The sequence below is a fragment of the Euphorbia lathyris genome, chromosome 4, assembly GCF_963576675.1.
Source record: "Euphorbia lathyris chromosome 4, ddEupLath1.1, whole genome shotgun sequence".
Lineage (NCBI taxonomy): Eukaryota > Viridiplantae > Streptophyta > Magnoliopsida > Malpighiales > Euphorbiaceae > Euphorbia > Euphorbia lathyris.
Genome location: NC_088913.1, coordinates 62,079,984 through 62,152,072, shown reverse-complemented (window position 1 = coordinate 62,152,072; position 72,089 = coordinate 62,079,984). Strand labels below are relative to the sequence as shown.

General features: G+C 35.0%; 4 protein-coding genes, 1 long non-coding RNA gene, 1 other non-coding gene and 1 pseudogene across 22 annotated transcripts in view; 4 read left to right on the top strand and 3 right to left on the bottom strand.

Annotated features, from left to right (window-relative positions):
- LOC136226889 (protein REBELOTE) overlaps positions 1 to 2,560 on the bottom strand; it is a 6,537-nt gene extending 3,977 nt beyond the window's left edge. Inside the window, exons 1-7 of one of the 3 annotated variants that reach the window (XM_066015562.1) lie at positions 2,383 to 2,560; positions 2,174 to 2,305; positions 2,038 to 2,095; positions 1,679 to 1,787; positions 1,517 to 1,583; positions 1,335 to 1,429; positions 666 to 734 (exon numbers count right to left, since the gene is read on the bottom strand). In XM_066015562.1, the coding sequence (XP_065871634.1) occupies positions 666 to 734; positions 1,335 to 1,429; positions 1,517 to 1,583; positions 1,679 to 1,787; positions 2,038 to 2,095; positions 2,174 to 2,282 (507 nt within the window). In that variant the 5' untranslated portion in view covers positions 2,283 to 2,305; positions 2,383 to 2,560. Of the gene's footprint in view, positions 1 to 665; positions 735 to 1,334; positions 1,430 to 1,516; positions 1,591 to 1,678; positions 1,788 to 2,037; positions 2,096 to 2,173; positions 2,306 to 2,382 lie in introns of those variants that run through there. The other 2 variants (XM_066015563.1, XM_066015564.1) reach the window with 2 other exon arrangements.
- A 15,114-nt stretch (positions 2,561 to 17,674) lies between these two features.
- On the bottom strand, positions 17,675 to 19,877 carry LOC136226857 (uncharacterized). Its single transcript, XR_010687877.1, has 2 exons — positions 19,741 to 19,877; positions 17,675 to 18,300 (listed from the first exon to the last, which is right to left on the bottom strand). It is a non-coding gene; the product is annotated as an uncharacterized lncRNA (long non-coding RNA).
- Positions 19,878 to 31,606: 11,729 nt separating this feature from the next.
- On the top strand, positions 31,607 to 32,060 carry LOC136226477 (histone H3.2-like; annotated as a pseudogene).
- Positions 32,061 to 36,062: 4,002 nt separating this feature from the next.
- On the bottom strand, positions 36,063 to 38,495 carry LOC136227589 (uncharacterized). Of its 2 annotated transcripts, XM_066016287.1 has the most exons (3): positions 38,342 to 38,495; positions 36,445 to 37,128; positions 36,063 to 36,305 (listed from the first exon to the last, which is right to left on the bottom strand). In XM_066016287.1, the coding sequence occupies exons 1-2, from the start codon at positions 38,412 to 38,414 to the stop codon at positions 36,482 to 36,484; spliced, it is 720 nt and encodes a 239-aa protein (XP_065872359.1). In that variant the 5' UTR covers positions 38,415 to 38,495; the 3' UTR covers positions 36,063 to 36,305; positions 36,445 to 36,481. The 2 variants fall into 2 exon arrangements, with proteins under 2 accessions (XP_065872359.1, XP_065872357.1); XM_066016285.1 differs by having other exon boundaries at positions 36,063 to 37,128.
- A 41-nt stretch (positions 38,496 to 38,536) lies between these two features.
- TRNAP-AGG (transfer RNA proline (anticodon AGG)) lies at positions 38,537 to 38,608 on the top strand. The gene has a single exon. It is a non-coding gene; the product is annotated as a tRNA-Pro (tRNA).
- A 16,552-nt stretch (positions 38,609 to 55,160) lies between these two features.
- On the top strand, positions 55,161 to 59,694 carry LOC136226230 (uncharacterized). Of its 14 annotated transcripts, XR_010687649.1 has the most exons (9): positions 55,161 to 55,794; positions 55,878 to 55,933; positions 56,422 to 56,888; positions 57,376 to 57,449; positions 58,193 to 58,240; positions 58,350 to 58,426; positions 58,509 to 58,551; positions 59,184 to 59,292; positions 59,439 to 59,694. XR_010687649.1 is itself a non-coding variant. In XM_066014586.1 (8 exons), the coding sequence occupies exons 4-8, from the start codon at positions 56,872 to 56,874 to the stop codon at positions 59,394 to 59,396; spliced, it is 429 nt and encodes a 142-aa protein (XP_065870658.1). In that variant the 5' UTR covers positions 55,161 to 55,495; positions 55,728 to 55,794; positions 55,878 to 55,933; positions 56,422 to 56,871; the 3' UTR covers positions 59,397 to 59,694. The 14 variants fall into 14 exon arrangements, 11 of the variants coding, with proteins under 11 accessions (XP_065870658.1, XP_065870655.1, XP_065870660.1 ...); XR_010687648.1 differs by having other exon boundaries at positions 58,509 to 59,292; XM_066014586.1 differs by lacking the exon at positions 58,509 to 58,551 and having other exon boundaries at positions 55,161 to 55,495; positions 55,728 to 55,794; positions 59,184 to 59,694.
- Positions 59,695 to 64,875: 5,181 nt separating this feature from the next.
- On the top strand, positions 64,876 to 65,857 carry LOC136226864 (uncharacterized). Its single transcript, XM_066015537.1, has one exon. The coding sequence runs from the start codon at positions 65,101 to 65,103 to the stop codon at positions 65,707 to 65,709; it is 609 nt and encodes a 202-aa protein (XP_065871609.1). The 5' UTR covers positions 64,876 to 65,100; the 3' UTR covers positions 65,710 to 65,857.
- Positions 65,858 to 72,089: the final 6,232 nt, after the last annotated feature.

Genomic DNA, 72,089 nt, shown 5'->3' with positions numbered 1-72,089 from the left:
AAGGAATGCTTAAGTTGGTTTGGACATGTCTAATACAGCCCAATACAGGGAGGTAGACATAAACTCTCAGTATCAGACACTTCTAGGATTGCAGCCATAAACCAAACAGAATGGATCAAAATGATCCATACGTATAGGCCTAATTAAATTGAATTAAGATCTTATTCATTGTTGCTTTTCTTTAGAACCAAACTATAATTCAAACTATGAGTTCTTTCACAAGTCAACTTTAAAACAAAATTCTTAATTATCCACTCTCTCTCTTTCTCTCTCTATATATATGTTACTCTGGTTTTTTTACTCGAATTAGTTCGACTAGTTTATTTTCTATAATGGTCAGTTATTGGTTCGTAGATCTACATAGATCAGAAAGCCATTTCAGGTGACCCTTTTAATTCCATTTCATGTCAACCAAACCACCTCTAACTTTATGTTGATTTACTTCTCTACACCCAAAACTATTTTCTCGCATTCTCTTTCCTTTGTTGGTTTCAAGTTTCAAAATATCATTTCTAATAATACATATCTTCTGAGAAATTATATTCTAAAAATAATTAAGCAAATTTTTTCACATTCCCAAATAATCAAATGGAGAATAATTTACACATAGATGTACATGAAAAATGGAATCGACTAACCAGGCAGAAAGAATCTCATTAACTTACATTTTCCTCATCTCTAAATACTTTAAGGCGGTTACTGTTGCTATCCAAAAACTTGGAGAAGTCTGGGTCCTGATAATTTGCAAAAATAAATAAATAAATAAAGAATATTGAGAATAATGAAAAAAAACATGGCGGGAGGAGGGAGAAGAGAGATTGAGAGAGATGTATCCATATAAGTAACCAATAATTGCAATCACATAAAAATTTATTACCACACGGATAGAAAATTTTCATAGATCCTAAATCATTTTGATAAAGAGGAGTTCTTTTCATAAATGTACCATCCACAGAAAGATATATAGACAATTAAATTATACACTGAATTTCTTATATATACAGAAATCGGGATTCAATTCAATCAAGAAGTTCACAAGTGTAATTGCTTCGCAGATGCAACGTCAATCAGAGAACCCATAAGCATACATAATCCAATACCGATAAGTATCTCATTATGCTGCAAAGATGTAGCAGAGTACAAACCAGGTGTAGAGCCAAAACCGATTTAAAAAGAAACATCACCACTCCACCAGGAGTCTCAAATATGTTTCTAATGTTTAAGGATCAAACTGCAAGGCCTTAACCATATTTCAAAATGTAGCCCAAGATTAAACAAGAATATAATTTTTCCAACCGGAATATCTAGAGGAAAAAAAACTACAAGATCATCACCTTGACTTTCAACCTATCCAATTTTTTTCTTTTCTTCATAAGCTCTGAATGAATTTCCTTGTTCTCAACTGATGAAGCACTATCATTATTGTCATCTGCATGAAATTTCTTACAATGTGAACATATAGATATGGAAGTAAAGCATATGAGAAAAGGATAAGAAATGGACGTTGTTGTCTAACTTGTAACAATGTCCTGACCTTCCATAAAACTCTGACTTTCAGTTTCACCTATTTGATCGCTTCCTTCCTAATCACTTAACCAAATCATCAATGTTAGAAAGCCTAGTAGAAAAACCAAATCAGATTACCCAAAAAGAATGTGGGCATAAGATATTTCAAAACCTCTGTCAGATATCCATCACTGTCTGAATCATCTTCACCCACATCACTGACATCTTCACCAAATATTGCTTCAAGAGAAATACTTTCAATATCTTCAAATTCAGGGATTCTGAGAACAAAAATTAGAAAATTAATGTAGCTCATCCATGATGGTTCAACAAGTAAATATCAAATAATTCCCCCAGGGAATACAGATTGCATCAAATGCATGATACTACAGACAAAACATGTTTGATTCTCAATATCACGATTAAAAAAAAGTTCAAAGTAAATGTCATAGCACAAAATTGGCAAGTAAAATGATATTCTTTTGTCAAACAATACAACAGATGCATCAAAAAAAATTCAGGAATTTTTACCTCTCATCAGACAGCAGTATTCCGTCTTCTGGTTCTTTAGCTCCACGTTGTCCACCCTCTGCAGCAATAAGAAAATATAAAATCACCTACAGACATTTAAGAATAGTATACCTGCTATAAATCGCATAATACTTACTCTTAGAAGCTCTCTTTTTAAACACAGACTTGAGTTTCCGCTGTTTTTTATGCACTGACTGAAGATTCTTCTTTGCAAACTTCCTTGCCTTCTTTCCGAGCTTTCCCATTTCGTGAAAGTATCAAAACTTATCTAAAGAAAAAAAATCAGCTTCGATTTGAATTCGAACAGATGAAACAGAGCAATTTTATACACTCATGAGCACGTACCAAAACAATTTGGAACAAGTTGCTCAGCTTAGTCCTCAAAATACTGCACTTCTGGTTTTGGCTTATTGATTGGTTTCAAGTATACAGAGGAGGCGATGGAGGAATTATAATTTGTAAAACTAGGATTTAGCCAAAAACCCCCCAACCTGCAGTTAGGGTTTAACGAGGGAAAACGAAACCTAAATTAAGGGCAAATATGGTAAATGGACCAGAATATGAATGGGCCGGAATTTAGTCAGTGGCTGGAATTCAACTAAACACTAGAAAATGCATTTTTATGAATAAAAGGCTAAATTGGTCATTTATCAATTTAGCTTAAATCAATCTTTAGATGTAAATTCAGTTTTTAAAGTTAGTATTAAAGATCAAATTAACTCAGGATCAAATCAATTCTGAAAGAGTAATATCTTTTTAATACCCGAACTTTATCATGTTTATATTTTGATACTTAAAAGATATTGAAACGAAACCGAACTAACAAGTAAAATCTCTACAAATTCATCGAAATAGGAGTATGGGCCACGAACAATTAATTATATAGAAACTTTTCAAAACAGAGACAACAACAACTTCACTAAACCTCTCAAAATAGTATTTATTTTATACCCATGAGGCATAACCCATTTGAAATTATAAATGTTTTACAAAGTTTATTCTTTTAAATATTTTTTTTCAAATTTTTGGTTAATAAAATAATAATATTAAGTAATAACATATGGTAAAAATATATTTTGGATATATTTTATTTACAAAGAAAACATACCAATTTTGGATAAGACTGAATTGAATTTATAATTATAATTTTATTAATTTTTTAAAATTTTTTGCTAATGAAATAATTCTATTAAGTGATAAAATGTGAGAAAAGTAAATAAAGGTCAAAATTGCATTAACAAAAGAAATCTCTAAAAATCCCCGAAATAGAAGTATGTGTCACGAACAATTAATTCTAATAGAAACTTTTCAAAAGAGACACAAAAAAGCCCTTACTAAACCCCTCAAAATAGTATTAGTAGGTTGATATTCTGCATTGACGCATAAAGTAATGCGCTGACGCCAAAACGTTATGTACCTACGCAGAATATAATAGTTTTTAAGTATAAAAATAGATTTTAGGTATCAAAATATTGACATGGTAAAGTTAAAATATATTATACTTTCATGACTGATTTGATCATAGTTAATTTGATCATCCATGTCAACTTTAAAGATCGAATTGATACCCAAAGATTGATTTGGCTAAATTGACTCTTCATGCTAACATGAAGGGCCAATTTGACCCTTTTGGTCGCATTTTTATTCTATGCAATATGAAAATGAAAACAATCTTTCCATTCAATACGACAACAAATGGAGTTATCGGAATTTGAAACCTCGTCCACTTAATTTATGAGACTCTGATATCATGTTATGAAACTGATATGGTACGAAATAATATAATGGGCTTAAATGGTTCATGAACATATTCAACCAAACTGCCTCTTGTACTGCCGATGAGTATGATACATACTCGACTTCCATGGCAGATAAAGCTACACACATCTGTTTTTTTGCTACTCCATGAAATGGAACCATTGTTAAGCCCAAAATATACCTAATATATCATTAGTATTTACATCAGTATTGTTACTAATTTGTGCTATTTATACCTGTTTAGAATGCTTTTACTCTCGAATATGTTTCTTTCTTGCAAGGTACGTAAATATTTGGTAAAATCCAAATAGGAACGAAAAGAGCTTAAAAACAGAATAAAAACCTTACAAAAGGAGGTGAAAACAACGAAGATCAATTACACCTAAACGAGGACAAAGACGAAGTCAGAAACAGAAGAAAAATTCATATTCTCGGTTGAGAATCCAAATTCTCGGTAGAGAATTTGGGGGCCGCGACCGAGAATCTCAAATTCTCGGTCGCGACACGCGTCGCCAGTCACCTTCTCTCTTTTTTTCAAAGGCTGAAAAATCAATTCCTCATTCTCGACCGAGAATTAATTATTCTCGGTAAGATCAGCAGCCTTTGCAGCACAACAAACACATGTTTAAATTCCAAGAAACGCGTTCGTTCGAGTGGATAGAAATGTCTCTTCACAGCGGACACGACTCTCCACAACGGACACGACACTTCAATCACGACTCTTCAAAATCTATAAATAAAGAGTTGATTTGAGAGTTGAAAGATATAATGAGAGAGTTAGATTTTAAGATTAAGTGCAAGAGTTGTGCAAAAACTCTGACTCAGAAATGAGTCAGAGATTAGAGTTCATTTTCTGTAAAAAGCATTATGGTGTACACACATTGTTTATTCAATAATTACAAACACAGTAGCGTTTAGATTTGTTCATATTAGTTTACATTTTGGTAGTAGATAGACCAGTCTCTATTCCAAAGATTCAACGAGAAGATTGAGTAGAGAATCCGCTCCTGAGCCTGACAAACTCTAACGAAACCCAAGGAAAGGATTGACAACCCGTTCACTTGCACGTCGTCGAATGTTTTCATGCTCCTTGTTCTCTGTAAACTTGTATCAATTTATATTTCATCTAATAAAGTCCGTTCTATTCGATAGATTTTCATGCAGCACTTTGGTAAAGGATCCGAAGTGGATTGCCGGTGTTTTCATTAAAACGTAGTTTAATTCAAAATCTTTACAAGGAAACTTTGTTGAACACTTAGACAAATTATTATCTCGGTAGAGTTTTAATTTAGTTAAGGTAGCGATCTAACCCGACCGTAGGAGGATTGACTACAGTTCAAAGCCTAAAAATTAGAGGTTTCGTCATTTATTTCATCGTTATAATTTATACAAAGTTTAAAGTTGTTTTCTTTGCTTAATGCAAACGAATACATTTGTTTACTTTTCTAAAGAACTAAACAATCCTGTTTTGTAAATTCATTCCTAAATCAGATGTATTTTCTAACATCTTTATACTCTAATCTAATTCTTATTCTAGCTATTTCAAAACCAAATCCGATTTAACGATTTTCCTTATTATAAATCTTAAAAGTATATTTAACCAATTCAAAATAAGTTTTTGTTAAAAAACGTTCCCTGTGGGATCGATATCTTTTATTACTACAAGTGTATACCGTGCACTTGCGGAAATCGCTCAACAACCATCCACAAGCAAGAATACGTAACATGACGTGGACTTTATTTAGTCCAAATCTCATGCTCAACCAGGATCTATGTATTCTCTAAGATTGAGACCTTTGTCTTGATAGCACAGAGAATAGTTTGCATTTTGCTTTAAGATATCTCAATATCCTTTTAACAGATGTTTAATATGCTTGTCCTAGATTGGATTGATATCTTCTTACCATCCCATCAATATGACATATATCACTCCAACACTACATGCATACATACACTGCCACACTCCCAGATACAATAAAATTAGGACTTTAATTGTATATATCTTATTGACTTAGGATTATTGTATTATATATATACACTATACATGTGCAATGATCTATTCAACCAATAATATTGAGATTATTATTTTGCACTATTTCATACTTTGGTGTATATCCTTCAATTTTGCACATTAAAATATACAACTTTATAGCGACCTTACACTATGGTGTATATGATCGGCCATTAGAGGTATATCGTAACATATCAAGGTAAATTATATACCTGGTTTATGCCTTTGCATCATTTTATATTTTGGTGTACAACCTTCAAATTTGCACACTAAATGACCGATTTATAAATCTCCCTTTTGTTGCTTTTCTTGGTTTTCCTCATTTTTTTTCTCGTTTCCTCAAATTTTCACTTTTTAACGTTTTCTAGTATTTTTTTCTCAATTTTTTTTTCTGTTTTTTCTTATTTCATGTTTCTTTTTCCTCGTTTTCTTCTCATGTCTCCATTTTTTTCGTTTTTCAATCTTTTTGTTTTATTTATGTTTAGTTTTTTTTATTGTTTTTCTTCTTTTTTTCCGTTTCTCCATTTGTTTGTTTTCCCCTTTTCTCATTTTTTCCATTTTGTAGTTTTTCTCAATATTTTCATGATTTTCCCTTTTTTTCCTTTTTATGTATTATCTTTTGAAAGAATGATTTGAATTATTCAAATAGGTCAAATGTGATAATTTTTTGAATATTTAGTATTTGAATTATTTAAATAAACAAATTCATGTTTTAGTTTTTTTTATAGAAATTGGGACGAGACAGGACTTGGGTAAGGTGAGCATCCATGGCCCAAGAACTGACAAACCCGCAATATATTAAAAAAAATGAGTGTTTGAACAAGAGAAGAGGAAGGAGAACAAACAAAAAGAAGGGGGAGGAGAAAAGTTAGGAAAAGTCAAGAAAAACGCAAGTGTGAAATACTACAAATGTCATCATTGATAAACCTGTGGCAAAAAGCAAGAGCTGAAGGTCACCAATTGATCACTGAGGAAAAGACTCCAAACTTTGTCAATGCATCAGCAACTCTATTTCCTTCCCTAAAGATGTGCGAAAATAAAATGTTCATTCTAAAGCAAATGCTGAGACAATGCAACCACTCTTGTCGAATACTCCAAGGAACATCCATAGAACGATGTCTAAGTAGATTAACTACGTACATTGAGTCTGACTCAACCCAAAGTTGATGTCAATTTTTCTCTCAAGCAAGTTCAATTGCAAAAATAGCGGCTCTCAATTCAGCCATATAAGCAAAAGAATGAGGGGTAGAAAAAGCAAAACAACCTTTGGAAAAGCCTCGATAGTTGTGAAAAATACCTACCGCTCCTGTCTCGTCAGGAGTGCCAAAAGTAGAGTCGTCCATATTGACTTTAACCCAGCCTGGAGGAGGTTTAAGCCAATGGACCAGAATAATGTTGAGAGCAGGAGGCAGCCTAGGAGAAGCCAGAAGACGGGATAAGACAACATCATCTCTCCGTGAAGAGCAAAAACCTTTAGAAGTGGAAAATGACTCTCGAATCATTCGAAAGAGGGTGATTTTCTAGTGCTGAATAAAAGGAGAAACATCCTTAAAGATTGCTTCATTCCTGTAATGCCAGATTAACCAGATGCAAGTGACAGCAGAAACACGTCAGATCATCGACACATGTGAGATAAAATGAATGCTACGAAGAGTGCTGAAGAATTGGATGAATTGGGAATGACGAGGCAAAGAGCAGTTAAAATGAATCTCAAGGGCCCTCCAAAGAGAATTTGTAAAAGAACAGCTAATGAATAAGTGGTTAATGTACTCAGCATCCCTACCACATAGAACACAACGAGATGCAATGGAGAATCCTAGACGCTGCATGAGGTCGTGAGTCAGAACCCGACCATGCAAAACTCTCCAAAAAGTGAAGGAACGAGAAGGGGGAGTGTGAGCATTCCAAATAAATTTATACCAGTCCACCAAGGAGGAACTAGGACTGATAACCGAATAGTACTCTTTGGCAGAGAAAATACCTTTCGTAGAGGGCTGCCAAGTGCAGAAATTAATATCATCTCTACCCCGGTGAATAGATCGAATATTTTATTGAACAACCGAAGGTAGAGTACCTAAGTCAAGCCACTCCGAATTTACCAAAAAATCATCAACATAATTATAGCGAGAACGTTTATCCTGAAGATCAAGACCCAATCTGTCCGCCACCGATGGAATGATCCACCTATCTGTCCAGAAATTGAGCGTTGATGACTGGCCAATCCACCAAGAGGTCTGGTCCCAAATGGATGAAAAAACAAACTTACAAGAAGACCAAATCGAGGAAGGAATAATGGTAGCTTTAGGCAAACCAGAGACAGTCAGAAATCTAGACTTCATCAGAGAAATAGCTAGACTGGTGCCTTGAATTAATTCCCAACACATCTTACCCAAGAGAGTCTGGTTAAAGATCCTAAAGTCCTTAATGCCCAAACCTCCACCCTCCAAACTTTTGCAACAAGTCTGCTAGAGAACCGTGATTAGCTTCCTCTGATCAATACAACACGTCCAAAGGAAATTCCTAACACTTCTATTGAGATTATTCAACAATCTCAAGGCCACTTATAGATCAAGAATGAGTGAACCAGAGAACCAGTAATAGCAGACTTAATTAGAGTTAAACGCCCTGCAAAGGAGAGAGAGAGAGCTACCTTTCCACTTGCTAAATTGAGAGAGAAATTTGTCTGCAAGGTTGCTGAGATGACGAGCCCTTGGAGCTCCTTTAAATAGAAGGACTCCTAAGTAACTGAAAGGGAGAGACTCCAAACGGATGCCAAGACAGTGAGCAAGACGAACCCTCCTCGGAGGACTCACCTAAGAATAAAAAAAACAGCAGGTTTGTCCCAACTAACGTGCTGACCGTAGATCTGTCCATAGAGTAGGAAGAAATCTTTGAGTGCATGCAAGTTGCTCAAGGATTCCACTCCAAAAATGAGCATGTCATCGGTAAAAAAAAGATGAGAGGGAAAAGAATTTCCTCCAGAATAATACATAAGAGAATAAGTACCATCCCTCACCATCTTAGCAAGCCAACGAGAGAAAAAATCCTCAGCAATGTCAAACAGAAGAGGGGAGAGGGGGTCCCCTTGTCTAACCCCTCTAGAATAAGAAAAGTAACCCTTTGGAGAACGATTAATCATCACAGGAATACGAGCATATGCCAGAATGTTTAGGATCCAATCCCTGAAAGTGAAAGAAAAACCAAAAGAATCCAACACAACCAAGAGGAAGTTCCAATCTAAAGTATTAAAAGCCTTACGAATATCAATTTTTAAGGCCATGTGTCCACCAAATTTTTTTTTGTCAAGCATATTAACTCCCTCAGAAGCTAAGGCAATGCACTGATGAATGCTTCTACCTTTAAGGAAACCATACTAGTTGGGAGAGACAATCCTTGCTGCAATAACTGCAAGGCGATCTGTAAGATTTTTTGAGATGATTTTGAAACCAAAGTTACTCATCATAATTGGACAAAAATTCTCTATTCTGTCAGCTTCAACAACTTTAGGAATTAGAGCCATAATACTAGAGTTTAAACCAGGCAGGATGCAACCATGATCAAAGAAAGCCTGAACCATATTGCAAACATCCTTGCCTACAATATCCCAAAAGAAATGATAAAAAGTTCCCCCAAAACCATCAGGGCCAGGGGCACTGTCAGGATCCATGGAAAAGATCGTGTCTTTAATAGCTTCAATGGAAGGTTTAGAAATTAATTCCTCATTTTCCAAAAAAGTTAATAAGTTAAGAATTACCTCATTAATTGGAGAAAGATCAATATGCTCCCTAGAACTGCGAAATAGATTAGAGAAATACTCAATTACATGATTGGATAATCTTACCGTGTCAGAAGTGGGAACCCCATCGTCGATCCTTAAATGATGAATGTCGGTCCATGTCTTTCTAACTCTAGCAGACCTTTGGAAAAAACTAGTGTTCTTATCCCCCTCTTTAAGCCACTTAACACGGCTTTGCTCTCTGTACATCATCTCTTGCCGAAGAAGTTGTGAATCAAGGTTGGAGCAGGCAGCAGAAGCATCACTACTCAACTCTGGAGAATCTCCTTGCTCTGAAATTTGCTTATGAATATCTGCAAGATGAACTTCTGCCAGGTGGATATTAGAATCAATTCTGCCAAACACATTTTTATTCCAATCCCTGAGAATAGGCCTAAGAGTGCGAAGTTTATGACATAATAGTTGTGTAGGAGGGAAAGAGATGTGGGATGCTGTCTAGTGATTAGCAATTACCCCTTTTAAAGAATCATTAGTGGTCCACATGGCATGGAATCTGAACCTAGCTATCCTTGGTTCCCCAATTCTGCATTGAAGGAGCATCGGGCAAAGATCAGAACTATACCTTGCCAAAGCCGTGTAAGAGATAGAGTCCCAAGAATCTAAAAAGCCCTCTGACACCAAAGCTCTATCCAGACGACATTCAACATGAGCTGCCCCATGCCGACCATTAGACCAAGTAAATCTCTGACCCAAAGTATCAATATTAATAAGATCACAATCATTAATAAAATTCTTGAATTCCCTACAGGATCCAGCAGTAGAAGGGGAACCAAGCTTCTTATGAGAGCCTGTAATAGCATTGAAATACCCAAACACCAACCAATTATTATGTGGAAAGGCACAACTATAAAGAGAAGACCACAACTCCCTTCTTTCTGAAGCCAAGTTACTACCATAGACAAAAGAAAGCAGAAAAAGACTTACCACCCAGTTGGTGTTGAATAGTAACATGCTGGACATGAGAAGAATGAAGAGAAAGAGAAGAAGCATCCCTAGAAAGAAGCCAAAGAGTCGGCGAATCCTTATCATTCCAGGCAAAGAGAGATAGACCCAGAGATCTCCAAAACCGATCAGAAGTGTCACTAAAACAAACAAGAGGTTCTGCAAGACACAACAAATCAGGATGACATTGCTGGCACATAAGCTTCAAGGCTCGTTGAGTGCGATCATTACCGATGCCCCTATAATTCCAAAATAACATAATCATTGAAACCGCACAGGCAGCTTGCTATGTCGTTTACCACTAACCTCAAGGGGAATGCTATTATCTTTGTGCTTCTTCCTTTTCTGGACTTTAGACTAAGTCTTTTCCTCTGGATCATTAACCACCTGTAAACTGTCATTGTTTTCTGAATGCTCAATGATTTGCAACTTAGGAAATTCATAAACCTGAGGATTGGGTTGAGAGGTTTGCCGACCCAAGATTCCCAGCTCTTTATCAAGTTGATAAGATGGAAAGCCAAGAGAAGGAGAGGCAGAGGCTGTGCCAGAATCAGAATCAAGAACTGACTCACTAATATTGACTGAACTATGAAGTACCATCTGCAAGTCACAATTATTAGGTTTGTCAGACTCTCCTTTGGCAGGAGCCCCTTTAGAGGATTCACCAGTATTAATGTGAACTCCTGGCTTCTATTTCCAAATTCGGGTAACAGACCTACCTCGGGGCTCGGGAGATCCTATCTTTTGCTTCCTATTTCTTTGCTTTATGTCAACATATTCTTCACGATGAAGGTTCCTCCTACAAGCTCCAGCAGAATGACCAATGGAATGGCAAATGGAGCATAAGTCAGGAAGCCTTTCATATTCAAAGGGAATCGAATGCATTGAGGTGTCAGTATCCACCCTTAGTTTGTATTAAATTTCCTTAGAAAGCTCCACATCAATCAAGATACGAGCATAATAACCCATTTCACCCTCCACAATATTCTTGTCAAAACGAAGGGGTACCCCAATCGCCCTTGCAATGCTTGCCATGATCCGCTTATCCCAGAATTCCCAAGGAAGATTGTAGAATCAGACCCAGACTTGAGCAGAAGTGGATTTGTGAGTCCTGATTAAATCTCGGGCTCCAAGGAATGAAACGCATAATCCCAGGCCTAAGAGCAATGGCACCATGACTCCAAACAGATTGGAGAGCCTCCGCAGAATGAGCAGCACCAACAAGAGTAGTCGCATAGGACCTAGGCCCAACAGAGGGCCCGGGTCTCGAAGGAGGACAAATGGCAGCATTACGAGATCTAGGCAAGACATGCTTCAATAAAGAGGATCTAGAAAAAAGATGAGCAACGAACTAATCCATCTCCATCAGATCTGCGAGAGCCGACCAAGCAACCAATCATGCACCGGACTCACCTCAGACAAACCCTAGGAAACATAAACCCTATGTAGAAAAACCCTAGAAATCTGCACAAACCATAGCCTCACAAACCCTAGGTAGTCGAATCTACAGACCTAGCCGCCCAAGCCAAAAAAATTGCACAATTAGCTGCCGTACAGAGAGTGATGGAAGAAATTGGGAACCGAATGGAGGAAATCGCTAGGGTAATGGGCGATCCATTAAAATTCACCGTTATACATCACGCCGACGATTTATGTGATTTGAATCTATCTGAATTAGGGAATTTCAGAAGATCGCAACCGAGAATAATCACGATCGTTGAAGATGAAGCTGATCTCGATGTCGGCGTTGATACACAGAACCGCGATAGAGAAAACAGACCGAAACTTATATAAAAATATTTTGAATTTCACGTCAATACTAATACAAAAGAAAGGAGTATTAAAAGAATAGGTTAGTAGGTAGACAGTATGATTACTTTATTTTTAATAAAGTAACTATTACTTTATTTTTTTCCACCATTAGATTATGACTTTGTTTTTAAGTAACCATAACTTGCACCATATTAGTAGGCCATATACAAGTAGACTTGTTCACATGCCTTAGTACCTACTCGATACGCATCCCCTAGACCGAGCTTGACAAGGAAAATTGACATTAGGCATAATGCGAACAAAACCCATTAAAACCTGCCTATTTCTTGGTCGGGTTTGAGATTTATAAAAATAGTATGGATCGTCTTAGTCCGTATTATTTAATTTTAATTATTAAGTTTATACATTAAATATATATTTTAAAGTATAGATTTTATTTTTAATTATTAAAAACTAGATATTTATTTTTAGATGAATTTATATAGAATGAGTTTGAGATATAAATGTTAGGGTAAGCCACATATAACTCAGATATAATGTAAATATATACAATTGTGTCATAAGTGATGAATTCCATTTAAAATTGTCAAATATAAGTAAAATAACATTGTAGTTGTCATTTAAAAGTCACGTTTCCTTATAATGTATTACATTATATCTGAGTTACATGTAACTTACCCTTATTGTTGTTTTTTATTCAAACCACAAGTTCAATTTTGCATTTACATTAACATGTTGCAATTCATATGTTTCCTACCTTTAGTATTATGAAATTATTGGCAGAAGAAAATATGTTATTTGGGAGAGGAAAAGGGATAAAAAAAACAAAGAAACTATAAAGAAAAAGAATTAATGAGCTATGAATTCATGGAAGTTTTAATAATTTAATATTGAATTTAATATAAATAATAAATTAATTTAAATATATTATTTGAACCACGTAATTTAACCAACTAATTTGATAAAAGTAAAACAAAATATTAGTTTTTGACAATGCAAAAACAAGCCTGCATTAATTGTAATATTAAATTAAAAGATGAGGTGTGATGTAATTTCCTCTAAATTTTAAGTCCAAGTCTAGCTTTGCCCGAGCCCAATTAAGTTAATATTGGGTTGGATTGAGATTTTCATACAAAAACTCACTCAACTCGAGGTTGGACCATAGATAAATCTATAGACAAATATCGCGGATACTTATTATTTCTTTAATATTATTTTTTAATCTATCCTTAAAACCCTAAAAGTTGGAGGGTTTAACTATATGTTTAGCAATAATAAAAATAAGGTTTAAGGTTTTGGATGTATATATGATTTGTAGAAGAGCTTGATAATTAATTAGCATTAATTAATCTTACTTGAAACTTGATTCGAGTCGAGCAGGTTATGATTGGGTTGGCAGCGGTTATGTAAGTGGAAGAAAACCCAACTATTCCTATGTAGTAGTAGGACATACACTAGTGGCGTAATACATGAATTTTGGACTCATTTTCTCCATATATTATTCTACAATACAGAAGATTTCATCTTTTGTGCACTAAAAGAAAAGAATGAGTTTGAGCAGAAAATGCAGGATTCATTGACCACATCTTGCTTTATTTGCTCACCGATTTCCAGATTCATTCACAACAGCAGAAATGAACAGAAGAAGGAGGCCATTTTAGGGACGACACTGCATTGCAATTGCAGGACTCCCTAAAACCCATTTTTATCAAAATTAGGCCAATCAACAGTAAAGCAAAATGCAATTTTCATGCCACAAATGACACTATATGATGAATAATTAATTATATGCTCACCACCATGACGATGAGGATCTGGCTTTCATTTTTTCCTTTCAAGTTTGGCAGCATTCCCATTACAATTTGGTCTTTTGAACCCTCTATTTACAATTGCAAGTTCTTCATCATCCAACAAAGGCTGAAAACACTATTTGTGCATTTAGTCCTAATCTATTATTTAGTCATATTTGGCCAACATCCCTATTCCAATCAGTGATATTTCACCCTAATTGGATGGAAAGTTAACAGTCTGTTAACTTCATGCCCTATGGCAAATTTTTGTCGCCCAAACTTAACATGTGGCAATCTTTTTTTTTTTTTTTACAATTCCCAAACAGTCTAAATGTTGTTCATTTGCTTAATCACCAGAACTACCATCTTCAATATTTTCTTGACACATTTGGATAAGGATCTTCTCATAACTTTGGAATAATAGGTCCTTGATTCGTGGTAAGGCAGAATGTGTCTCAAGAAGGTATCTTTATTTTGAATGTAGATGAATCAGGAATTTTGAATGGAGTCCTTGAATTGGCGACAGGCGATTTCGACAGATCGTTCTCCAACTTCGGATGCCACTTCAATTGCAGATTTCAGGAGGACGATGATTTGGGGATTTCAATTTTTTATCGATCTTTTGACTTCAAATGAGACTTTAGTTGTGGCGTTTCGGTTTTTTTGAAGTGAAGGATTTAGGCTTTTTCAATTGGTGAGGACGAGAACACTGAATTGGGGAGGAAGAACCTTGAACTGAGGTTAGGGATTTGAAACAATTTAGGTTTCACCATCTTTTTGCCTTCTGCGTTTTGTTTAGGATTGATTTATTTTTTAAAATAAATGATATTTTACACAAATAAAGCCGCGTGTAAAAAAAAAAAAAATTTAAAACTTTCCACATGGAATGGAGTTAACCGAGTTGTTAACTCTCCATCCAATTTGAGTAAATTGTCATCAATTAGGATAGGTCAATGGCCAAATAATAGGTCAGAGGTTATATACATAAATTTTGGATAGATGAGAGGCCAAACAGTGTTTTCTGCCTCCAACAAACCTAATAAGTATTACATAATCAATGAAAAAACATAAACTAGGACTTCTGTAAGTACATGCACTTGTAAAAAAGGCAGTATCCCAATCTATGCTTTTCCGAAAATTACTAATTCTAGTCACTCTCGAAGATTCTTTTGGATCCAGAACCAAAAAAACATTAGTATGAAACCTATACAAAAGTTGCATTCTTTACTACCTACCTATATATCATACATTCAGCCCATTTAAACATACATTCTGGTATAAATCTATCTTGACTGTTATAGTATGAATTTAAGAACCAAAACCTATAGGTCTAATGATTCTTTATAGCAATCTTAAATTTTAACATTTTCAACTGCCAAATTATAGAAAAATCTCAACGAACCTGCATATTCAAGCACCAAAGATTAGGATACCAAACAATTCAAAAAACTTGAACACATTCTATACATCAGAATATGTAGGATTCTTATTTCCTTTGCCCCCGTCCCCATATTCCGAATCAAGCAATGGACATGTTTTTCTAGACTACCATTTTCCTTATTGTGTTCACTCACTTTATTTGCCTTTAAATTTCATACCTTACTTCTCATGGGACCGCATCCTTCTTTTTTGCTCATCCATTCCCCACATTTCTTGTTAAATTTGCAATTTGTGCTAAGCTTTATCCTGTAACAGAAAATAGTTCGTTCAAACACTAGACAATGTCCACCTAGTAGAAAAACAGCAAATGTATGTGGATATATAGCTTACAGCATTGAAATATCCTAGCCTTGGCGATGGCAACCGCAGACTATAAGATTTTAGACCTGAAGGATTCCCGAGGCTTGAAACATAAGCAGCCATTTCTTAATCAATTCTCCATCGAGGATTCGAAAGATCAGCTGAAGATCCTGGATAGTCATGTTTACTTTTCATCACAAAAGGTCTTAAAAATTCCATAATTACAGTGTTTTTTAAGTTTTTACTTTTCTTTTCAAGAAGAGTGGGTGAGAGAGGAGGTGGAAGCTAGAAGGTAGTTAGTTTAAATTTTAGGAAAGAATAAAAAACGGATTCAAACAAAATTAAAGGAATTTAAACATTTCTTTAATTCCCTTAATTTTGTTTGAATCCGTTTTTTATTCTTTCCCAAAATTTAAACATTTCCCTCTCCTATAACTGCCCCTCCAACTTTCATCCCCTCTCTCACTCTTCTTGAAAAGAAAAGAAAAAAAAGAGAGAGTCAAAAAGACTGGAGTTATGGACTTTTTAAGAGTTTTCGTGATGAAAGTAAACATGGCCGTCCAGGACCTTCAGCTGATCCTTCAAATCCTCGATGGAGCATTGATTCAGAAATGACTACTTCTGTTTCAAGTCTCGGGAATTCTTCAGGTCTGAAACCTTCTGATCTGCGGTTGCCATCGCCAAGGCTAGGATATTTCGATGCTGTAAGTTGTATATCCACATACATTTGCTGTTTTTCCACTATGTGAACATTGTCTAATGTTTGAACAAACTATTTTCTATTACAGCATAAAGCTATGAATCTGCAAATTTAACAAGAAATGTGGGGAACCGAACCTTGACAGAATCGGTGAGCAAATCAAGCAAGAAGGACGAAGGGAAGATGCGGTCCCATGAGAAGCAAGGTATGAAATTTAAAGGCAAATAAAGTGAGTGAACACAGTAAGGAAAATGTTACTGTGGAAAAACATGTCCATTGCTTGATTCAGCATATGGGAGCCATGAATTTCAGGAGGGATGTCGGAACACCCGGAAGGGAGCAAAGGAAATAAGAATCCTACATATTCTGATGTATAGAACGTGTTCAAGTTTTTTGAATTGCTTGGTATCCTAATCTTTGGTGCTTGAAATCGTGAAAATGAAATATGCAGATTTGTTGAAATTTTTCTATATTGTGACAGTTGAAAATGTTAAAATTTAAGACTGCTATAACGAATCATTAGACCTATAGGTTTTGGTTCTTAAATTCATACTATAACAGTCAAGACTTATACCATAAATAGCCAGAATGTATGTTTAAATGGGCAGAATGCATGATATATAGGTAGTAAAGAATGCAACTTTTGTATAGATTTCAATTTCATACTAATGTATAGGTAGTAAAGGATGAGCTTCATAGGATTACATTTCAGGACCTCTTGCATTAAAAATACAACTCAAACCAACTCGGCTATTTTGAAAGGTTAAAATTACACTACAAAGAATTAATATAAAACCAGTATTGGGGGAAGGGGGGCTATACAGGGGCGGAACCATGCTACTCAAGGATGCAGCTGGTGGCCGAGAGAGGAGCCCCCGAGCTGTGAGCTTGCTCCACCACTGCATAGTTCTACTTCAATCACAAAAGTTTCACTTTAATCACAATAAGTTTCATGAAGGTTTCACTTCAATCACAAGGTTTCAAAAAAGTTTTGTTAAATCACAAAATTTCACAAATGTTTCACTTAAATCATAGGGCTTCAAAAAGGTTTCACTTCAATCCTAAAGTTTAAGAAAAACTTCACTTTTAACCGTATCTGTAGGAAAAGAAACATGCATCTTAAGACAGATATAAATTATAATACTAAATTGCTTCTCTTAAAAGAAGGCATTTAGCCACTATTTTCTAGTACTTTGGGAATAAAAAAATTATAAGGATAAGGTGTAAAAATACCCCTAACATTTAGGGTCATGAGCAATTTTACCCTAACATTTGGGAATGAATGTTGCTAACCAGGACATCATCTCCACTTCGAAGCTGTCTCAGCCCGGCGGCCACCTGAGCTTGTGAGCATAGGGACTAACAAACCAATGCAGGATACCTGTTGTTGAAGCGCTGAAAAATATCACAGCAGATGCAACTGCACCCTTCATGATGACATTTATATCGGTAGATGTCATGAATGTTATGACAGGACCCAAGGACACAGACAGACAGCAGGTCAAAAGAGAAAGCAGTTTTACTTTCTTGATGGTGGATGAAATCTGTCCATAATAAACCACTCCAGTCCCTTTTTTTCGTCATCTCTAACTTATTTCCTTCTTTGTGGTCCAATGCTGATCCTATTATCATCTTCTGTCGTCTTAGCTTGAGATGCCCATCTCTTCTGATTTGCTGCAATGAATATGATTGTAATAGTTGGGTTTGGCATTCTGCACGTGTGACCATGTGGCAAACTTCAAACCATGATGACCTACAGTAGAGAGAAAATTTAAAATTAAGTAAATAAGAACCTCCAGAGGGTGTATCTTTAGAAAAGGCTGTGAATAAAAATAGATGGCTGCCTAACCTAGCCATATCATGACAGATAATAGGCATTACAAAAATGATAGATATAGAACATAAGAGGTGTTGTGGGAATTGGAAGTTGCTTTGTAATCAACAGACAAGGGCAATCAAGGACCATATTATTATTGACAAAATAGATTCAAAACACAAAGGAATAGAAGAAACAGGCAATTAAAAAAAAAGATGACAAAAAATTAAGATATATAAGGATCCTATAGAGGCCACATGTTTCTGAATCAAAATATAAGATGAGATAGTTGACAAGTTTGTAACTCTGATTTACTAGACTACACGATTCCAATAAAAAAAAAGGGCGGCCCGCTGCACTACGCGTCCCCGCTGAGCGAGGGTCCGGGGAGGGGTCCCACCACAAGGGTGTACTGGGAGCAAGCCTTCCCCTACCAATTTATTTGGCAAGAGGCCGCTCCTAAGACTTGAACCCGTGACCTCTTGGTCACACGACAACAACGTTTACCGTTGCGCCAAGGCTCGCCCTCTAGACTACACGATTCCAATAGAGGCAAAGAAAGAATATAAAATACCAGAAGTTGCAACTGTTGTAGAATTAGAGAAAAATGTAAAATGTGAACATGTAAAAGGTCCTCCTATCGTAGGCATAACTCTATTGAAAACATCAAAAGGCCACAAACACCTTCTCAGAAAGTCAGGCAGCATATTTTCATGCTCATAACAAAGAATAACAGGCAAAAAATTGTTTAAGTCACCAATCAAAATGTGAAACTACAATCTGAAGAGCAATGCAAGCAGAAATCCCGAGTTTTTCTTATTAAGTAATTACACTTTCCTTACACATTTGTCAATACATCAATGACATTGGTCAGCAATGTGATAGAAAAACTCCAGCATTGTAATTACTAATTACATGCTTCAGAAACTGACCCATAGGAATATTAGACAATAGTTTTACCCACAATGTAGAAGACTCACTAAATTTGCAAGACAGTAAGATGATCTATGGGGAAAAAGATTAGTAAGCAAAATAAATACAGAAAGAAATGATTTTATATAATACACATGCATCCAGTAGATTTAGAGTACATGAATCCAAATCATTATAGATTATGATCGAAAAAAACAGGCAGGCACAGCCATCGATATTTAAATTCTCATGATTTATTGTTTAGCTAACACCGAATACCTAAATGCATCGTATTTCTACTATGAGTAAGCATAGAGTTCGTATAGATTATGAAATCGCAGTATGCAGGAAAAATATTGAAGAGGCAGAATATGCAGGTTGTTAAACCCTAAACCCTAATGAAGTAGAAAGAGAAATCAAAGAGAAATTAAAAAACGAAATGAATCAAGAAAAGAAAAAAAAAACCTGAAAGGTTATTTGTGGATGAGAGGCGTTTGGATTGAGATCGAAGCAACTGAAGAAGGGCTGCTCGCAACATATTTCTTCTTCTCTTGAGTTTCTTTCTTGTAGCGCAGAGTTGAGTCGCTTGTAAAGGTAATCGATTTGAGTTAATATAGGTATGTTTTTTCCTTAAATTTTTTTTTTTTTTTGTAATTTAATAAATTCCATGAATACATTAAATTCTATAAATTGTAAAAATAATAAGGGTAGAGTCTATGTTTATTTTGTTTTTGACAAAGTAAGCCTTACTTTGTGTGTTTTCACCATTGGATGAATTGATTTTTATTTTACTTTTTTACTTTTTTAAAAAACTAAAAACCTCAAGAAAAAAAAACTAAAAACATAGGGTCACCCCAATCTCAGGTTATTATAAAATACAATATGACCGGTCAAACCGGCTTGTCCGCAACATTGGTTAATTACATATAGTTTAGAGTTAGTTTCAAAAATGTCGAGTAAATCCTCTTTTTGGGATTTGAGGGCTGGTCGAATCTGCTTTCTCTATTAGTTGAAATTGAAGAAAGAAAAATTTTCACCAGACCCGGATGTGATTCGAACTCATGGCCTCCTTAGTCATAGGTAAGCTCTCAACCACTAGGCTAAGAGTTTTACCACAAAGAATCAACCATTATTGAAACCTTTTTAGAGAGAGAAATGGTAAAGAGAGGAGTGAGAGAGAAGACATAGAGAGAGAAATGGTAGAGAGAGGAGTTGAAGGAAGAAGATAAGGGTATTTTAGCAATTCTATAAGTAATAAGGTTATTTTAGTAATTCCACAAGGAGTGAGGTCCACTTTTTTTTAATGCTACAGTGAAAAATGCTGACGTGGCAAGGTTGACTTGCATTAATCGGTCACAAATATTGATTGTACACTTTAGTGGGAAATCACCAGAAGGTTGTACACTTTAGTGTGTAAAATTAAAGATTGTAGACCAAAATGTGAAAATAGGTAAAGGTTGTACATCACGTATGTAATTTACCCCACAAATATCACTAAACTTAATTAAAATAAAGTCATTCACTTGAATAGTGTCATAATAACCACGTTGGAAATGATTGACGTTTATATAAGACAGGACTGACACATGGAAAAAAAAATCATATTGGTGTTTATTTAATTTAATTGTTTGAAATTATCAATTCAATTATTTTTTAGTTGTCATATGATATACACTTATCTGTTATGTTATACATAAAAGGGTTATTTCCAACATGGTTATCATATCTCTATTCCAATTACTTTTTCACCTCACTTCGTTAAAATGACTTTAGTGACCATTTGTACAATTTACTCCATAACATAAAAATGGGGTAAATTTCATCAGTGGTATACAACCTTTGTATCATTTCACACTTTGGTGTACAACCTTCAATTTGTCTCACTAATATATACGAACTTATAGGTGACCTCCCACTATGGTGTACAGCAGGTAAAAATGACCGGCCAACGTTAAGTCAACGCGCCACCTCAGCTTTGACCGGTCAAAAAGTAAAAAAAAATTCAACCACTTAATATAAAATTACTTGTATACCCCTATCTCTCCATCTATTCATCTTCTTCCCTCCATTTCTTTCTCTCTCTTCAAAATTCTTTCTCTCTCTAACTCCTCTCTCTAACCTCTTTCTTTCTCTTCAATCAAACTCTTATTAATTATATTTGGCAAATATATAACAAGAATAATCAGCCCCATAATGATGAGTGCTCCATCCATCTTGAGTTTCAATTTTATCTGCGAAGTTGAATTTAGTTTTTCTATACAATGTTGGCTCATTTCCCTAATGTTTTCCCCTCAATGCCATTGCTGTTGATACTCTTTTGGGTTTTCCTTAATTTGTATATTCTATTTACTCTTCTGTGTTCCCAGTTATTTTTAATGCCATGGCTGGCGATTATTCATCATCCAATGAAGCTGTTGTGAAACTGATTGAAATGGGATTTGAGGAAGCTTCTGTAGTTCAGGCTGTAAAAAAAAGGTGGGTTCATCACTTAATGACGCGGTTGAATATATCTTGAATGCGCCTTCTGAAGATTGTTCAGGTGGACCTAAAATTACACTAGTAGCAACAAAAGGGCTATCGGCAAAAGAAACTCTCTTTCCACTCTTTCAAGTGATCCTACACAATCTAGCATATTGGATCATTTTCAATCAACAGAGAGACCCAAAGAAGCAAAACTACTAGAGCACCTGACGTATCAATTTTTGGATCAGATGTCTCACCCTGTCCTGCAGATGAAGTTAATCTATCATTGAGTAGTGTGGATTCTGGTAACCTCAACACAGAGAGCTAATAGTTTTGCAAAATATAATCGATAAGAGTTTGATTGAAGAGAGAGAAAGAGGTTAGAAAGAGAGAGGAGTTAGAAAGAGAAAGGAGTTAGAGAGAGAAATTTGAAGAGAGAGAAAGAAATGGAGGGAAGAAGATGAATAGATGGAGAGAGGGGGGCATAGAAGTAATTTTATATTATGTGGTTGAATTTTTTTGACTTTTTGACTGGTCAAAGCTGAGGTGGCGTGTTGACTTAGCGTTGACCGGTCATTTTTACCTGTTGTACACCATAGTGGGAGGTCACCTATAAGTTCGTACATATTAGTGGGACAAATTGAAGGTTGTACACCAAAGTGTGAAATGAGGTAAAGGTTGTACACCATTGATGAAATTTACCCCATAAAAATGTTACAGTAAATTTTTATCCTCAATATGTGGCAAAGTTTATCTTTGATGCATTTGATGTGAAACAAATAAACTTACCTCATATAATTTATGCTTAACTTTTGTTCTGGTGGTATGATTTTGTTTTTTTGTAATTTAATAAATTCATTAAATTCTATAAATTATAAAAGTAATAAGATTTAAGATTTATTTTTAAATAATAATTTTTATTTTTATTTTTTAGAGAATTGAATGGTAATTTTTCAATAGTTAAGTCTCAAATTCTTATATTCATTTTCAGATTTAGGAACTGTTTTTCTGCCATATTATGTTGAATCTTCTATCAATTATGCACTGTGTTGGCCCAAAATAAAATAAATTTTATTTTTATGTATATAAAAAGCTTATGTTTAATTTAGGGTATAGTTTCTATTTTTGTCTAGAAAATAATGAAAAATACACTTGTAAACTAACCGCCAACCGATGAGAAAGTCTGGCACTACGCAGGGCGTGTCTTCCAATACGCGGGGCGTAGATCAAGCAACCAGAGAAGGTCTGCTTCAGAGGCTCCAATACGCGGTACGTAACCTCAGAGACGCCACGCGTAAAACTTGGCAACAAGGCGTTTCGAGATCAGAAGCTCCAATACGCGGGGCGTCCATTCTCATACGCAGAACATACTTCCTTACGCGGGACGTAATGCCAAGTACGCCACGCGTATGCACCATCAACAAAACGCGCCAACTCTAGAAGCTGCATTACGCGAGGCGTAATCAACATTACGCGGGGCGTAACCAAGAATACGCGGGGCATATCGTCTCTTCCGGCAGCAGTTGGAAGGAGTCAACAACAGTTTGAGGAAGTTGAGGTAGTGGGATGATGTGGCATTGGTGGTTAGTGGTAGTTGGAGGAAGTTGAGGAAGTTAAGTTAGTTGGTTAGAGTTAGTTGGAGTTAGTTGAGTTAGTTGGTGAATAATTACCAAAATACCACTGAATAATTACCAAAATGCCACTCCAGAATACTATAAATAGACCCCCTCCCCTTTATAAAAAATCACACTCAACACACAACAAAACCCCTCTCTCAAGCTCCAATACTTAATCCTTAGTTTTGCTCTTTAGTTCTTAAGTTCTTTCGTTCTTAGTTCTTCCTTTCGTTCTTCATTTTTCGTAGCTTCAGTCCCTCCTTTAGCTTCCTTTAGCTTCAATTCAAGTTCCAAAAGCCTCTTTTCAACTTTCTCGACTCAAATTAGTGTTTCTAAGTCGTTACTCTGCTCAAGTTTTCAATTAGAATTTCCTTTCTAAAGTAATTTTCCAGATTCGTCCATCCTTTTTCAAAGTCCAATTCCGTTCATTTAACGTCATTTTTTGCCTTCGATCCCTTCGATAAAGTTGTTCCTAACGTCCTGAATTTCGATCTAGCCTTTTGATTCACTCAATTCCGTGTCCAGAAACTCCGTTTACAAGCTGATCTTTGTACCCCAAATTCTTTTAGCTATTCTGCCCAGAATTTCCCAGATTCGACTAGTTGTTTTCAAAGCCAGATTCCGTCCATTTAGAATCCGTTTTAGCCTTCGATCCCTTATAGAAAGTTGTTCCTAACCTCCCGAAGTTCAATTTACACTATTTACTCGTCCAATTCCGTGTTCTTAAGTACTCCAACCAAGCTCCCCAAAGTCAAAGTTTAAATCTGCCCCATTTGCCTACCAACGTTTAGTCATTGCAGAAAGCACATACCGTACGGGCCCGACCGGTTGCAGCTCTCCGAGGACCTCGCACCTACACCAAAATTCAACTTCAATCCGAGATAGCTATTGTGGCTCCGAGTTTGTTGTTGAATTTCAATTTATTTTATCGCATTTCAATTCTTTGTATTGATTTGTTTGTTCCAATTCAATTGATTACCTATATGTTTAATATAGAAATTTCTCAATTGTAATTTAATTCATTTCCAATTTCATGTTTCAAACATTTATTCATCAATAAAATACCAATTCTCCCCAAATCTTGTGTCAATTTCGCATCTTTCAATTTCTTTATTTTTCACGTCTTCAATTTATTCGCATTAGCTTAAATAAAACAATTTATCTAGCAAAGTTTCTATAACGGCGCTAGAGACCCAAGAGGGACTTTTTCAATCCTTGCGTCCCTCGCCAATCGTTTCGTTTAGAATTCAAGTTTTGGCGCGCAAATCCATAAACTTAACCCACTTTAATAATTGAGAAATAATTTCTCTGGCACGCCCACACCCTAACCACACGTGACAAGGTTGAAATTAGCATATTTCGAAAATATCGATAACAATTTTTGGCACGCCCAGTGGGACCTTTTGTTTTTTTAGCTTAGCCAAAAATTCTAAAACTCGTTTCTTTTTTCAGTCAGTTTTTAAACCACTTGTTTTTCATGCTTTGCTTTAATTCCATTAATAAGTATTTATTTATTTCTTTGTTCTTTCTTTTTTCAACACTAGATTACTAACTTAATTTCATCATTTTTACTTATAAGTACTCACGGAGGATGCCTCCTAGGAAGAACACCGGGAAAGATCCAATTCCATCGGAATCCGAAGAGAGTCAAAATTAGAACCGAGATCATGACAATGAGCCCGGAATGCCTGAAGGCTTTATAGCCGAGACCGTGAACAATAGCGGAAGTGCAAGCCAACAACCACCTCAAGGCCCACCCATATTCGACATGACACCACTATTAGCGAGTATGGAGAAGCAAATCAGCCAATTCCTACATGGATTTCACAAACCATGAAAGAGAATCATGAGGTTATATGCAACGCAATGCAAGCTATCAATGAGACCCTGTTCAAAACTAGCAATGAGGCGGTAAACAATTCCAACAAGGTTCCGGCTCTCGAGGAGAGGATTGTCGATTTAACCGGAGAAATCGACAAAATCCCGAAAAAATGTGCCGAGCTGTTCCCACAAAAGTCAACATCTCAAGGACCAGCGGACAATGGAAAAGGAACACCGATCTCAGGTGCCGGCGAAAGGTACATCCCGCCACCAGTCCGAGAAGAGAGTCTCAGGTTCAATGAGCGCGGCGATAGGATCAGCCCAGAACCCGTTCAGGTCCCACCACCTCAACAGCATTTTAGGTCTCATATCGGGCCTAGTAACCATACCGAATACTATGAGGAAAACCATACTCGTAATATGGGGGGCAATGGGAGAGGAACCAGCTTTCACCCACAACGGATGATGCACACACGCATGGAACCCGCCAACAACTTGGGAGAGGCCCAACGCATAAGAAACATCGTCCAAGAGATTTATGGGCCAACCGTGAGGGAGGTGTACCGACCCGAGTTCCAAAAACCGTATCCACGGCAGTACGATCAACTATATCCCTTACCTCACAACTTTAGAGTCCCTGATTTCACCTTGTTTTCAGGAGAGGAAGGGTAATCCACCATAGAGCATGTGGCACACTTCACCTTTCAATGCAGTGGTTTGAGCATGGCTATGAACTTCGACATGTTGCGCTTACGCTTATTCCCAGGATCATTAACAGGACCAGCGTTCTCTTGGTACACCACTTTGCCATCCGGGTCCATTCATGGATGGGAACAAATGGAAAGACTTTTCCATAACCAATTCTATCGAACGGAGCCCGAGGTCTGTGTGGCAGAACTTTCCCATGTAGTGCAGCGACATGGGGAACCGGTCGAAAATTTCATTAATAGATTTAAGAAGATGCGACATCGATGTCGAATCAACATTCCCGAAGTCGAATTTGTAAAAATTGCTCAACGAGGCTTGGAATTCGAAAACCGAAAGAAATTCCAAGGGATCGACTTCCATGATTATTATGAGTTGGTAGCTAAAGTATCTGAGTACGAAGAGTTGATGAAGGAGGATCATTGGCGAAAAAAGAGCACTATGGGGAGCTATCAAGAAAATATGCAAACACATGAGGTAGCTATTGCCGATTTAGCAAACACCGGATCTCAGATGTGCCCCAGTTTGTTAAAGAACCCTAAGACACCAGACGTAGTCAAAAGGAGTCCAACCACTCAGTACACTTTCGACGTCTCAAAGACGGAAGAAATCTTCGGTTATTTGTTGAAGGAAAAGTTCATCACACTACCACCTAGACATGTGATTCCAGCTAAAGAAGAAATACGTGGACGAGACTATTGCAAGTATCACGACAACTAGAGCCATAATACTCAAACTTGATTTAGTTTTAGAAATGCCGTGCAGGATAGGATAAACCGCGGGATACTCCAATTCCCGGAAAAGAAGGAAAGCATGTTGATCGATGATGATCCATTCCCGGTGGCCAACATGATCAATGCCACTTCACTAGTGTGGGGGGGCAAGGGAAAAGTGTGTTCCAACCCAAGGACCCGGCGATTTTGGGTACCAAAGGCGATATCATCAACATCTAAGTCGAAGGAGAGTTCGAAGGGACCAAAGAAGAAGGATACGCAACAACAACGACCACGTTTTGTGAAGCCTCCAAAGACATCACCCATCGACCAATGGCAGGTAATCAACCATAAGAAGTTCCCAAGACATCTCTCAAAAAATGCGAAAAGAAAGTTAAGAAAAAAAGAGGCAAAGAAAAGAAATAGTCAAAGGGAATCATCCAACATTAACTCTAATGATGCGAAAGAAAAAGAAAAAAGCCAAGAAAAGAGCATCCAAATCCGTGTGGGGGATTTCATCATACAGACACATTGTGCGACCACCTCTTTGATCTTACCTCCAAATTTTAGAAGTGAAGGCACTAAGAAGGAAGCCTCTAAGCGCGAGCACAAAGAGCAAGAAGATCTAGCGCCGAAGGCATCCGTCGAAGACGCCATGAGGATGGTTTACTTTGACAAGCCCACTCCAAGGATGACTCGCCACAATAAACCTTTATACGTTAATGCTCATATAGATGCCAAAACAATATCCAGAGTGCTCATCGACAATGGAGCAGCTGTTAACATCATGCCAATGAAGACGGTCTTGGCCCTAGGCAAATCGGAGGAAGACATAATCTCATCAGAGGCATCAGTTTCAGCCTTTACGGGAGAAATCATGAAGACATACGGTGTCCTACCTTTGGAGCTCACCATTGGCTCTCACACCACCATGGTTGCTTTCTTCGTAGTAAATTCAACTGCAAGCTATCAAGCGCTTTTAGGAAGGGATTGGATTCACTCCAACTCATGCATCCCATCATCTTTGCACCAACTCCTTCTATTTTGGAAAGGAGAGGACGTGGAAGTTGTCCGGGCAAACGAGAAACCATTCAAAACCTACTCAAACGGAGTCGAAGCCTCCAGGAGATTGATGCAATTGGTATAACAAAAAATAAAACAAAAAAATAAAAGGAATTTTCACCAAAAAAAAAAATGGTTCAAAAAATCCTAAATACATTCTTTTGTGTACAAATTTTCAATTCTAGTCAATTTATACACAAAAGAGGGGGGCAATTGTTGGCCCAAAATAAAATAAATTTTATTTTTATGTATATAGAAAGCTTATGTTTAATTTAGGGTATAGTTTCTATTTTTGTCTAGAAAATAATGAAAAATACACTTGTAAACTAACCGCCAACCGATGAGAAAGTCCGGCACTACGCAGGGCGTGTCTTCCAATACGCGGGGCGTAGATCAAGCAACCAGAGAAGGTCTGCTTCAGAGGCTCCAATACGCGGGACGTAACCTCAGAGACGCCACGCGTAAAACTTGGCAACAAGGCGTTTCGAGATCAGAAGCTCCAATACGCGGGGCGTCCATTCTCATACGCAGGACATACTTCCTTACGCGGGACGTAATGCCAAGTACGCCACGTGTATGCACCATCAACAAAACGCGCCAACTCTAGAAGCTGCATTACGCGGGGCGTAATCAACATTACGCGGGGCGTAACCAAGAATACGCGGGGCGTATCGTCTCTTCCGGCAGCAGTTGGAAGGAGTCAACAACAGTTTGAGGAAGTTGAGGTAGTGGGATGATGTGGCATTGGTGGTTAGTGGTAGTTGGAGGAAGTTAAGGAAGTTAAGTTAGTTGGTTAGAGTTAGTTGGAGTTAGTTGAGTTAGTTGGTGAATAATTATCAAAATGCCACTGAATAATTACCAAAATGCCACTCCAAAATACTATAAATAGACCCCCTCCCCTTCATAAAAAATCACACTCAACACACAACAAAACCCCTCTCTCAAGCTCCAATACTTAATCCTTAGTTTTGCTCTTTAGTTCTTAAGTACTTTCGTTCTTAGTTCTTCAAGTTCTTCCTTTCGTTCTTCATTTTTCGTAGCTTCAGTCCCTCCTTTAGCTTCATTTAGCTTCAATTCAAGTTCCAAAAGCCTCTTTTCAACTTTCTCGACTCAAATTAGTGTTTCTAAGTCGTTACTCTGCTCAAGTTTTCAATTAGAATTTCCTTTCTAAAGTAATTTTTCAGATTCGTCCATCCTTTTTCAAAGTCCAATTCCGTTCATTTAACGTCATTTTTTGCCTTCGATCCCTTCGACAAAGTTGTTCCTAACGTCCTGAATTTCGATCTAGCCTTTTGATTCACTCAATTCCGTGTCCAGAAACTCCGTTTACAAGCTGATCTTTGTACCCCAAATTCTTTTAGCTATTCTGCCCAGAATTTCCCAGATTCGACTAGTTGTTTTCAAAGCCAGATTCCGTCCATTTAGAATCCGTTTTAGCCTTCGATCCCTTATAGAAAGTTGTTCCTAACCTCCCGAAGTTCAATTTACACTATTTACTCGTCCAATTCCGTGTTCTTAAGTACTCCAACCAAGCTCCCCAAAGTCAAAGTTTAAATCTGCCCCATTTGCCTACCAACGTTTAGTCATTGCAGAAAGCACATACCGTACGGGCCCGACCGGTTGCAGCTCTCCGAGGACCTCGCACCTACACCAAAATTCAACTTCAATCCGAGATAGCTATTGTGGCTCCGAGTTTGTTGTTGAATTTCAATTTATTTTATCGCATTTCAATTCTTTGTATTGATTTGTTTGTTCCAATTCAATTGATTACCTATATGTTTAATATAGAGATTTCTCAATTGTAATTTAATTCATTTCCAATTTCATGTTTCAAACATTTATTCATCAATAAAATACCAATTCTCCCCAAATCTTGTGTCAATTTCGCATCTTTCAATTTCTTTATTTTTCACGTCTTCAATTTATTCGCATTAGCTTAAATAAAACAATTTATCTAGCAAAGTTTCTATAACGGCGCTAGAGACCCAAGAGGGACTTTTTCAATCCTTGCGTCCCTCGCCAATCGTTTTGTTTAGAATTCAAGTTTTGGCGCGCAAATCCATAAACTTAACCCACTTTAATAATTGAGAAATAATTTCTCTGGCACGCCCGCACCCTAACCACACGTGACAAGGTTGAAATTAGCATATTTCGAACATATCGCTAACACACTGGTAGGAAGAAATGATTTCAACAAGCCTTTTTTAGAATGGAAAGATAATTTACAGTTTCTTTAATAAGGAGAATCATTTTTTTTATAAGAATAAGGAGAATCATTTTTGGATCAATGTTATTGAAACCACGGTTTTCCACCTAATTTCAAATTCACTCATAACAAGAAAAGGTCTTTTGCCAATTGTGTAGGTAATGAGGCATCTTAGGAAGCAGAATTCGTAATCTTGGTTCCTATGAGAAAAGTGATCAAGTTGTTTTATCTAAAGAACAATTTCAGAAAATGATGACTTTTATACCTAGGATGGAAGAAAAGAGTATATCCGCACAACAAGAATCATTTCTTAACATGAGTTCTTCTTCCCAATCTATTATTTCTACTCAACTTGTTATTTCAGTACCTCAAACATATGATCAAGGTAATAATGGTAGAACACACTCAATCAACAAGTTTGATGAAGGTAAATATGATTTAGCTTGTAAAAGTATGAGTTCAAAATCAAATTATTGGTTGGCGTTTCTTGTCTCTTTTTAAATCCAGATAAGTCTTAATTTATTGATTTTGTTACGAGAAATTCTACTATACACCAGGTTCAATATATAGAACCAATTAATTGATGCCACTTATGCACATTTCATTCTTAACACCGATCAATTCTCATTAAATGATATGCACCCTTCTTTTATTGCTCTCCGTCTATAATCAAAAAAATTCATTCCGTTAACTTTTTTACATTAAAGTATATTTTTACTTTCCAAAAATGTTATAGCAAATTTGGTTATATCCCAATTTCCAGTTACATTATTTCTACTTAGGTTTTCTTGTTTGAAATTAATAAGAGAAATGACATATTTTCAGATTTCATGTTTTTATGGCTTAAAACTAATTTAGCCACTATTTTTTTTTTCAGAAGTCAATTGGATTACTAATTTTTTAAAATCGATAATTAATTCCCCATCATGTGCTAAAATCAACATGTAATAATTAAATTTTTCAATATTTTTAATCAATTTTTGGGCTCATAAAACTTGTATAGCAATGGTAATAGTTTTTAGGAAAATTTACATAGAAATTCAGATTTGAAAAATTATTTACAACTATGTCAAGTAATGATTTTGAATTATATCAAACTAGTAAAATCAGTATTTTTAATATATTTTAAGGATTAGAATTTATAAATTAGGTATCTAGGACATATTTTCTAGGGTTTATAATTTATGAATTGAGTCCAAAATTTTTAGGGAAAAGTATAAAAATAAACCTTGTGGTTACACCCATTTTCGAACAACACCCATGTGGTTTAAAAGTTTGCAAAGTGGTACCATGTACTTCATTCCGTTAGTAAACACATACCAAATTGACTAACGATGTTAAAAGTCAAAGGGAAAAGAGTTAATTTGGTCCTTATATTTATTTATTTTTATAAATTGACCCCCTTATTATCTAATTATCACAAACAAACCCTGAAATAAAAAATAAAATCAAATATACCATCTTCTCCATCTCTTTTTAATTTTTAATTTTTTTTCTTATTTATCTCTTATCTTTGTTAATTTCTCTCTCTAAAATCAATTGAATCTCCATGTTTTCAATTTAATAACACATAGACTCTTTCTTCTTCTCTCTCTAGCCTAACTATTTTATTTCAATCTACATTCCAATTCCAGTCGCTTCTAAATATTTCAAAACCTGCCAAATTTCCCTCCTCCCCGCCAAATTTCCATTATAAAATCCCCCCTCCTGCTTCTCAACACACGAAATCGTCTATTCACTCTTAATCACCTGCTTTCTATTCAATCAAAGAGTTTTAATTTTATCTCCAATGGCTCGTACAAAGCAAACTGCCAGAAAATCTACCGGAGGAAAGGAACTGAGGAAGCAGCTTGCTACAAAGGCTGCTAGGAAATCTGCTCCGGCAACTGGTGGAGTAAAGAAGCCGCACAGGTTCAGGCTGGGACTGTGGCCCTGAGAGAAATTAGGAAGTATCAGAAGAGTACTGAGCTGTTGATCGGGAAACTTCCATTCCAGAGATTGGTGAGGGAAATCGCTCAAGATTTTAGAACGGATTTGAGATTCCAGAGCGGCGCTGTTGCCGCACTACAGGAGACATCTGAAGCCTATTTGGTTGGAGTGTTTGAGGATACCAATCTTTGCACTATTCATGCTAAGAGGGTTACCATTATGCCTAAGGATATCCAGTTGGCTAGAAGAATTAGGGGCGAGAGGATTTAATTGTGATTGTTAATGTTCATCTATTTACAGTTAGTTTTTGATTGTTTAGGTAGTATGTAGTTTCATTGATTTTGCTGCACTGCACATGTTTGCGAAAAGTATTAGTAATTGGCTTTAATTCTTGTATGATGCAATAATTATTTGTTCTAACTAACTAATTTAGCTAACATGTTGATTAAGCCTGGATTAGCGAATTTCACAAGGATAATTGATAAGTGGATACTATGAAGATTTTTACAACGCAAAGCTTGACTAAACGTTTGAAGATTCCAAGTATGAAGATTTTAGAGAGAAGTTAACAAAGAGGAGAGAGAAATAAGAAAAAAAATTAAAAATTAAAAAGAGATGAAGAAGATGGTGTATTTGATTTTTATTTTTTATTTTAGGGTTTGTTTGTGATAATTAGATAATAATGGGGTCAATTTATAAAAATAAATAAATTTAAGGACCAAATTAACTCTTTTCCCTTTGACTTTTAACATCGTTAGTCAATTTGGTATGTGTTTGCTAACGGAATGAAGTACATGGTACCACTTTGCAAACTTTTAAACCATATGGGTATTGTTCGAAAATGGGTGTAACCACAAGGTTTATTTTTGTACTTTTTCCTTTATGGTGTAAAATCATACTTTATTTGTAATATATAGAAAATAATGACATATATTAAGAATTAAGTTTAATAATATGATTTAGTTGTAATTTTGTAGTTAATTATGATATTCATGTAATTGACCCTAGTTTTTATGTAGCATTTGACATTACAAAGTCCCATGGACCCAGATATAATTAAGTAAAAAGCTATTGTAACCTGCTTTTAACCATTGTTTGCCAAAGAGGATTTATTTTAGGGTAAATTTCAAATAAAACCCTTATGGTTTCACTAATTTTCAGATAAAGGATTGTTGTTTACTTTTTGTCAAAACGAGGATTGAGGTTTTTAACTTTAGCAAGATAAGGACTTTTTCGATTGATACTATTAAAATCACACTTGATGATTTTAAAAATGACATATTTTAAGAACTACTAATATTCTAAGTAACTTTAATTCTTCAACTTTTTTATTTTGAGATTATTTAGATGAAGTTTGGTAAAGAGAGAGAAAGTTAATGTTTAGAGAGAGAATGTTCCAAAAAAGATGATTTTCGAAAATCGAAAATGTATTTTCATAGAAAATATGACATTGAACAACTTTAATTCTTGATAATTTTCATTTTCAGGTCGTTAAAGATGATTTTAATAGCATTAATCCAAGTACGAAACCTCAATCATCGTTTTGACAAAAAGTAAACCATAGTACTTTATCTGAAAATTAGTGAAACCATATGAGTTTTATTTGAAATTTACCCTTTATTTTATGATTTGAAGAGTAATGAGGTACAAAATAAATAATCTTCTTTTATTAGTATTATTTTACATTTCGAGGCGTTTTCTAACCAAACGGTTGCTGAAGGTGCGATGGCTGCAACCCTTTCAGAACCGCTTCAAGGAAGATAAGGGTTGGGACGGTGGCGACCAATGCGATCGAGGTGGTGGAGGAGATAGAGATTGATGTTGTTGTAGGGACATCACCTGAGGGGTCCAGTCTCGAAGAGGTCGCGGAGCCAGAGCTAGAGCCAGAGCCAGCAGAGAAGGATTGAGAATCTCGATCTGAGGGGGACCATTAGCGAGGTCGTGGCATCGAGTGGAGGTAGCATGTGCGTTAATAGAATAACGAGTTCATTAAAAGTAATTAATAATGGAACCATAGTTGTTTAGTAAATAAAATCTAAAACATGAAAGTTTATAAAAAAAAGGATGAGCTTCGTTGGATTGGATTGGATTAGATTTTGGAACCTTTTGCATTAAAAATAAAACTCAAACCAACTCAACTATTTTGAAATAGGGTTAATTTCAATTTAATTCTTACAAATTTTCATTTTGATATTAAATTTTCATTTTGAGGTCGTTATCGACCAAATTTGACAAAATCAACCAAAAATAGCCAACGATGGCAACCACATTGTTTGTTTTGTAACAAAGAAAAACAACCACAAATACCAATCTACAAAAACATGAAACCATATAAGTTTTATTTGAACCCTTTGAAATATTAAACTTATACTACAAAGCATTAATATAAATCGGTATTAGGGAAAGAGGGGGCTACGAAGGGGCGGAACAATGCTACTCAAGGTTGGAACTAGTGGCGAGAGAGTAGCCCCCGAACCGTGCGTCACGACATAGTTTTAAAATCACAAAAGTTTCACCTAAATCATAGAGTTCTAAAAAGTTTCACCTAAATCATAATAAGTTTCATGAAGGTTTCACTTCAATCACAACATTTCAAAAAAAAAAAAATCATTAAATCACAAAATTTCACAAATGTTTTACTTAAATCATAGGGCTTCTCACTTCAATCAGGAAGTTTAAGAAAAACATTTTCATCACCCAAAAAAAAAAAAAAGAAGTTAAAGAAAAACTTCCCTTTTAACCGCATCTGTAGGAAAAGAACCACGTTTATCTTAGGACAGATATAATACTAAATCGCTTCTCTTAAAAAGAAGGGATTTAGGCTATGTTGCCCGGACACGGATACGGATACGGTATCCGACACGAACACGGATACGAGAAACGTCATTTCTATAAAACACAGGACACGGATACGTGGAGGACACGTGTAAATATTAAAAATATTAGGGCACATTTATAAATATTAAAAATATATATTTATATATGATTTTTGTAATAACTAAATAAATACATATAAACGAAATTATAAAACTCTTAACTAAACATAATAAAAGCTTTCCTCCTTAACACTAAAAACCTATTTCTTCTTCAATGTGAATGAATTGTGAAAGATCGTTAGCAGCCCTATTTATATAGATGGATGGAGAAGTTTGAGAGTTTTTGTATTAATTAGGAGTTTCTGGCATTAATTCCCCCTGTCCTTTGGAGTTTCTGGCTCTCCAAATCTATTTGGAATAACGACGATCGATGATTGAAGTTGAACGGCTGTTTTTTCACATTTGAAGAATCGCATGTTTTTTTTTCTGGGACACGCATATCATTCACTGATACGCGTGTCCAACTTTCCGATATTATGGAAACGGCCCCGACACCGTGTCCCAGGCGTTTCCGGCCGTTTCCGTATCGGATACGTATCCGACACGCGATACGTTGGGTCCATGGCGTGTCCGTGCTTCAAAGGATTTAGGTTTAGCCACTACTTTCTAGTACTTTGGGAATACAAAATTATATAACTAACATTTTAAAAAGAATCACCATGTTATTTTGAAAGTAATTATTGACATTTTGCTAAAAAAATGTTTCTCTTAAAGCTAAACACCCCTTTATTTTTTTCCCAGAAGGAAAAGGGAAGAGACGCAATATGGGTTGTAAATGAGTTGAGCCGCTCATGGGGGCTCGATTAAAGCTCGACCGTGTTCCACTCGATTTATAATCGAACCGAGCTTGAGCATGGTACAACTCGGCTCGAAAGTTCACGAGCAAGCTAGATTATAGGTTCATCAACAAGCCCAATTATAAGGTTCATCAACAAGCCCAATTATAAGGTTCATGAACATGCTCGTGAGTAAACTTGGTTCAATTTTTTTTTTAATAATAATATTTCTATATAGACGGAAATGTAAAAATACGTAAGTTTGTGTAAAACTTTAATTTTGTACTACACAAATTTCAAATGAACATAATTAATAAGTTATTCGAGAGCAAAGTTCACGGATAAAATTAACGTGCTGCTCGCAAACAACACATAGTATGTTGAGCTCGAGCTCGTCCATTTTCTGTCTAACCGAGTATGAATAGACAAAAACTCTGCTCAGCTCGATTACAGCTCTATCTACAGCTGGAAAAGTTATCGGGCAAAGAAACCATGACTGGATTCCAAAAAGAAAAAAAGAAGTGGAGGAATTTGATTGAAAATTCCAAAAGCTAACAAATTTGAGTACAGTCCAGGCTTCATTTCCGTCGACTCGTCAAAATTGTTTTCCGAAACAATAATTAATAGAATATAACTGACTATAGGGAATCTCTGAAATTGGTATCACTTGATCCCTTCAAAACAATCTCAAAGAAATAAGAAGGATAGCAACTCAAGACTCGTTTATTACAAGAGGTTCAACTAGCAAAAGTTCAGACTAACAGCTAATCTCCACATTTGATTGGATAGCTTCTTAGCTTCTGTATATGCCATTTATGCCACTTATGCAGTCATTAGAATGCCCAAATTTCTTTTATCCATGCCTAAATGCAAAAAACATAACTCCAATAATGTTCCTCAAATTCACAATAAAAACCAAATGATGTCACACTATTAATGAGGCAAAAAGTTAGGGCTTATCAAAATTTTCAGTAAACTAAGTTTTGGTCTAAAGTCCATTACCTCACAGACTTCTTGAAGTTGCAGTAAAATCCTCCCATCACAAGTTTTTGAAAGCCGATTCATGTTGCTTCGGGGTTAGTTTAGCCAGCAATGCCTTGTTATCACAATGCTCTGTATCCACAAAGTAGAAATCCCCATTGGCTTTGAAGGTCACATATGGCCTATTGGTCTCTGCTGGTCGGACATCTGCAAACTTAATAGTCTTCGGAATGAATGTTGCTAACCAGGACATCATCTCTACTTCGAAGCTGTCTGAGCCCGGCTGCCACCTGAGCTTGTGAACATAGGGGCTAACAAACCAATGCAGGATACCTGTTGTTGAAGCGCTGAAAAATATCACAGAAGATGCAACTGCACCCTTCAAGATGACATTTGTATCGGTAGATGTCATGAATGTTATGACAGGACCCAAGGACACAGACAGACAGCAGGTCGAAAGAGAAAGCAGTTTTACTTTCTTGATGGTGGATGAAATCGGTCCATAATAAACCACTCCATTCTCTTTTTCATCATTTTTAACTTCTTTCCTTCTTTGTGGTCCAATGCTGATTCTATTATCATCTTCTGTCATCTTAGCTTGAGATGCCCATCTTTTCTGATTTGCCGCAATCTGGATAGGATTGTAATAGTTGGGTTTGTCAGTCTGCGCGTGTGACCATGTGGCAAACCTCAAACCATGATGACCTATAGCAGAGAGAAAATTAAAAAAATTAAAATGAAGTAAATAAGAACCTCTAAAGGATGCATCTTTAGAAAGCGCTGTGAATCAAAATAGATGGCTCCCTAACCTAGCCATATCAGGATGGACAATTGGCATCACAAAAATGATAGACATAGAACATAAGAGGTTTTATGGAAATTGGAAATTGCTTTGTAATCAACGGACAAGGGGAATCAAGGACCGTATTGACGAAATAGATTCAAAACACAAGAGCATAGAAGAAACAGGCAACTAGAAAAGATGACAAAAAAATTAAGATATATAAGGATCCTAAGATGCCACATGTTTCTGAATCTAAATTTAAGAAGATAAAACAGTTTACAAGTTTGTAACACTGATTTACTAGACTACACGATTGCAATAGCGGTTAAAAAAGAATATAATATCCAGAAGTTGCAAATTTTGTAGAATTAGAGCAAAATGTAAAATATGAACACGTACAAAGGTCCTCCTATCATAGCATAACTCTATTGAAAACATCAAAAGGCCACAAACACCTTCCCAGAGAGTCAGGCAGCATATTTTCATGCTCATAACAAAGAATAACAGGAAAAAAAATGATTAAATCACCAAATAGCGCTCAAAATGTAAAACTACAATCTGCAGAGCAATGCAAGCAGAAATCCTGAGTTTTTCTCATTAAATAATTACAATTTCCTTAAACAATTGTCAATACATCAATGACATTCGTCAGCAATGTGATAGAAAATCTACAAAATTGTAATTACGTGCTTCAGAAAAGTGACCCAAAGGCATATTAAACAAAAAAAAAAAAATACCCACAATCACTAAAAATTGCAAGATAGTAAGATGATATATAGGGAAAACAATTAATAAACTTGTATATAGTATACAAGCATCCAGTAGATTTAGACTACATGAATCTAAATCATAATAGATCGCGATCCAAAAACAGCAACAATCTAAAACATATAACAGACACTGCCATCGCCATTTGAATTCTCATAATTTGTTGTTAAGCTAACACCGAATACCATAAATGCATCGTATTCTACTATGAGTAAGCATAGAGTCCGTATAGATTTGAAATCGCAGTATGCAGGAAAAATATTGAAGCGGCAGAATATGCAGGTTGTTAAACCCTAAACCCTAATGAAGTAGAAAGAGAAATCAAACAGAAATTAAAAAACGAAATGAATCAAGAAAACAAAAAACCTGAAAGGACATTTCTGGATGAGAGGCGTTTGGATTGAGATCGAAGCAAGTGAAGAAGGGCTGCTCGCGCCATATTTCTTCTTCTCTTCAGATTGTGAGTTTCTTTCTTGCAGTCCTACTCCTTGTAGCGCAGAATTGAGTCGCTTGTCAAGGTAATCCCAGGTCAGTAAATAAAGGATTAAAACTGTACATCGCGGGCATTTGGTCTAGTGGTATGATTCTCGCTTAGGGTGCGAGAGGTCCCGAGTTCAATTCTCGGAATGCCCCTAAGTTGTAATTTTTTCTTTCCAAATTGTTTAAATTTTGGTCAATTTTCGGAATGCCCCTAAATTACTCTTATTTTTCAAAAATATTTTCTTCTTTTTAAATCTGGACTGGGAATTTTTTTTTATAAAACTAAGTTACACAAATTTGAAGATGCAATAAATTAGTACTTTTTTTTTAATTCTTGGAATGCTCTTAAATTACTTTCTTATTTTTTAAAATGTTTTTTTTGTTTAAATCTGGATTGGAAAAAATATATAACTAATAAGTTACACAAATTTGAATTTGAAGGTGTAGTCAACATCCAACGGATGAAGATAGTTTCCGAGGCCTGGAACACCGACACCTTCGTACCTCTTATCTCCATCTTTAATACGGATATGAGTCTTGTGTTGTTGTTTAGCTCAAAATTATTTTAAGTTGGAGATATTAAAAGTAAAAGTTTACTATTTTTTGCATTAAAAAGTATAACTTTTCCCGTTGTCTTTTTTAGTTTGACACATCTTATGGACTTAGTCATAGAGCAATTAGTGGTGTCATTTTCACCAATTTATTGTCTCGATTATATATTTCTCCTCCAATTTGCAGTATTTTAGTAGTTCTTATTATATAAACGACCGAGCATTCAATCATCAAATTTGTATCACAATTTAAAAAGAGATACTTATTATCTTAAACATCAATACGAATTCAGCAATTAGTATGCATAAAAAAGTATAACAATAATCATCGAATTGATTTGGAATTATGACCAAGATTTCATTTAGATATTTTAAGTAGATAATGTAATCTAATACTAGAATTAACTTGTCTTCCCTTGCTATTGATTCAATGAATATGACATATAGAATCATAGTGTAATTATTTTTTAGAATAAATTAAAAAAAAAACATGTATTTGACCTATTTGCATATATAATTTCATGATTTATAAACTTGTAAATGAGGATTTGTGATTTGTGCGCAGTTAAAAAAACTGATGAGTCAATTAATTGGTTAAAAAAATATTTGTTGTTTAGTTTTTTTTTTTTGAAATAATGTCAAGTTTTATTAACTTAAATCAGACGAAGGAGACTTATGACTCCTACATTATTTTCTTGGATTGGAGTGGAGATTCAACAAGACGAATCACGTGTGTTTGTTTCGTAGAAGAAATATACAATTGATCTATTGAAAAAGTTCAACATGACAAATTGCAAGATGGTAGCTACCCCAACGAATAAGAATGAAAAATTGAAGCAAGAAGATGGAGAAGTGATATCTCCCATTTATATAAGGTTTTTAGGATTAATTTAGTTTGTTTTAAATTAGCTTTTAGTTAAGTTTTTGTATTAATTTGATAGTTTTTAGTTAAAATTAGTATTTTCCTTTATTTATGGCATTTTCGGTGTTTTCAGGGTTTTTCAGGACTATTTGAGCATTTCCGAACTAGACCCAAGCCTATTGGAGCATTTCCGGATTATTCAGGGACCGTCAGAGCACTTTTGGAATTCATCAGGGACCATTAGAGCACTTTTCAGAAGCTTAGGGACCTAAACAGATAAAAGCCGGAGCAAAATCGCCTCATTTAGGACCTGTCTCGTCGAGACAATACCTGTCTCGTCGAGACAGGCCCTCGTCTCGTCGAGACACTCCTTGTCTTGACGAGACGAGGCGGGGAAAGGCGCACCAGCGCCTTCCCCCTTGTTGGAATGCACGGATTTGGGCCTAAAAGCCCATTAAAACACGTTGTAATGTCCTTTTTACCCTGGAAGGCATTAGGGTTTCCTCCCTAACTCTATAAATAGGGAGCTAATCCTAATCTTTCAGGGGGGATTAGCCACTCAATAAATCAGAGAGCCGCTAGGGCTTTCTCGCATCCACAATGTAGTTTTAGTTTTTAGTTTAGTTTTCCTGCTTTCTAGATTAGGTTTATTTTCAGTTTTTATTTTCTTTTGTCGAAGAACAATTGATGGGAGAAGCTCCTCATCTTCTATTTTTGTAATCAGAATCGACAAGCGGGTTTTGGATTTCTATTTCCCCCTCTTATCTTTTCCTTTTATATTTAATTGAAGCTTTTTCCATTATTCATATATGCCTATTGCTATGATCGGCTTGTCTATGAACTGATCTCCATCCAATTTGGGATGGGGATGAAATTGATTGTATGAATATGTGTGATTAGAGATCTAGGGCCTTTTGATTGATCAATTTATGCATGCTTAATGCCTAGAAATTGTTAGGAACATGATTTATGCTAGAATGAACATTGATAATGATCAACTAGCCTGTTTATGTATATAATCTGCTTAATGCCTGTGACCCTGACATTAAATAGGATTATAGATAGATGAGAACCTGACCACGGAATCGCCTATACCGAATTTGTATTAACCTGACTTCGCTAGAGACCACTAGGTATAAGGCTTTGTGGCTGGGCTACGACTTTAGCCTTAGTTTTCAATAAACCTAATGCTTTGCATGACCTAGGGTATATGCCTAATCAAGCCGTCACCCGAATGCATGTGAATAGGAAGGACAATACTGATCACATTAGTCTTTTACTTAGGACAATTACCTTCAATCACTGGTAAAACATAAATTCAAACTCCTTAAACCCATACATAGGATTTAATCAAAGGATCCCTCAGCCTAGATTGTGTCATCCATTAATTCACCTTCTACCCTGTCAATTGTTCACTTTATTTTGTATCTTTATTGCTTTCAATTAGTTAATTAATTATCAAAAACCCAAATCTTTATCCAACCCTCTAAACAATTAGATCATTCTAGGTAGATTTTCTAGTTGTAACAAATAGTCTTTGTGGTTCGATCTCGTGCTTAGCACAATATTACTTGTTGCGATAGGATACACTTGTCCTAATAAATGCTATATACTTTACGAGCATCAAGAAGAGGCAGAAAATCAGAGACATTTTAGAAGTTTGGTAGGTAGGTTGATATATTTAACTCATACAACACCTGCCATTTCTTTTTCTGTTGGAGTTGTGTCAAGATTCATGAGCAATCCATCAAAGCTACACTATAGAGCAGCAAAGATGATCTTAAGATATATTACAAGCACAACTAATTATGGAATTTGGTATACTCATGTATCCAATTTCAAATTTGTTGGATTTATAAATAAAGATAAAGCATCTTCACAAAATGATAGAAGAAGCAAATCTGGGAATGCGGTTTGGATTTGGATCTGGCGCAATTACTTGGTGTTCTAAGAAATAACCAATAGCAACATTATCAACCGTAGAAGCAGAGTATGTTGCAGCCACTATTGCAGCATGTCAGTGGGTTTGGCTTAGAAGAATGTTATGTGATTTTAATCATAAACAACAAGAAGGGACTACACTTTATTGTGATAATGTTTCAGCAATTTCAATAGGAAAAAATCAAACATTTCATAACAGCACACAACATATTGAGTTGAGATTTCATTTCATTCGTGAACTGGTGGTGAAAGGAGAAATCACTTTGAAGTTTTGTTCAACTGATGTTCAACTTGCAGATATACACCAAAGCTATGTCAAGTCAAAGGCATGCTTTTCTTAGAAGCTTACTTGGTGTATGTGATTTTGAATCAAGGGGGAGTGTTGGAGAATTGATTCAAAATGTGTTGGAGAAAATACTACTGAAATTACTGATAATTAGTTGCTATAATCTTTGAGTATCTATTAGCTATTTTTTAGGGATTAAAGTTCTCTTGAATAATGCCTATAGCTGATCTTTTTCAATTTCTGTTTTATGCAATCCTATAAATTGGGCATTATTCTCATTTATCAATCAAGTGAAAAATACACTTCATTGCTTCACCACGATATAGTTCCCTTTCTTTATTTTTTCTTTTCTTCTTCTAAATTACAGTAGCCATTTTTTCTTTCTAAAAACAACAGAAAGCACACACAACAATTCAATTTTCGTAGGCAGCTGTAAAGATGCGTACCGATTTAATGCCCTCAATATATGAGATGACTTCCGACGAGGGAAGGGTCTCCATAAGACTTCCTTTCACAACCCGGACATAGGATGATGGATATTTTATAATTTCAAGTGAGGGCCATTGACTGTTCGTAAAGGCTATACATAAGCGAAACTTTGGATTGAAGAGAACTTCATTTCCCAAATAGCTGCACGACAGGGACTGTGTGTTGGGGGGGGGGGGGGTGATCAGCCATGACAGCCAAAGATGGAGGTAACGCCGCAGAGGAGTAGCACCAGTGGCTATATCGTTAGGCTACTAAACTCCTATACAGATAAAGAGTTAATAAGTAGAGGTGTTCATCATTGTAAAAAAATCTAAGGAAATGCTTAAACATTTATTTTTCTATTTTATGTTTTTTTCCTGTTGTTTTCTATATAGTATTAAACTTTAATTGACTTATAGATTTTTACATAATTATAAAATTTTAATTTAGGGGTGTAAAATTTGTTTTATTAAAAATAAATAGAAAATATTATAAAAATTATAAAATTAGTAGAGATATATAAAATTATAATGTAAAATTTTTATTTTAAATAAACTTTATGAATAAAATAAAAAATATATAATTTTAAAAATTATCAAGATTTATAATAATGTTAAGTATTAGTTTAAGGATATTATATTAAATAATAAATAAAATAAGAATAGTTTTTTAAGAAAATAAATAATAAATTTTGTTATATTAGTATGCATAAATTTAGAGAAGAATCCTGAATTAACCTCAGTATGCATAAATTTAGAGAAGAATCCTGAATTAACCTCAGTATGCATAAATTTAGAAATACCTATATATATATATATATATATATATATATATATATATATCCATAAATTTTGTTGTAAATATGTTGATTAAATTTGAAAACTAAAAAGACAAGTTTTAAACGTATAAATGTAAGTAGTGGCATTCACATGCTTAGTTAGTGATTGACCGAATGAATTTGTAGTCAAATTATATAGTCAAATTCTTTAATTCCCTTAATTATTTTTGACCGAATGAAATTGTAGTCAGATAACCAAACATTTCCCTCTCTTATGAGCACCTCTCCAGTTTCCACCCGCATTCACTCTTCTTGAAAAAAAAATTCAAAAACATCAGAGTTGTGGAATTTTTAAGATTTTTTTTAGATGAACTATCTAGTTGAAAGCCTTCTTTAGTTCTTTTTGCTCCTAAACATGACCGTCCAAGACTTTCAGTTGATCCTTCGAATCCAGGAGAATTGAAGCGTGTCTGTGGATGCCATCACCAAGGCTAGGATATTTCGATGGATTAGCACAAAATGCAAGCTGGAAGAAGGTTGACCTTCAGAATATGGAAAATAATGTTGATATACTTCAACATATAGAGAAATAATAATCACATTTGTTTGATTTGCGTAAGATTTTTGCATGGGATAGTGCCTTCTTTGATAGTCCAAGTATGACATATAGGTAGTAAAAAGTGCAACTTTTGTATAAGTTTCAATTTCAAACTAATGTTTTTATTTTTTATATTTTTTCCTTCTCAGGGGTTTTTAATCCACAAGAATTGTTTGAGATTCTTAATATTCAAGTTGTGGATAATAGATCAAATGTAAATAGGTAAAAAAGATTCTGAATCCAGAGAATCTACAAGAGTGAATAGAATTCAGAAAATTTTAGATTAAGATACTGCATTTTTTTACAAATGCAGGTATTGTTTACATGCTTCAGTTTTTGTTTCTCCATAAATTGATTATGCTTGTAATAATTCTTAGGTTTGTTGGATGATAAAGAACTGACAATTGTAAATAGAGGGTTTAAAGAACCATATTGTAATTGGGATGCTTCATCAACTGCCAAACTTGAAAGGAAAAAATCGAATGGTTCATCTCGCATTCAAGTAAGTTCTCATGCGATTTTCTAATGTCAATTGAATTGGTTTTTCTATTGAAACAAGCAGTTAGTTCTGATAATTAAACATTCTCCGATTTGTGCATCATGCTTTATACATTCAGCAAAATTTAAAGTTAAGCACTCACATATGATTAGTTTAATTATCAGAAACTGCTTGTTTCAATAGAAAAACCAATTCATTTGATATTGGAAAACAACATGAGAACTAACTTGAATGTGAGACAAATCATTCAATTTTTTCTTTTCAAATTTGGCAGTTGATGAAGCATTCCGGTTACAATATGGTTTTTTGAACCCTTTATTTACAATTGTTTGTTCTTCATCATCCAACAAACCTAAGAATTATTACAAGCATTATCAATTTATGGAGAAATAAAAAACTGAAACACGTAAACAAATACATGCACTTCTAAAAAAGGCAGTATGTTAATCTAAACTTTTTTTAATTCTATTCACTCATGCAGATTCTCTGGATTCAGAATCTCCTTACCTATTTACATCTGATCTATGATCCATAACTTGAATATTAAGAATTTCAAACAATTCTTGTGGATAAAAAAAACCCCGAGAAGGTAAATAAAATAGAATAAAAACATTAGTATGAAATTGAAACCTATAGAAAAGTTGCATTTTTTACTACATATATGTCATACATTGACTATTCAAAGAAGGCACTATCCCATGCCAAAATCTTGCGCAAATCGAACATATATCTAAATTCTCTCTGCTGAAGTATATCATCATGATTTTCTATATTTTAAAGCTCAACCTTCTTCCTACATGCATGTTGTGCTAATCCATTGAAATATCCTAGCCTTAGCGATGGCATTCATAGACCCAATTCAATTCTCCTTCGAGGATCTGTTGAATGTCTTGGGCGGTAATGTTTAGGAGAAAAAACAAACAAACAAGGCTTTGAACTAGATAATGAATCTCAAAAAAATCTTTAAAATCCCATAACTCAAATATAACTCAGATGCTATTGAATTTTATTTTCTTTCGAGAAGAGTGAGTGAGTAAGGGGGTGGAAATTGTATGGGTACTTATAGGAGAGAGAAATATTTGGTTCTTTGACTATAAATTTATTTGGTAAAAAATGATTAAAGGAAATAAAGAATTTTAAGAATTAAGGGAATTAAAGAATTTGACTACAAATTTATTTAGTCAATCACTGACCATGTGAACACCAATACTTCCTTAAATACGTTGAAAACTTGTTTTTTTAGTTTTCAAATTTAATCAACATATTTATAACAAAATTATGTAATATATATACAGACCAATATTTTTACATTTATGCATACTACTATAATAAACTTTATTAGTTATTTTCTGAAATTCTTATTTTTATTTTATTTATTATTTAATATAATATCCTTAAATTAATATTGATATTATTATAAATCTTGATAATTTTTTAAAACTATATATATTTTTATTCTATTCATAAAGATTATTTAAAATAAAAATTTCACACTATAAGTCTATATCTCTCTACTATATTTATAATATTTTTAATAAAATAAAATTTACACCTCTAAATTAGAGCTCTATAACTATGTAGGAATTAATAAATCAATTATTATATATATGAGAGATTAATACTATATGAGAAAGAAAAGGAAAAAAAATAAATTAGTAAAACTAAATGTTTAATCATTATAAAGTATGGTAAGAGGTATAACCAAATTTAATTTAATTTAGTCTAGTTTAACCATCAACTTTAAGAAAATAATTAAAGAATTTGACATAACCAAAACTTAAAAACTATATAATCATTTTTAACAAAGGATTTAATAGAGTAATATATGAAAATACAAAAACTAATAAATCATTTACCCAAATAGCTACACTTCTTTTTATATAGAACAGTTAATCATTAGAATTATGGAACTAAATTAAGGAAGTGTATGTACATGTAAAGTTTTAAAAAAAACTCAGTGAAAATATTAGATTAAATGCTCAGACACCATAAAGAATCATCGCGTTTGAAGTGAAAGCATTTGACAAACACATGATAATCATGACATACACTAATAACTAGAATAATATTATAAATGGATGATGTCACTCTAAAGGGTGAACCTGCACAAAACAGGCTAGTTTCTATAGGGTGATTTTTGGATTTAGCTTTAAAGGGTAGGTACGAGTTGCGGTTCGGTGTCACAAATCCTTAACCTCAGATGAGGAAGTCAAATGTGATTTAAGAGAATTTCAAGACCCCATCCCTGGTTTTCCAAGAGGTATATGTACTTTGCCTCATCTTAAATCCTAAAAAAAAGTAAGATTATAACATGACCTTTGTGTGCACGAGTGAAAATGTAGTCTACATGATTTGTAATATTTAAATATAAAAATTAATCCAAGAATTAAAAAATAGCATGTCCAGCAATTGATAACTGCATAATATCATGTACATAGCTATGAAGTTCCTAGTAGAGTCATCAACTGCCGCACCCTGCGTCGAGGGACGTGTGGTAGGCTCGCTTCACTTTTTGTAATTTTGAGTCAGCATTAATCATATTTTTATAGTGTGCATGCATGTGTGATTAGGCACTCTGTTAATTTGGATTGACTATGTATGATTTACTTTTGATAAGGGTGGTCTGTGGAGAGATTTAGGCTCATTTTTTTGGTTATGTGTAGGGAGAGACGTGATCTCACCCTACTTACCCAGTAAATAGGTACTATCATGATATCATGTGTTTACTATTTGTTTTGCTTTAGATTGTCGATATAAACCAGGTACTTATGCATTTTTTAAGATTTAGGGTATTAGATTTGTTTTAGTTTAAAATTACGCACATAACATACATGTAATTATATTTATTGATGTGGGGCATCTCTCCAATAACAACGAACTTGAAGCTAAGGGACGAGGAGTTTAGCGTCAAAGCTAGCAAAGGCTATGGAGAGCCATCCAAGGAGGAAGGAAGCAGTGGTAGTCATCAAAAACACGTGGAGCGTGTCTGTCATTATGCGGAGCGTGAAGAGCCCCAATCCGGGAAGAGAGTCCAGAAGGTCATCCACGCGGGGCGCACCATCAGCCACGCGGAGCTTGGATCGAGCCTTCGGAGCGAATGAGTTCCAAGAGGTCGACTACGCGGAGCTTGCCCTTATGGACGCGGGTCGTACCTGGCCAAACGCGGAGCTTGGATCGAACCTTCGGAGCGAATGAGTTCCAAGAGGTCAGCTACGCGGAGCGTGCCCTCATGGACGCGGGGCGTACCTGGCCGAAGATCACTTCCTTTCCAAGTTCTGGCTGTTAGGAACAAGTTCTTCCACCATCTATTTACTGTTTTGTCACTCCTTAATTACACATTTGCCACTCCCTAATTACAACTCTACCACTCCTACATTTACATCTATGCCACCACTTTATACTTAACCCAATTTACCCTTATCTTGTTATCTTTAATTAGTTGTGTTCTTTACCCTTTATTGTAATTTGGCAATTAGGTTTTAGATGATATAAATTCATCTCTTTCTTTGTAATTCCTTAACTTTTATCAATACAAATTATATCTTCTTCTTTGTGAAGCTTGTTAAGGTTTTAACCTTCAACAATGGGGATTTCATCATTCCTATGGATTTAGTCAATAAAACCCGGGATTCACTCCTTCTAGTTTAGCTAGAGAAGAACATCTTTGTTAGTTTACGATTAAAACTAACTCGTCCCGAAACTGATCTGTATCATTTATCGAATTAAAATCCAATTCCATTTTACACATATCACATATATGCCTAGTAAAATGTGACTTTTAGTAAGGAGTATTTTAAATATATAATAAACTGAAATAATATTTTCATGTTAATTTGAGTTTATTCGAGATAAAATCTCAAATTGATTTATATATATATATATATATATATATAAGAGATCAGGTGTGACCGATTTCTTATGGTGTGACAAGCCTTATGGCAATTTCGTAAATAAATGGAAATTCTAAAAAAACGCGTGGGGGCATCATGGTAATTTCACGAGCTTGTATAAATATCCCTCTGGAACAAATGATACATTCACTCTAAACAAATGGTACATTTGGTTGAAACAAATAATACATTTAACAAATGGTACATTCACTCGGAACAAATCGTACATTTAGTTGAAACAAATAATACAGTTACATGGAACAAGTGGTACAGGTAGTTAGAATACAGAGGCGTGAACAATCAAAGGACCGGTAGATCAGGCAAATCACAGGTTAGCGTTGAAGAGGGCCTCGATTCCGACGTAGTCCTCCGGCAGAAAAGTAGCACAAGAAATCCTAGTCATGGTGGTTGGCACAGAAAAGCCCAATGACAATGGAGGGAAAAACAGAAACAGGTTTTACTTAATTACCATGGACGCCGCAAGATCACCGCTTGATGAAATCGACAGAAAGAGCAGCTGCAGAAGGGAGGATTTGATACAATACAGCTGAATTTATAGGAAATTGAATCGGAGGAGATTAGAACTGAACAACCGAGCCATCAAAGTTGAACGAAGGAGAAGAAGTCTCAAAATCCTGATCAAATGCAATAGCCATTTCCAGGAGAGAGAAACGCCTAAACCATCGATTTCAAAATCCTTTAATTATGGCTGATTTTACAGGAAAAGGAAGAGCAGCGAGTCGAAACAGTGGAGAAAGGTTGAGGAGGCGATGGAGAAGTAGCTGATCAATCTACAGATTAAGTTGAGATTCCTTACCAAAACTATGCAGTTTTATTATGTCACACTATAAGCCATTGTCACACTAGATCTCACCCCTATATATATATATATATATATATAGGGGCGAGATCCAGCGTGACAAGGACTTAAGTTGTGACAATGAGCTTATTGTGTGACATAACAAAACTACGTAGTTTTGATGATAATTAAAAAGGGCAATGTGGCAAATTGGTAAATAAAATGAAAGAGATGATAGAGAAAATTGTTTTATTTCTTTTCTTTAAAATACATTTTCCCGACATCTCTAACATCGTTTTTCGAAAATTTTTATACTATTAGACTCGTCTAAATTAGACGGTCATTTTAAGATCCCTGAAACTCAAGTAAAAAAATTTGCGGTGAACGGAATCCGGGTGGACGTTTTCCGGCGAGAAAAAACATGCCCAGAAAATTCTCAAAAAATTCCAGAAAATGTAAACAATTATGCTAAGAAACTTTAATTCTTGGGTCGAAATAGGATTTCTTACGGTTTAGTCCCAATAAAACTTTTTCCTTAATTTTATCAATTTTACACGCTTCAACAATTTGTTGGGACTATACCGTAAGAAATCTCGCTTCGACCCAAGAATTAAAGTTTCTTAGAATAATGTTTTACATTTTCTGGAATTTTTTAAGAATTTTCTGGGTATTTTGTTTCTCGCCAGAAAACACCCACCCGGATTCTGTTCACCGGAATTTTTTTTACTTGAGATTCAGGGATCTTAAAATGACTGTCTAATTTAGACGAATCTAATAGTATAAAAAATTTCGAAAAACAAGGTTAGAAATGTCGGGAAAATGTATTTTAAAGAAAAGAAATAAAATATTTTTCTGTTGGAACAATGCAAGTATTATGTTGGAACAAATGGTACACTGATTTGGAACAATGTAAGTAGGACAAAAAATGTGCCCAGAAAATTATCAAAAAATTTGAAAACATGTAAAACATCATTTTAAGAAACTTTAATTCTTGGTTCAAAGCGAAATTCCTTACAGTTTTGACCCAATAAATTGTTGAAGCATGTAAAATGGATTAAATTAAGGAACAAGTTTTATTGAGACTAAACCGTAAGAAATCCCGCTTCGACCCAAGAATTAAAGTTTCTTAGAATAATGTTTTACATTTTTTGGATTTTTTTTAGAATTTTCTGAGCACTTTTGTCTTGCCAGAAAACGCCTACTCGGATTCCGTTCACCGGAATTTTTTTTACTTGAGCTTCAGGGATCTTAAAATGACTGTCTAATTTAGACGAGTCTAATAGTATAAAAATTTTCGAAAAACGAGGTTAGAAATGTCAGAAAAATGTATTTTAAAGAAAAGAAATAAAACAATTTTCTGTTGGAACAATATAAGTATTATGTTGGAACAAATGATACATTGATTTGGAACAACGTAAGTAGGATAAAAAAAGTGTCCAGAAAATTATCAAAAAATTCCAAAACAGGTAAAACATTATTTTAAGAAACTTTAATTCTTGGCTCAAAGCGAGATTCCTTACAGTTTTTACCCAACAAATTGTTGAAGCATGTAAAATGGATAAAATTAAGGAAAAAGTTTTATTGGGACTAAACTATAAGAAATCTCGTTTCGACCCAAGAATTAAAGTTTTTTAGAATAATGTTTTACATGTTCTGGAATTTTTTGAGAATTTTCTAGACAATTTTTTGCTTGCCGGAAAACGCCCACCCGGATTCTGTTCACCGGAATTTTTTTTACTTGAGCTTCATGGATCTTAAAATGACCGTTTAATTAAGACGAGTCCAAGGTATAAAATTTTTTGAAAAAGGAGGTTGGAAAAGTCGGGAAAATGCATTTTAAAGAAAAAAAATAAAACAATTTTTTCTTTCCTTTTATTTACAAATTTGCCACCTCCTTTTGGTTAATTACAAAATTGGTCATTGTCACATAATAAGGCTTATCACACCATAAAAGATGTGTCACACCTGATCTCTTATATATATATATATATATATACACACATGACATTATTAAAGTACTAAAATTCTGTTTAGTCCATGTATAACATATACGACTGTAGACACCGGGGTCGGAGGACCAATGAAGAAAAATTATAAAAAGGGATCCAAATCAGTCGATTGAAATAAATGATGAGTCAATAAAAATAATAATGAAAAAAACGTTGTTCGAAGGAACCGTGGAGACCGGTTTGATCGAATTCGGAAATCGAATCGAGATGACGGGCGAATCGGTTCCGCGAGTGAAATCTTAAATCATCTCGCCGAGTTCGGGGTATTTCACACCCTTTTCTTATTAATTTTATTATTAATAAAATCTCGGGATGATAGAGGGTTTTATTTTGGTATTCGAGCAATCCAAAGAATATATATATATATATGGTTTTGTAAAAGGATCAATTTTATAAAAGCTAATAAAATCGGTTTTGACGAAAATCAATCGTTATTGATTTTGGTTGTTTTTAGATGTATTTTATTTAGTTAAACTTATTTATTTTTTTTAGTATATATAAACGCGGCCCCGTCGGGGCCGGTATTTACGTCACGGACCGTTGGACGGCCCGGCCCAGCCCTCCCTGCACTTGGCATTCGGCCAAGTGCAGTAAATGCACTTGGCCGAATGCCAAGTGCATTTGTTAGCTTTTATTTATAAAAAAAAAAATTAAAAAAATGAAATAACAAATAATAATGATAATGATAATAATAATAATCATAACAATAAAGCTATCTAGCTTACCTAAAAATAAATTATGTTTAGGGCTCCATATGCCTATAAATAGGATGGAGTCCCAAGGCAAATAGGAGGGAGAAAAAACCCGAACCCCTGGAGAAATTCGACGAGATCCGAATTCGCCCAAAAAACCGACTCAAAACACTATCAATCGACTTGATTTGGCATCTCCATTACCGATTGAGAGGTAATAATCCGAGAAACTAGACCCGTTTACTCTTTCATTTCATTCTTTATTACGTTTTTATTGTTTAGATCTACTCCTTTACTCTTTTATTTGCACTTTTATTGCTTAAACTTGTCAAATTAATTTTCTTCTTTCATTCTACAAACACTTGAGTTTGGATCTAAAATAAAAACCTCGTTTTATGTCCCAATACGAACCGTGACCCCATTTAGGGGTAGTTCGGGACTAAAACGTTGTAGATCTAGATTTAGAAAATGTTTTAATTAACGTTTTAAAATAAAACATCGTTTTGGGAGTTTCCGTTATAGACTATGACCCGATTCGGGTAGTTCGGAGGCCAAAAATGATAGAATAGATTAGATCTAAAACTTTTGAATAAATCTGGAAACTGTTAAGAGCTGTTTCTGTAATTTCACTTTTTCTGTCGGTAAAGGCAGTTTACCGACGGATTTTCCGTCGGTAAAGCTGCTGGAATTCGGAAAAAATGCCTTTTTAACCCTTTTTTCTTAACTTTTTGATATTTGGTCCCTAATATATGTATATATAATTATGTAATTATTTTATTAAAATCATTTTGGGGTATATAACTAATAATTATCTATTATATATTTACTCATTTTGTGTTTGGGTATTATTTATATTAATCTAACTTTGTAAAAATATATATATGTATATATAGGTTTTCTTTAAGTCCATTTAAGCTATATCTAATTATTATTTTTGTGCATCGTTTGCTTGGCCCATTTGGGATGATTTATAAATGTTTTTGGATTATTAGATATTATTTTGGGTATTGATATTGGGATGTACTTTTAGGTGGGTTAATTTCCATATAGCTATTGTGTAAAAACTAATTTGGGGTTAAATGTTATTTTCTCATTCATGAACTTTATTCATTATTTTTACATGTTTTGAGTTAGGATAAAAAGCATACTATACTTAGTGTTATTTTCCTTTTTATTAGCATATATCAATAACTATAGTGCATATTATGTTTTTTGAGTTAAATGTTTTCCCTTATTTTTAATCTATAGGTGTAATATCCATCTTTTACTAAAAAGGTATATATATGTATATATTCCTTTTTTATTCTTTAGACATTTATATGTATATTTTAAATGGATTTTGTATGGTAATTATGATTTAATTTGTTGTGATTATGATAAGTAAAGGTTCAATTGAGTGAAAAAAGGGAAATAAACCACAAAAAAAGAGACTTCAATTTGATTATTTAAACTAAAGAGTTTTTTAGAGATTCTTAATGTAAATAAAAAAGTTTTTCGTCGTTTTAAATCGCTTTCTAAAAATATCACGTTTTAAAACCTTAATTCGTTCCAATGACGGATTAAGCGAACCTTGTAATTAAAATCGTTTTCATTGTAAATAATGAAGTTTTGAATCGTTTTCCTAACTAAACAGTTTTATACAAAATGAATGAACTTGTATGCTTAATCACGTTTTTGGTTAAAACTTCTTGTTCAAACGTTTTCAAACGCTCGAGTCGTTCCAACGGCGATTCGAGTCGATGTCATGTAAATTAACGGGGTTTTGAAACGTACCTAAATCGTTCCAACGGCGATTAAGGTACAAACCATGTAAATAAACTCGTTTTTTGGGGAGTGAGATTAGCTTAGAGTTAGTGTATAGTCTAAAGCATAAAATCACACTGTGAATAAATCAATTCTCTCTTCTCCCCCTCTCTCTCCTGTATACTTTAAATTTATGCAAAATGAGTGATTCTTTACTAAAATGGATAACATGCTCAAAACGGTTTTCAAAGCGAGAAAGAAAAGGTTTCAAATGAATTTTAAACTTAAAGAAATATGCGATTAGTCCTTTATCGCCTAACACGCTGAGTAGGAGGCCGGTAGTTCATAACCGGGCGATGTCGGGGTGCCTAGTAACCTTTCTCCGGAAAGGAGCTAGCCTTCTCGGCTCGTACCTAAGTTTCCCGAACCCTCACCGGTCTCCCGCAAGGGATCGGTGTTCATTTTTCCATTCATGGGTGGCGACTCTTCCATACTCCGAGCTCCGGTCCTGCCGAGCAGCTTGATTCCACGATTGGTTGCTTTCGGTGTCAATCACCGCTTACGTCGCCATGAGGTGTCCACCCCCGATCCGCCCGGGCGAGGCCGTTCGGCACCTTGTCTAACAACGACGTTAACAACTAGAATTTTAATAACACATGTTTTAGATATTTTTAATAAATTCCAACGGCATTTTCACATCAATTTGAACTAGATTTGATTTATGAAGATTCAAGATAACATATTGAACTTTTTTTTTTTTAAATTATGTATATCACATATACATAATATATTTATTTATATTAAAATCCGATTTAATTAACATATATAACATATATGCCAAGAAAATGAGTAATTAAATGATATTTTGTTTATATAATCTACTTATCATACGTGTCACATATACTAAGAAAATAAGCATTAGTACAATGATGATTTAAAGGTATTATATACGAGGTGAATATATTTATAAAAATAGTCTTAAAAGGTAATTAACTAACTAATTTGTATATATTAAAACTACACTAATTAATTTAAATTATATATAAAAAATCAATAAAAGTATGCTTTAACTTAATTTATTAAAAAATACACACATATATGAAAATGTACAAAATGAAATGTTCAAACTTAACTAATTAATTTATACTTTTAGATTAACAAATTAAACAGGTTACCTAAACATGCATTTAGAAAATAAAAACTAATGCTAAACTTAATGAAATATGTATATATAAAATAAAATAAAATAAAATAAAATAAGACTAAATGGATTAGATGGGTGAAATGAACAATATGAGGGCTAGATTATAATATGAGGGGACCTAATTACACGAAAAAAATGTTTGGGGTGGAATTTAAAAATTAAATAAGTTAAAGAGGGGTAATTGTAATGCGAAGGGGCTTATTAGAATTCTATTTAAACAATTGGGGCTCAATGGAGACAAGGGATCTATTTAAACAATTGGGGCTCAGTGGAGTCAAGGGAAGGTGTAATTAAAGAAACATTGAAAATGCATAAACAGTGACATCACTATAATCTATTAATATACTAAACGCTGGATATTAAGGTTGCTGATGTGGCAAATATTTAGAGCTAGAACACTGATATGTAATTTTTTCCGAATTTTAGATTATTATGTATTTGGAAATTTTTTAGATTATTTTAGTGCCAGCGTTACGGTTGATGATGAGTTTTGCTACTTTCAATTTCAATCTCCACAAACCCATGTCTAACATCTTTCTCAACTGCTTCCCACAAACCCATGTCTACCGATTTCTTCCCGTAAATTGGTTTGTTAGACAAAAAATTTTAGGGTTGAATTATATCTGCTAACATCCTGCCATCAATTCTCCCTCAACACATCAGTTTCAAGAATTCAATCTTATCCAGTTTCGGATTCCTCTGTTTTACTTTCTCTTAAGGGTGAGTTTTCTAATTAATTTGCTTTAAAATTTTAGGTTATCCACTTTTGCAGACTCTATCCTCAAACTAGCTTCGTTTTCTTTTACCTTCTTGTAGGGTTTCTTTCTCAAACTGACTTCGCATTTTTTAATTTAAGCACTCATTTTCTTCTCTCTTTTTTTTCTCAATCATCCTCTAATTCGACAATGAGAACCACATCATTTTCATCCCCGTTTCATGATGGTTCATTTAGTTATAAGATTGGTACTACTGAGCGGAGTTTGAAGTTAGGGTTTGAAATGGGGGATTTTGGGTTGCTGGTGAGTTTGCTTGTGATTGTTGTCTCTCTGTATTTTAGTGATTTGGTTTTTTCTTTGGTTATGGTTTCTTTGATTTGTTTTAGGTTCTCTCAGATGGTTTGAATCTTCCTCTACTCTCTTTCGTGGCGACTTCACACTGGTTAGTTTGCTTCTGATCAAATTTTTCTTAGATAGTTTCTTTGATTTCTAGGTATTTAATTTTATATGGATTTCACGTTGCTGGTTGGTGAGTTTGCTTGCGATTGCTGCTCTTTCTATATTTCAGTGATTTGGTTTTTCCTTTGGGTATGGATTTTTTGATTTGTTGTATTGCTGGGTGGCACTGAGTAATCTTAATTTGTAGTTCGAACTGGAGCAGTGGCTCAATTAGTTCAATGTTTTCTTAAGAGGTTTCAGGTTTATTTAGAGTTTAATTCATACTTTAACTTGAGAATGCATTGTGGCTCTGCCCCCTATGGGTGTATTTTACTTGGCTCTCTCCCAATTTAGATGTTTGACTACAATTGCATTAGCCTCTTGAGAATATTTATGCTTGATTTCCTTTTCCTTCTGTTTTAAGATTTTGGGTAATGTTTTTTCACTGAATTATATTAACATGCAGTTAATTCAAATTGTGCTAATTCACAGAATACAATCAATGGAATCAAGTGGATTTGCAATTGGTTATTTGCTTCTATATTCCTTTTGATGATATTGTTGATAATTGCTTATGGATATGACCAACGGTTTCACCTCCCTATGCATTGAAGACATTCTGGGGATTCTTTGTATTCCAGAATCCAACTTCAAGGATTATGGTAGAATTTGGTACATTGGCTTGGGCATTAAACATTGATTTTCAGATTTTTTATTTGCTTCTATATAAAGTGACCTTTCTTATATACATTTTTAATAAAGTTACTTTATTTGGTAAGCCTGCAAAGGTAACAATGTATTTTATTATTCTCTGTCTACATTTTCATATATGTTTCTCATTATAACTTCATTTGGATATATTGAGTTTGATTTATGATCTTTTTTTATGTCAATCAAAATGAGCAACTTCTATTGCGTGGGAGGCCAACAAGCCTTGGGTAAATGGTAATAGAAGATATGTAAGTGGCTCCATCTCAGGTTGGTGAGGTCTGAATCAAGCTTATTTTCACTACTCTGTGCTAAGAAATGATTTTATGCATAAGGACATCAAAAGTTGCTTTCTATTTCTCTTATCTTCTTCTCCCATTAAATACGGTTTCAATATGCATCTTTATCAATAGTAACTTCATTCTGTCCTTTAGTTGATTTTTTTTATTGAGTATTCAACAGATTTGAATGCTAGATTTTTGTGTCAATAATTGTTTATGCAGACCATTTCAGTGGTTTTAAGGTTAATTACTACATGGAACTAATTAACTTATTTTTGGTTATAGTTGTTCGAAGGTCACGATATCTCTTTAAATGTTGTTTGGTTAGATATATCTTTAAATGTTGTTTAGTTAATTAAAATTATGGTGTTGAAGGAAATATGCTTTCTAAAATATTCAAACTGAGTGCAAGTATGTTAATATATTAATATATTTTCCTTGATGTTTTCTCATGCAGGAAAGCTCAAATTTGCATATCAAAATATTTTTGGCCTCTCATCTTTTTGGTGATAATCATTTTGATAATATATAGTTAAGTAATCAATACCATTTGTTTTTACTACCTTCATACTTTTTTTTTTTTTTTGTATAAATTATACTTCTAAAAGAATAATTTTTTAGGACTTATTTTATATTAATATTTAATAATTTTCTACTTTTTTTATATTTCTAAAAAAAACCATTAAATGAAATATTCATAATATCATATAAAATGATAGGTACATCCCGTGCATTGCACGGGGTTTCATGCTAGTATCCAATAACAATTGAATATATCTCTTAAGATCTCTCTAATATATCAATAATTCTTTTAACGATTTTTCCCTTAAATTTCTCATTGTTCATCTATATTTCTCACTTCCTCTAATTATTTAAATTTCTTATTTCAGAATTCAGTTTTTTTTTTAATTTTCCCTATTTCATCTTTTATTTATCTATCCGGAATAGAGGGCGAGCCTTGGCGCAACGGTAAAACGTTGTTGCTGTGTGACCAGAGGTCACGGGTTCGAGTCTTATGAGCGGCCTCTTGCCAATTAAATTGGCAAGGGAAGGTTTGCCCCCAATACACCCTTGTGGTGGGACCCCTCCCCGGACCCTCGCTCAGCGGGGACGCGTAATGCGACCGGGCCGCCCTTTATTTATCTATCCGGAATGTTATCTCCTTAAACTTGAACTGCTTTATCTTTTCAAAACCCACTTTCTATCCATGATTCACTCATCTTCCTCAACTACTTCTTCTTATCCATTCTCATAAGGCTTATTTTATTACCCAGCAACCAGGCTCTTCTTCCTAGCTTCCGATTTTTGTACCACAAGTGCAGGTAAGTGCAATGATAGACTCGAGAAGCATTTCAATTTGATCGCAGTAATCTAATATTACAATTATAATTCTCTGCTTTAATCTTTAATCTTCACATTGTATTGTCGCAGGCAATGGTGGAAAAAAATTGCATTATAAAATGACAAATATTACAAAAAGATACAATGATGATGGTGGAAAGAATCAGGTATTTCATTCCTTTTCCATCAAATGATTTTTCCTTACTACCCTTATTTTGCTAGAGTTTATTATTTCTTCTGGGATTGTAGAACATCATTTTAATGGGCTATCACAACTGCGGGGATTCAATGGGTACGATTATTTCTCTGAACTGATGTTTTCTATTCATTTATCCAGTTTGTTTACTCTTTCTGTATTTCTCCATTGGGGATAATGGTTGTTGATTCAATTGAATTAAACTTTCTTTTTCATCTGATTGTTTACTACGTTTCATTCAATTCTTACTTTTACGATTCAATTCTCTCAAATTTTAATATTGTGGTTTCTAGAACATCATTGATGCTGTGAAATCATAGAATCAATTTTCTTGTGCAAAAGACAATATGATTCGTATTTTACTATCTCCTTATTTTTTAGATGGTAATATTATAAAAGTTATGTGTTATATTGGATATGGGTTCAATAAGGTGTTTGCAATTTCTTCAATGTGTTTACATTTTCTACTACATTTTTTTGCTATTCAGATAAGTTATGGTTTGTGAATTGCCATATAACAACGTGAAGTACATCAGAATAAAGCAATATCAAGTCTAGATATCAGTTTTGGCTAATTGATGAATTTCTTTTGCTTTATCATTGACTCTCTAGATTGATGATCTAAACAGGATGGTGGTAATTCCATCATCTTTCTCTTTCGATTGATTTTAATTCGTTCTATCCTCCTAACATCTCTCTTTTTCTCATTGTTTTCAATCCCTATCAAGTTTCTTCTCTCATGTAACAACTTAAGGGTTGCCAAGAGGATGAAATCTTGGGAGATTAGCATTGGTCAAGACTTATTCCCTCTCTCTCAATTATTATGCTATTACCGTGGTATGAGTTGTCATTTATGTTTAGCTAGGCATCTGATTGTGTATTTCTTTGTTTTAGCAAATTCTCAGATTGTTTTGTTGATATGCAAAAAAGGGTCAGATTGAATGGTGGAAATGTTCATTTTGCTTATGCAAGTTTTGTCTCAGGATTCATTTGATGGCAAAGAAAAAAAATCACGGGCACTTGATGGTATAATGGTATGCTCAAGCATGGCAAATACAAATATTCAAAACCTCAATTGGAATTGATATTATTGTACTATTAATATTTGGATGGTTGTATGGTTAATGGAGAATGACCAAAATGTTGGTATTATTTGATTTTTTTTTGTTTTAGATAGGGCCATCCCAAAGGGATTGATGGTTAATGTGTGTATTGGCAAAATGTTGAAATTAATTGAAATTTTTGTCATGCAAAATGTTGAAATTAATTGAAATTTTTGTCATTCTTTTTTCTTTTCTTAAAGGTTTCATGGGTCTTCATATCCTAATTTGTTGTAAGTTGTGTTGTGTAACAAGGAATTTACCCATTTTAATAGTATCATACAACTTGTGATTTTTTTTTATCTAGCTCCTCTCCTAAATTACTTTTATGTTGTTAAAGTCAATCCATTCTTTTTAACAACTCTCATACATAAATAAGTTTAAAAATATTTGACATTAATTTTTCTTAAATTATTTGCAGTAATAAAAAAAACTTTGCTTTTTTTGGAACTAATACACACATATATACATAGGTTCCTTTCATGAGGCGTATAAATAGAAACTTTTAATTTTGTTGAGAATAAAAAAACCAAATACATTTAAAAGCAAACATGAATAATTTTTTTTATAATAAATCAACAAAACATATAATTATATTTAAAATTCATGTTTAATTTATTTTTAATCCTGGTTTAACGATCATCAATTTCCAATTAACCGGAAACAACTACATCTCATGGCGAAGAGCTGTTATTCGCGCTCTCACTGTCAAAGAGAAAAGCAATTTCATACTTAAGGATGAAGAAGTACCAAAAGAAGGCTCAGCAGATTATCAGAAATGGCTTAAACAAGATTGTTTAGTTACAGCCTGGATAATCAACAGCATGTCTAAAGAGATTGCTGAGGGTTTTCAGTATGCTTCAACATCAGGAGAATTGTGGACAGATCTGGAACATCGCTTTGGCACAAGCAATGGACCTATGCTCTACAAAATTCAAAGAGAAATAGCATTGTATGTTCAAGGTAATGCTTCTATACTTCAATATTTCAACAAACTGAAACGTCTGTGGGACGAATTGAGTTTTCTAACTCCTATTCCCAGTTGCCATTGTGAAGGCTCAAGAAATTGTGACTGCAATGCTTTTCAGCGTATGGCAGAAACACTTGAGGATACCAAACTGATGCAGTTTCTCATGGGTTTAAATGAAAGCTATGAACATGTTAAGAATCAGGTTTTATTGATGGAGCCATTGCCTAACATCAATAAAGCTTATTACATGTTATTAAAAGTAGAAAAACAACATGAGATAGCAATTGATCAACATATAGAGGTAGCAAACATGGCACAAACTGGAAGGAAAAATAATGCTGCAGGAATAGGAATAAAGGCAATTCTAAAAGTGATAAACAATGTGACCATTGTGATATGTCTGGACATACTAAGGCAGAATGTTTTAAGCTTGTTGGATATCCAGAATGGCACCCAAAATTCAAGCAACAACAACGTTTTCAGAAGAAGAACAATACTGGGAACAAGTCAGGCAACACTAGTTATAATCGAGCAAATGCAGTACAATGTGGTAATATAGATGTTGCGAATGAAACTGGCACCGATTATGATAGTATTGAAGAAAATGTTAGTGTGAAACACATGTTAAATGAAGTTTACAGGATGCTTAAAGGAAAAGATAAAGAGGTAGCAGATTCACCAATTCAACATCCAAACAACAACATGGATTTCACAGCTTCCGCTGGGTTTTCAGGTATGAAATATCCTAATGGTCAATTTACATTGTGCTAGATTTTGGATAGTGGTGCCATTACACATATGTGCTCAGTTGAATCATTATTCAATGTATTGAAACCTACAACTCATAACCAACAAGTAATCATGCCAGATGGAGCTATACAGCAGATCAAATCTGTTGGAAATATCAGATTATCACCCAACATTGAGTTGGAGAATGTTCTATATGTCCCAAGCTTCAAATATAACTTGTTGTCCATAGGACAGTTACTAAAGCAGACAAACTTAACAGTAATTTTTCAATCACATTACTGTTATCTGCAGGATAAGGAAACTGACATTATCAAGGCTGTGGGATGGCAGGAAGATGGTCTATACATCTTGGATGAAAGATCTTTTAGTGAAGAAGAGATAACTAGAATAAGAGATTTTTGTTTTTCTAGTGTTAACACATCTGTAGTTTCTGATATTTGGCATAAACGATTGGGCCATGCATCTTTTGACGTTTTGAATCATATTAGTAACATAAAGGCTACTTGTATTTCAGAAAATTGCAATGTTTGTCCCTATGCAAAGCAGCACAGACTCCCTTTTTCAAGAAGTTCAATAACAACAAGTGCTAAATTTGAATTGTTACACATTGATTTATGGGGTCCATATAAGATAGCTTCTTTTACTGGTGCAAGGTACTTTATTACACTAGTAGATGACTATACAAGGATGGTTTGGATTGTCTTATTACAGTCAAAAACACAGGTTGCTTCTGCTATTGAAACATTTCTGAACATGGTACAATGCCAATTTGATACACATGTTAAAGTCATACGCAGTGACAATGGAACTGAGTTTGTAAACTCCAGTTGTCAAACATTATTTCAATCCAGGGGCATCCTGCATCAGACAACTTGCATTTACACTCCTCAACAAAACGGAGTGGTTGAGAGGAAACACAAACATTTACTTGAGGTAGCCAAGGCTATTCTGTTTCAATCCGGAATTCCAACTACATTTTGGGGTGAAGCAGTTCTGATGGCAGCATCAATAATTAATGTCCTTCCATCAAGAATCCTTAATTGGATATCTCCGCATGAAAGGATGTTTAACCAAATACCTGCTTATGATAAATTTTATGTTTTTGGGTGCAGGTGCTATTACTCAGATACTAGACCAAATAAAGATAAGTTCAGTCCTAGAAGCCATTCTGGTGTGTTTATGGGATTTACTCCTGGAAAGAAGGGCTATAAGGTTTTCAATGAGTCTACTAACCAAATGATTACATCTCGAGATGTTCGGTTTGTAGAAAACAAGTTCCCTTTCTTGATATCACAGTCAATTATACCTCCTGTATGCTCAAATTCCCAACAGCCCTTAATTTCTCAATCCATTCCTCGAACAAATATTCCCTCAACTCCACCCGATGCACTATCAAACACCTCTCTTCCACCTGATCCACCAAAAACAACAAATATTCCCAATCTTCGAAAATCCACCAGAATCATTAAAGCGCCGACTTGGTTAAAGGATTTTGCTGCTTGTCAACAAGTGCAGAACGAACAAAGACCAACTTCTGTCACAATTACAGATGATCACAAGGCCTTTTTTACTCAACTATTGCAACTAAAAGAACCTACTAAATACGAGGAGGCAAAACTCCAACCGGAATGGGTTCAAGCAATGCAAGCAGAACTACAGGCTTTAGAAGAGAACCACATATGGGACATAGTTCCATTACCAAAAGGGATACGACCCCTAGCAGCTGGATGGGTTTATAGAATCAAATACAAATCAACAGGAGAGGTGGAGAGGTGCAAAGCAAGGTTAGTTGCTAAAGGCTATAACCAAGTGTATGGAGTTGATTATCATGCCAGTTTCAGTCCCGTGGCAAGACAAGTTACAGTTAGAACTTTTCTAGCTATTGGTGCTGCACGAGGATGGAATATAGAACAGATAGATGTAAATAACGCATATTTACATGGGACACTTGATGAAGATATATATCTACAAGTCCCCCAGGGATATGATAAGGTACCAAATGGGTATTGTTGCAAGTTGGTTAAGTCTCTTTATGGGCTTAAACAAGCTGGTCGTCAATGGCATAAAGAGCTATCATCACAACTCTTAGCTTATGGTTTTTCTAGATCAAGGAATGATCACTGCTTGTTTACTCAAGTTACCTCAAATTCATTTCTGGCAGTGTTGATTTATGTAGATGACATCCTTGTCATGGGTTCTGACTAATTTCTTATTCAAGATGTCAAGGATTATTTACATTCACTGTTCACTATAAAAGACTTGGGTCCAGCCAAGTATTTTCTTGGAGTGGAAATGACAAGAACAAGTCAAGGACTACTGCTTACACAAACTAAGTACATCAGAGACATGTTAGTCGATGCAGGGCTTGAAAATGCTCAATCAGTCACTAGTCCTATGTTAATTGACTCCACTCTCTTATCAGATGCAAGTGTCACATTAGATGATCCTGGCATATATAGAAGATTGGTAGGGAGACTACTCTATCTCAGTTTTTCCAGACCGGACATTGCATATGCTACCAACCAACTAAGTCAATATATGCAAAAACCATGTCAGCATCATCTGCAAGCTGCTCTTCATGTTCTCAAGTATTTGAAGGGATCCATGACATGTGGATTGTTTTATCCAAAGGACTCTGATATTACACAAATAGTTTCTTACTGTGATGCGGATTGGGCAAGGTGCAAAATAACGAGGAGATCTTTAACTGGATTTTGTATTATGATAGGCAATTCATTGATCTCTTGGAAGACAAAGAAGCAACCGACAGTGAGCAAGTCATCTGCTGAAGCTGAGTATAGGAGTATGGCAGTGACCTCATGTGAATTAAAATGGATTTCTTATCTGTTAAAAGATTTTTGTCTTCAACCAAAGATGCCAATTCCGATGTATAGTGATAGTCAATCAGCAATTGCAATTGCTAAAGATCCTGTCTTCCATGAGAAGATCAAGCACGTTGACATTGATTGTCATGTTGTTCGTGAACATATTGCAAATGGTTTTGTTTCATCCTCATTCATATCTACAACAGAGCGAATTGCAAATTTATTCACCAAACCGCTAAGCTCTGCTCATATGCTTCCTGCTTTGAATAAGATGGGTTTTGGAAGGATAGATTCATCTTGAGGAGGGGCTGTTGGAGTTACAAGATGAATTGTTAAAGCAGTAAACATTAGTTTTGCTATTGTTAACTAGTAGTTAAGAATTTGTTAGTTTTGGCGGGATTATTTGCTTTGCTGTCAACATGCTTTAGTCATGTTAAAGGTAGTATATAAACCTGTACTGAGAAAAGGATTAAATATAATGAATTCATACTTCCTTCTATCATCTGTTCATAAAAACCGTTAACCGAAAAACCTAACCAAAATTAATGGTTAACCGGTTGTATGGTTAACCGATTGATATGGACCGGTTTCGATTTGGATGGTTAAAAAACCATTGATAACGGTTCGGTTAATTTATTTTTTACTTAATGGACCGGTTAACCGAACCGTACCCACCCCTAATTAGAACTTGTGAGAGGGGCTTTCTAGAAAGAGTTGGACAGTATATCCTTCCAAGTATTGTCAACTCTTCTAGTTGTTTTCATCTACTGCGAAACCTGGTCCTTTGCTTCCATTTTCCATATAAAAAATCTCACTATGAGAAAATATATTATTCCATCTAGAACACTTATTTCTCTCTCTCTTTTTTCTTCCTTTATATATACTTTTCTTAATCTTCGTCTTTCACCATCCAACACTCACAATTTACTCCATCTTTCCCATTTTTCCCCTTTCGATCTCTAAACTTTAAGATTCAGTAGTGCAATTGGATTTGATTAAAATGGAAATCACCATTGATGAAGAATTCGAAGATGCTCTTTCCTTTTGTGATCTTCCTCTCTTTGACCAACGAATCGAATCAGATTTCAGTACTGATGATTATCTGAGCTCTTCTTCAACCCAAGATTTCTTTGAATTTTCTACTTCTTCTTCGCCGTCACATCCAAACTCTGCCGCCGATAGTATCATTTTCTGCGGCAAACGCATTTCCCCCAAATCTCAAGTTACGGCTGATTATTATCTAACAAAGAACGGATCAAATAAAAAAACAGCAATTAATTATTCAGCTGCTTCATCTTTGCCGCAGCGGGCCAAGAATGGAAGCAGGAAGCAGAAAGTAATGATTGGATTGGCTAAGATTCCGTCCAAAATGGAGCTTAGTGACTTGAGAGAAAGACAGATCAGGAGGAGTACTATTCCGCCTCCTATGTTCCCGACGGTGGTGAAGGGTGGTGAATTATCGGTTGTTTCCGGTAAAGGAAGCGGTAGAAAGAGTCGAAGCTGGGGTCTGCTGAGACCGTTCAGGTGTGGGGCACAAGATCTAGCTAGCACGATGGCTAGGTCTTCTTCTATTAGTTGCCTTCGGCTGGCCAGGCCCTGGTTTGACTAGCTACAGTACAGTTTTGCATTTTACTAATTTCCTCCACTTTTCTCTATTCTTTTATTATTAGTATTATTATTATTGTAAATTACTAAATTTTAACATTTTTTAATGCAAATTTTAACTTATATTTAATGAAGTAGAAACCGATTATTTTGAAGTTTTCTTTTTAACGTAACGAGAGAAATTTCAATTAAAGTTGAATATGGCACATAAAATGTCACAATAGTAGTAGAAGGGTAATCCATAAAAAAAACAATATAAATCTCGATGCTAAAAAATATTAAGAGGTTATTTTACAATCATTCAAAGTAGTTTTGAACAAATTAATCGTTTATTTAAACTTCTTGTAATTTCATGATAGAGATTTTAATATGCTTAAATTTAGTTGTAACTAGCTAAATTTAAGAAGTGTTAATATCTCATATTGGTTAACGGTGTATAAAAGTTATGAATCATTTATGAGTGTTCAAGTTGTTTTTACGAACGAATTATGACCAAATTTAAAATCTACGAGAATCTTCTAAACTAATATTGAAAGACTCATTATTTAGTCACACCGTAATCTCTACAAACTTTACATTCTAGCAGTGATGTAAAGTGTTAAGTATATACACTGGCTAGCTATAAAAGTAATGAGTTATTTATAAGCATTGTTTATTCTTTGTGTTTTATCAAACAATCGTCTAAATGTTTAAATTAATTAACCAACCCAATCTATACAACTGGAGTATTTTATGGGTTTAATATGTCTTAACAACCAGTGATTGCTTCTTCTAATTGCATGTATGGATATATAACACAAACGATACAAATATATATTCATTTTACATCAAGCAAAAACTATATATTATTTGTTAATAATAATAAGTTAAAAGTATAATTTTCTCTGTCATTTATATTTTCCATATTAAGCTCCTAAATTGAATTTTCACACATATTAATTGAATCCTTCACAAACGGTGAAAATTAAAATTCAGAAGCTTAATCCTGGAAACTTTATAAATTCAAGAGTTTTAATCACGTTCTGACTTCAAATGATATCATTTAAATTAATTTAATTTAGAATTCCAATTCAGAACTAATACATAAAAAAGACTACTTAAAAAATATGTTAGTAAAAATTGTTATTCTAAATCTGATGCATAGCATCTCCTCCAAGGGTCGGGTTCGGATGAGGAAAATCGGAGGAGGAACGAAGCATGGGCAACAAGCGAGAAAAGGGGTCAAAACAGCCTCATACGGTGTGCTAATCATTCCGCACGTCGTGTGGAGTGGGGTCTGATCCGCAGAAGTGGCACGAGGAGCTGGTACATAGAAAATGCACTTAAAAGGTCAGAATTGACCCATACGGCATGTCATTTAAGTGACACGACATGTGGGTATGCCTCTGCCGAAATTGCCTGAGTTCTGAGCTCTCTACGGCAGCAGCTCTATCTTTGGCGATGATGCGGTTCTTTTCAGCGACGGAATGTGTATTTTTAGCGACAGAATATTAATCTTTAGCGACGAAATCAGCTTTTCGGACCAAGAAGAAAAGACGCACAATGCTAGGGGACAATTGGACCAAGTCTGCCAATTACTTACATCCTTTAATTACAACTATGCCATTTAACCTTATTGTTGTACTTTTCATTTAATTTTCTAAATGTCATTTTGGCATTTCCCTTCCTACTCTACCCCTCACACTTCTTTATTAATTGTAATCCTAGTTAGACTTTTTAGTCTTTTACCTTTTCTTTTGTTGAGCTATATAAGCTCCTAATATTGTAAGGATATGCAACTTTTATCAAATCAAAATTATTATCTTCTTTGTTAGGGTTTCTAACTTTTAACAAGAAGGAATCTTTAATTTAACTAAAGAGTTAGATCGTAAAACCGGGATTAACTCCTTCTAATTTAGTTAGAAAAGAAATATCTTTATTAATTTACGATTAAAACTAACACATCCTGATTTAATCTACATCAAAATCACATCATATACACACGTAATAAAATAAGCATCTTCAATTCATATATTTTTTTTTAATTATAGGCAAAAAATCATATTTAAGTCTTTGACCCATAGAACTTTTCTTGATTAAGCCATTGAAGTATAGTTTTTACACGTGTTGAGCCCTTGACTAATGGCTTGGCTTAGTTTTTGATTAAAGATTGGTTAGCGAGGAAGGGTAAGCGGCGGACATCCCAGCTATGCTGGCACCCCCACCACAGACCCAAAAAAGCCCCGAACCAAATTTATTAAAAGAGTAAATAAATGTCATAATACAAAAAGAAAAAAGAATAAAATGAAGCTAAAGAATTAGGAAAAGCGATAAACGCAACGTCCTACACGATCATGAAAAAAGACCGATCCACAAAAATCCGGGACAACATCCCACCAAGTCGAAGCTGTTGCCGTCCGTCCATAATTTGCAAGCGAATCCGCAACATGATTTCCTTCACGAAAAAATATGAGAGACCACAAAAGCCACAGAATCGGTCTGATTTAAACAATTGAACCATTTTTGTCTAAGCAACCAAGGGACCGAACAAGATTTAGATTTGAACATCTGCACAACATACATTGAGTCACTTTCAAGCCAAATTTTCCGCCAACCTTTGCTGATAGCCATGTCAATGGCGTAAATAGCAGCAGATAGTTCAGCAAGATAAGCAAAGGAACTTTCAATCAGAAAGGCAAACGCACCAAGGCACATGCTAGTATGCGAGCGATAAATACCTCCGCAACCCGCAGGACCAGGAGCACCCATGACAGACGCATCAGTATTGATCTTAATCCAATCCCTCGGAGGTGGTTGCCAAAAAATCGGAGTAATGTGCGGAGCCTTAGCAAGACGCTTTTCAATCCCGAGCTCACCTAAGATTTGAAGTTCAACTAGCGAATTCCAAACGGAGCCCCGTCCAGTGTGAGCAGATTCACGAACAGCTCCCCAAATCCGTCTCAGCGTGATGGAAGTATCAACCCTCTCATCCTCAAAAATGGACCTATTACGAGCAAGCCATAGAGCCCAAATTGTATTAACAATTGCAGCCGCCCATAAATCAGCGATTTGAGTACTGAAACGTTGAATAACAGCATGATCAACTAGATTCTTAAGAGTCGAGTCTGTGTTAATTCGTCTTCCAAACAATGAGCTAACACCATGCCAAATAAATTTGGAAAACCGACAGGAGACAAAAAGGTGGTCCAACGTTTCAGAATCTAACAAGCACAAACTGCAACGAGAAACAACTTGACAGCCACGCAACTGAAGCTGATCATGTGTTGGCAAATACCCAAGATAAGCCCGCCATCCAATAAGCGAGTGTGCAGGAGGAACACTCTGACACCTTAAAAAACGACTCCAAGGCTGTTGAGTAGGAGGAAATCTAAGCCAAGTGTACAAGAGCTTAACAGTTAAAACCCCACTCGTAGCAGGCTTCCAAACACAAATATCAACATCGTCCCTACCCCGCCTAATATTCCGCAATCTATTCTCCACATCCACAGGTAACACGGGCAGATTGTGCCAATTATTACCATCCAAATAATCCTCCACCAAATCAAACAACGACGCTGTTGACTAGCAGATAGGCCAACCTGTGCAGCCAGTGAAGGACGCATCCAGGCCCCATTCCAAAAATTAAGTTCAGAGTGCTGACCAATCCACCAAAAACAGTGATGCTCAACTTCAGAATAAATGGATTTTATCGAGCCCCAAATAGAAGAATTCATGATATAATGTCGTGACTGTCCCGCTTTATTGAGAAAACGAGTTCTAAGTAAGTTAAAGCAGAGAGACTTTTCTTGAAGAAGACCCCAAGCCATCTTTCCATTCAACGCTTTGTTTAGAATAGATAGATTCTTGATTCCAAGACCTCCATCCTTGAAGTTTTGACAACAAATTTTCCAAGGGACAGTGACAAGCTTCTTGCAATTAATGGACCCAGACCAAATAAAATTTCTCATATGTCTAGTCATACGTGTAAGCAGCGCAGAGGGCCACTTATAAATGCTAAAAGAGTGAATGAAGCTACCAGTAATTACAGAATTTACCAGGCCACTCTCCCAGCCATAGACAAACAATGCCCTTTCCATTTAGCAAAGTGAGCAAGCACCATATCCATCAAACTAGTCAGATGTCGTGTCTTTGGTAAACCAAAAAACAAAGGGACTCCAAGATAGCGAAATGGAACAGACCCTTGACGAATACCAATAATATCAGCAAGACGATTACCACGTCCAGAAGAAACAAAGGAGCCCAGAAATAATTCAGATTTGTTCCAACTAACACACTGACCCGAGATAGATCCATACAACTCAAATACACCTTTAATAACAGCTAGATTACTCGAAGAGGCTCTGCAGAAGAGAAGAATGTCATAGGCATAAAATAAATGAGTCGGAAACACCTTTACAGAAGTATATTGCATTGGAGCAAGTCGCCCAGTATCCACGAGGTGAAGCAACCAACGACTAAGAAAGTCCTCGGCAATACCAAACAATATAGGAGACAGCGGATCGCCTTGTCGAACCCCTCTTGAACATCTGAAATATCCACTAATGGCTCCATTGTTCAAAATTGAAATCCGAGATGCAGATAAAACATTCAGAATCCAGTCTCTGAATTGAATAGAGAAACCAAAAGCGTCCATCACGGCAAGTAAAAAATTCCAATTTAAAGTGTCAAAAGCTTTCCTGATGTCAACCTTCAAGGCTAAGTTCCCTCCAAAACACTTTTTACGAAGCATATTAGTGCCTTCAGAAGCAAGTGAAATGCATTGGTGAATACTTCGTCCAGGAATAAATCCAAATTGATTCTGAGAAACAATGCGAGATGCAATAGAAGCGAGTCTATCAGCCAAAATTTTTGCAATTATTTTATAACTAAAGTTGCTCATTGCAATAGGCCTATACTGATCAAGAGATATCGCACCCTCCACCTTCGGGATAAGGACCATAATACTGGAGCACAGGCCAGGATGTATCATGCCACTCATAAAGAAGCTTTTGACAACAGCAAACACATCAGCACCAATAATATCCCAAAAAGACTGAAAAAAGACCCCAGAAAACCCATCAGGTCCAGGAGAACTACTGCTATCCATGGCAAAGACTGCCATACGAACTTCATTCATATCCGGACAACGAGTAAGCAAATCATTATCCAAGTCAGAGACAAGATGTGGAACAACCTCATAAACTAGATCATAATTCTGCGGTATGACCTCGTCATTTTTAAAAAGACTTGAATAAAATTCAGCAATATGCGTCCCAATTTGATTCGGATTAAAGACCAGCTCATCCTCAATTTGAAGCACCAAAATCCCAGAGGCAGCAGCTCGAATAGATGCCATACGATGGAAGAAGCTGGTATTTCGATCTCCCTCCTTAAGCCATCTAACTCTGCTCTTGTCACGCAAAAAAGCCTCCTTTCTATGCAAAATATTATCCAAGTGTGCATGAGCATTCATCTCCTCATGATGTAGTTCAGGAGTAAACCCATTCTCAGAGATTTCTGCCTGCACACGGGCCAGATCCGTCTCAGCATCAGTGAGACACATATCAATGTTACCAAAAACCACTTTATTCCAGTGACGAAGCACCGGCCGAAGTCGCCTGAGTTTATCGCATAAAGCTTGCATAGGAGGTAAGCTAGGATGCATTCCATTCCAAAAATCAGCAATCACCTCCCTAATCCCCGGATGCAGAATCCACATAGACTGAAATCTGAATCTAGAGATAAGGCGATTCCCCTTGGAGCAGCTAAACATCAAAGGGCAATGGTCAGAGTGATGTCGCGGCAAAGCCAAACTGCAAATCGATTCCCAGAAGTCCGAGAATAAAGCAGATAATAAAACTCTATCCAGACGACATTCAACCCGCGCAGAGCCAGACCTACCATTAGACCAAGTAAAGAAGGCCCCATGAGTAGGACCATCAACAAAAGAACCAGAATCAATAAAATCATGAAACTCCCTACAAGGACGCAAAGCAGGAGCCCGTCCTGATTTCTCATGAGATCCAAGGACAGAATTAAAATCTCCAAGAAGCACCCAATGCCCATTCAACCTATTTTGATGAGCCAAAATATCATCAAACATAGTGACACGTCTATTTGCCCAAATGCTCCCGTAAACAAAGCAGACAAAAGTATTTAAATTAGACAAACTCAGAATAACAAATTGTTCATGTCTGAAACAAATATTGGTAACCATGGAAGAATTAATCTTTGCAAAAACCCATAGAGTTGGAAGCTCCTTATTGTTCATAGCAATTAAAGACAAACCAAGCCTTCTCCAGAAGGCCTCATTAACAGAACTGAACTCCACCATAGGCTCAGCTAAACAAAGAAAATCCGGTTTATGAAGAGAACACAAATGATGCAAGTAACCCTGAGTATCCC

What these genes read in the sequence shown, in the direction of transcription:
- LOC136227589 (XM_066016285.1), bottom strand. Translation starts at nt 38,414, where the DNA reads ATGGCGCGAGCAGCCCTTCTTCACTTGCTTCGATCTCAATCCAAACGC. An exon ending in ATCCAGAAATGTCCTTTCAG is followed by an intron (nt 37,129 to 38,341) that starts GTTTTTTGTTTT and finishes TCTCTGCTATAG; the next exon opens with GTCATCATGGTTTGAGGTTT.
- LOC136226230 (XM_066014585.1), top strand. An exon ending in TTTTTGTACCACAAGTGCAG is followed by an intron (nt 58,241 to 58,349) that starts GTAAGTGCAATG and finishes GTATTGTCGCAG; the next exon opens with GCAATGGTGGAAAAAAATTG. An exon ending in ATGATGGTGGAAAGAATCAG is followed by an intron (nt 58,427 to 59,183) that starts GTATTTCATTCC and finishes ATCCCTATCAAG; the next exon opens with TTTCTTCTCTCATGTAACAA.
- LOC136226864 (XM_066015537.1), top strand. Translation starts at nt 65,101, where the DNA reads ATGGAAATCACCATTGATGAAGAATTCGAAGATGCTCTTTCCTTTTGT.